General features: G+C 42.4%; 1 protein-coding gene across 1 annotated transcript; it reads right to left on the minus strand.

The window, feature by feature from the left end:
* Positions 1 to 15,250: 15,250 nt before the first annotated feature.
* Fam241a (family with sequence similarity 241 member A) lies at positions 15,251 to 42,378 on the minus strand. Its single transcript, XM_038311563.1, has 2 exons — positions 42,146 to 42,378; positions 15,251 to 16,858 (listed from the first exon to the last, which is right to left on the minus strand). Exons 1-2 carry the CDS (start codon positions 42,287 to 42,289, stop codon positions 16,613 to 16,615), a joined length of 390 nt encoding a protein of 129 aa, XP_038167491.1. The 5' UTR covers positions 42,290 to 42,378; the 3' UTR covers positions 15,251 to 16,612.
* Positions 42,379 to 72,089: the final 29,711 nt, after the last annotated feature.

Raw genomic sequence — 72,089 nt, forward strand, 5'->3', positions numbered from 1 at the left:
AAACAAAGGCCACAACCCAGATGCTAGAGATGAGGACTGAAAGCAAAGTCAGCCTCAAAGCGAGGCAGAGCTAGACGAGGGTCCTGCTAGGGTACCATGGGTTCCAATCGTCAGGCCTGGAGACTGGGAGATGATGCTGTGCTGTGGGCAGAAACGGTGGCTTTCGACAGGCAGACAGGCCTGGAAGAGACATACGTCTGAGCTGGTTTGAAAGGGCTTTGGTTTGAGGTACTTTGGGATACTGACAGCGGGAGGAACTGGAGATTACTGAGAAGGTAGCTGGAACTCAGGATGTTTGTCCAATGGGAGACACAGACTCAAGCAGGCTGGCCCTGGCTGTAGGAGTCAAGCAGTCTGGTCCCCGGTTAGCTAGCCCACTACCCACTTTGCATAACTCAAAAATTAAGGCTTATTTTTGCCCCCAAAGAAATATACTAATCTATTGAGATTCAGTGAAATGTAATGGATTTCGATTTTACTATTCAGACATGGCTTTGTTGGGGTGGAACAATGGTCATCTTTTCCATAGTGGGCTGATTCCATACTTTATTCAGAGATTTAAGAAGCTGCATCAGAAGTCACGTGGTCTGTGAGGCCTGAGGTGTCTACTGTCTGGTCCTTCACACAGAGAGCTCACTCCGCTATGCTTATTGCTGAATTGGCAAGGGCTGCTATGCTTTCTAAGGAAACATCATCAGAATGGAGGACAGCCAACGACAGCAGCTACAGGAAGCAATCAACAACTTTCTTCCCCTCCTTAGACAATTTGTTTCAAGTACTTAGATAGGACATCAAATTGTCTTGCAATTTATATATAAAAAATTACATTTTATAGAAACCGTGTTGGGAACAGCAAGAAGGTTCAGCTAGTAAACTGTTTACGGTGCTGGCCCAGTGACCCCAGTTTAATCCCAGAAAACATGTAAAAGTGGAAGGGGAAACCTGTCTTCACGAAGTTGTCCTCTGACTTCCAACGTGCATACAATAGCAAAAGCCCCACCCTACACTATGGCACAAACTCCCCACCCTAGATTAATAATAAATAATAATAAAAACTTGTAATAATAAATACAATTTTTGTGTTTTAGCTAATGTTTTAGTTAAACCCTCTAAATACTTCAGGAAAAACCAAATCATTTGCCTCTTAAATGAAGACTAACGTTTTAGGTCTATTATAAAAAGTTAGAGAACATCATTAGGTTACACCAATGAAAGCTTTACACGGAGGTTAATAAAGAGACACAGTGGAGAGCAAGAGGAGCTGCTTTCTGTTCAGCCAAAAGGGGGAGCCATGTCACCTCCGAGGATCTGAGCTCTCCAGAAGTTGACTTTTGGGCACAGTTCTCCCCGACAAGAAAGACTTCTCTTTGTTTTAAAAGACATTGTACGAGGAGCAGCAGTGCCCAGTGAGGCTGCGGGTGGTGGCCATTGACCTATGACAGCCTTGAGCTAGACGTGAGGCTGACAGAACCCTTGCTGCGGACGCACAGGGCTCTGGGGACAGTGTCTTACGCGTGTTTGCCCCAGAAATGTCAGAGTTACGGGTTTTGCATTAAGGTCTTTGGTACATTATGAACTGATTTTTGCCCTGCGCAGGGCAATAAAAGGATGGCACTTCCTTCTCTTCAAAGGATAAACTCCATCCAGTGTTACCAGCTGTTACCGTTGGTTGAGGATACTGTCTTTTTTGCTGCCCGCGTGCTTTGACGCCTCTGTCAAGGATTAGGTGGCTGTAGTGAGGCAGCTGACTGCAGTGTGGAGCCCTGGAGACCCAGACAGGGTAGAGTGTCCCCTGTCTGCGGTAGGTAGTTCACAAAAGCCCCTTCCCTTGACAGAGGCAGAAGCCCCATGCACAGTCTCTTGAGTCTGTCCCTGGAATTATCATTCAGGCATTTGTACTGGCCTGACCTTGGGGTATCGTCCTCAGCTGTAGCCACTAAGAGCACCTCCTGTGCACATTCACTAGGTTCCCCTTTAAAAGGGCCCTGCCCACCACCCATCTCTCCCTCTTTCTCTGTATATCCAGCTTTAATTTATAGTAGACAGGATGCGAGCTATTGTTTCAGTTTTCTTGCATCTGTTGAGACATGTCCGGTAAGTGGTCAGTTTTGGAGAAGATTCCATGAGGTGCTGAGAAGTTATATTCTTTTGTGTTTGGGTGAAATGTAATAGGAACATCTGGTAGGTCCATTTGGTTTATGACATCATTTAGCTCCAGCATTTTTCTGGTTAGTTTTATCTGGATGACCTATTGGATGGTGGGCTTCTGGAGCATGTTTGGCTTTCCAGGGGCTCTGTATGCTCTCTTTGTCCCAGAAGCTAACAATTGTCAATAGCTCCATGGCCTTTTCTTAGATTTTAACACGTATTAACAAATAACCAAATAATTCAAAAAACCCCAGACTAAGTAGCCATTTTCAGTGGAACATATCAAGAGTGGACTTAAAAATTAACAAGTTACTGTGATAGCTCAACATTCAAAAGGGATCTTTGTTTTCAAATCAGCCAGAATAGCTGGGCAGCTGTTATATAGATCTATTATATATAACAGATGGGTGGCTTATCCCGTAACTTTAGCATCAGAATCAAAAGGACTAGCTTGGACTACTTAGTGAAACCTTGTCTCAGTCATAAAATATTTGCTTTATAGTATTTAAAATATAGAGCATATAATCTATGTGTAAAACAGGAAGTATGCTGCTATGATTCTAACTTGATATTTGGCCCATATTGTCAGTTTTCACTGTATGCTAATTCAAGTTCAGTGATAAAAGTATTTAAGTAGCCAGGTTCATGAGCCTATTGCAATGAAAGTATCTCTCTCTCTCTCTCTCTCTCTCTCTCTCTCTCTCTCTCTCTCTCTCTCTTTCTCTCTCATCTATCTATCTATCATCTATCTATCTATCTATCTATCTATCTATCTATCTATCTATATCTATCTATCTATCTATCTATCTATCTATCTATCTATCTATAAATTTCAGTTTCTCTTTATCTGTCTGTCTGTCTTTCTGACTTTCTGTACGTATGCTTGTAAGTTCCCGAGGAGAACAACTCCTAGTGGGAGCCCCAATCAGTTTCTTCCAGTCTTCAGTCTCTGCCTTTGAACAGCCCCAGGAACACTGGATGGCCCTGTGCTGTGCTGCTGGCGTTGCTATGGGAACAGCAGGCTCTAGACGAGATTTACTTGCCTCTTTAAGATTGGACATGGAGGCCCTTAGGCTTCTGTGGGAAGCTCCAATCTACCCCATTATCTGTGGCTGACCTCTCCTCTGAGTCTGTCCTAGAAAACCTTGGCCGTCCTTTCCTCCAAGAGAATGTGGAAACCCCCCATTTCCAGTGCTGCTCTCCTAATGCCTTGAACTCTTGGAGGGCTCACCTTTTTAATGGTCCGTTGCCACAGGGAGGTGGGGGCTGTAAAGATGGCTGTCTGTGCAAGTCACAGGGTGGAGATGGCTGGACGAGCTCTCACTGAACTCCTTCACTGTGGTTCTTTACTTTGAGCTATTACGTCCAACTCCTAAACTACCCAGGATACAGCAAGGAACACCTAAGCAGGACCCCAAAGCATTTTGAGATATCAAAGAAGAAGTATTAAATGTAAGAAATGAGTTTTGGTCACTTGTTTATTTAGTGCAGGGAAGACAGGCATTATTAACAACTGGGAAGAAAATCACAAGGGCGCTAAGCAGACACCCCAAAGGGCTTCGCGAGGAACTCCTCTTGACCCCCACTTGTGTTTATTCCCAGTTTCCTGGCATTCTGCTTTGGTAACGGAAGAGAAGCAGAGGCAGGAAACTTTCTGCCAGAATGTCTTCAGGGATTCCAGAAGCTAAGCTTTCATCACCCCCCCCCCCCCCGTTGTAAACAGTTGTGCAAGCAATTGTTTAAAAATTAAAGGGATAAGTAGTGGTAAATTTCCATTTTCAAAAATCTTCAGCGTCATGCCTGACCATTTTTGGCATTAAACTTGCTGTCTCAGCAGTCAGTGATGACACAGCCCCTGGGCCCCCACAGATCAAGCACAGCCCGAAGGAAAAAGCTTCACGTCTGGGCCTTGTAATCCTCTGTCGTCACCCAGGCATTGCCGGCTTCCACCCTCTGCCACCAGGCCTGACCACTCATGCAGTTTTTATTGTGGCAAATAAAAATACTTTGGAAAGTTTTATCTTGAAGGCCAGCCCCTTGTGGAAAACATTGAGAAGAGTTTTACTTACTAAAGAAACCCAGTTAACATATTTTTGTGGTACTTAAAAAAATAATAAAGATGATTCTTTAGGAGGAAAAAAAAAGGAAAACCACTTACTTCTGTGTGGCAGACAAATAACAGACAAGAAGTAGAGAATCTTACGCACTAAGTACATAAATTATCACACATGGAAACAATGCTTTAGCCATTATCCAGTGATATTTTGCCTCTTGGAGAACTATTCATTGGTATTTATAAGGAGGGAAACTAAGACATTGTGCAGTTTCTAGAGCAGCCTGGGTGTGCTGCCCCTTGCTTTGCTGCTCTGCATGGTCACTGCGCACAAGGTCACAGTCCTCACTGGAGACCCTGGCAGCAGAACAACCGCACCTAGGGTGGAGACACTCAGGTTCGGAGGACCAGAGGATCCCCTAATGAGTGGGAAACAGGTGGCGCTGTCAGAAGGGGTTGTCAGGTCTTGGAAAACCTACTCCAGAGGGGACTCAGCACCTGCTATTTCCTCCCAAGGAGGGACTCTCGGGGATACCCTGAAGTATGGAAGAGGCTCCATGGCTAGCATCAATAAAAGGGGAAGTTGCCAGGCTGCCTTCCTTCCAGGCCCCTCTCCAGAGTCCTTTAAAGGCTTTGCTGTGCGAATTGTACCAGCTAGTTGGTTATTGAGAGCTCTTTCAATTGTTTCTTCAATTTACTCCTTACTGTGTGTGTCTTTGTGTGTGTGTGTGCGTGTGTGTGTGTGTGTGTGTGTGTGTGTGTGTGTCTGTGTGTGCATGATCATGAGTGTGTTAGAGAGGGTAGGGGAGGAAGGGAGGGAAGGACAATGGGGAGGGTGAGAGAGATGAGATGAAAGAGTTTCATGTGGTCCTGGCACTTCTTGAGCATGAGCAGGGGAAGATATTTCAGGCTCATGCTGCCTGCTGCCTGCCCAGCAGTGAAATCAGTCACTTCTCCAGGGACTCTGGGCTCCTCTTATTGGAGAACAGTATTAGAAACAGAGACTCTCTTCGGGTTTCTTGGTTGCTTTTGTGATGGGGCCGCTTCCAGGCACTCTAAGCTTGGAGGAGTAGTGCATACTAACTTCTTCTCTTAGCCTTTCCCCCCTTGTTGTAGTAAAATACCTGGATGGAAGCAACTTCGGGGAGTAACGGTTTATTTTGGCTTACAATTCAGAAGGATACAGACTGCCATGGTGGTGAAGACATGGCAACAAGGCATGAAGGCTTGCTTGACAGGAGCCGCAGGCAGGCTGCATCCATCACTCAAGAAGCAGAGAGTGAAGAGAAAATGTTCCTAGCTATCAGATCCCATGGCCCGTGTTCCACTTCCTACAGGTTTCACGATCTTCTCCAGAGCGTCACCAACTGGGGACCAAGTGTTCAAACATTTGAGCCTAGGGCGGCAGGTGAATGAGAATGACCATCATAGGCTTGTGTATTTGAATGCGTAGTCACCACTTAGCAGAACTGTTAGGGAAGGATTAGGAGGTGCGACACTGTTGGAGTAGGTGTGGCCTTGTTGGAAGAGGTTTATCAAGGGGTAGCCTTTTAGGCTTCAAAAACCCCTGCGAGGCCCAGTCTTCTCTGTGTCTGCTGCCTGACTTCAGGATGTAAAGCTCTCAGCTACTGCCCCAGTACTATGCCTGTCTTCTTTTTCCCACGATGATCACAGACTAACCTTCTAAAGCTGTAAACATCCCCCCCCCCCTAAAGAAATGGTTCCTTTTATAAGAATTGCCTTGGCCATGGTGTCTCTTCATATAATAGAACAGTAGATAAAACAGAAGTTTAAAGACAACAGGAAACTACAACACCCCATTGCAGGATGACAAAGGGCACAGACCCTTCAGTAATAAAGTTAAGGATCACTCCTCCCCTCCAGGAAAAGACCTGCGAAGGAGCTTGCTGAGAGAAGAGGAAATACAGAATGGATAGTAGAGGAAGGTAGTTAACTGCTTGTCATGTAACCAGTTAAAAAAACAAGGATTATAATTGACATGAGTGTTTCTGTCATATTTTGTTATGAATATGTTTGTGCAGGGGCTGGAGAGATGGTTCGGAGGTTAAGAGCACAGGTTCCTCTTCCAGAGGTGCTGAGTTCAATTCCCAGCAGCCACATGGTAGCTCACAACTATCTGTAATCAGATCTGGTGCTCTCATCTGGTGTGTGCACATACATGCAGACAGAATACTGTATGCATAATAAAAATTAAGTCTGTTTAAAACAGAATATGTTTGTGCAGGTATTTGTTCTTTATTTTCTTGATTTATCATGTAATGTAACATCAACTGAGAGAATACCAGCAGTTGTTATATTTAAGTTTGAGATTCTAAAAGAATGCTCCTTAAGGGACAGTGCCACCTATTCTAAAATGCATGTGTTTGCCATAGTACATGGGACAGTTATATCATGTTAAGCATACTTATGACTTGGTAATTGTTTTCATTTGGAAACTAACCATGATATAAGGAGATTCAACTGTGTGTCAAGTTGACAAGGGGGTGATCTTGTTGTGGCTATTCGCGGTTGTCAACTTGACTACATCTGGAATCAACTAAAACCCATGCAGTTGGGTACACCTGTGAGGGACTTTTCTTAATTAAATCACTTGAAGTGGGAAGACCCATCTTTAAACCAGACCTTTCCATCCACCTTAAATCTGGACCACACCTTCTCGTGGCAGTTTGTATAAAGGACATGGAAAGAGGAAGCTTTTGCTCTGCCTGCTTGTTCTAACCCTCACTGGCAAGCTTAATCCGTAACTGGCAATAGAGCCTACTTCTTCAGGATTCCCACATCTACTGAAGACCAACTGAGACACCCAGCCTCATGGATGGAACAACTGCTAGATTCTTTGACTTTCTGTTAGAAGACAGCCACTCTAATAGCTCACGTATACATGAGCATGCTGACAATACAGGGGCATTTCACAGTTAAATCACAACATCTTTAGCGCATGTACTCACTTCCGAGCTTATCTCCATATGTATTTATCTACATCTATATTAAACTATAGATGAGTTCGTATTGATGTTCCTTACTATGTACTGAAAGGCAAAAAAAAAAAAAATGGCAGCAGATGGTGTCTCACAGGAAATTCTATTTCAGTTTTGCTACGATTGCATGTTCAAACTACTCAAAAATCAACATCTTAAATCTTATCTGTAGGCCACCTCTAAAAATTAGATTGTAGTAAAATCATAGTTCTGGGAACAGGGCCCTGCATAGACCTCACGAGACCAACAAGCTGATCACGAGGGGCAACCATGCTGCTCTCTCACTAGCAAAGCTGATAAGGCATACGAAGTGTGCATATACTCTGAGGATTCAACAGTCCCATGCTTCTGATATGAGCATTTTGCAGGAAGAGACAGAGACCTGATTCATTTGGTGAAGAAGAGTGGTTTCAGTGGTTCTTTGTCTTACTTGATTGACAGAGACCATAGAGCACCACCCGGCGTCAGGAAAGGGTGTTAGGAAAGCCCCTGTAATCATAAAAAAGACTTAAAGTCCAGGTCTTCGTTTCCTTCTAGGTATTTCTGCCATTTAAAAAATGCCCTCTGATGGAGGAGGAGTTGATGGCAGGGGGAACAGAGGGAGCGTGGGAAGCGGATGGGAAGGGGGGGGGAACTGTGGCTGGGATGGAAAACTAATCTCTCCTGATACCCTAAAGACATCTGCAAGCCAGGTTGGTGGGAGAAAGCCTATGTCACAGACCTGGGTGTCAGTAATGTGGTGTGCAGGGAAAACGCAGGGTTTCCACGGCAGACGCAATTGTGATCAGCTGGCCCTGCACAGAGCATCCAAGAAACGTCCCTCACGGCTGGCGAATGAAATGCCTGAGGAGCACTCTACCTGGCCAAGCCCAGCTCTATCTGAGCATCTCATAAATGTCCCCCCCTGCAAGCACAACCTGACAGTGCAGAAAATGTGGGAGAACCAGTTTTGGAGCTCCGTGAGATGGAAAAAAATCGGCCACATGTGTTCATAGAAGTTCATATCCATGAATATCTACCGCAAGGAACTACTGTTCAGGCCTGGAGTTCTTGTAGACCAGGCTGACCTCAAACTCACAGAGATCCACCTGCCTCTTCCTTCCAAGTGCAGGAATTAAAGGTGTGCCACCACCGCACAGCTAGGTTTTTAACTTTTACTTTGATGACAAAGTGTTAATATGTTCTCTCTGATCCTGTAAACATACAGGCTTATGTCACACAGAAGTTAGAAGTGTTTTCAGGATTGTTTTTATGCTGTAAATGTTCAAATTCACAACAGAACTGCGGGTATTCTGTTGAGTGTGGTTTCCCATCTGACTGCTAAGAAAAGGGGGCGACAGAAACGGTGTGGGTCTGTGGTTAAGTGTTTCAGGCAAACAAAGCCAAAGACGATGTGGTTACACAGGACCCTGTATCCTGCTCACCAACTCTGGGGTCTTCAAGAAGCAACAACAGTTCACAAGGACTTAAATTAGAAAAAGTTGAAAGCAAATTTTCTTTTCTAGAATTATATTTTCTTTTCTTGCACCAACAACAGAATAAGCTTTAATGACTCTCAATGCATGAAATTTAAAGTAAATGCTATGTATGTCTTTGGTACTAACGTTTATATTTGATAATGGTAAGATTGACTGGATGTTTTCTATATGTAAATCACTTCCTTTAGTTATATTCATTTCACCATTTCACAGGTAGGTATTTGAACTTAAAAGATGTAGATAAGATTTTTACAAATCCTACAGTTAGTAAACAGCAGAGCCAACTCACAAATTCAAACCTGATATAAAGAAATCTTTTGATCTGAAAGTTTGTTTGAACATAGTGCTAATGTTTTCCTATAAGCAAAAGGGAAAATTATGGCTAAGCACTGTTATGGTTTTGGTATATGACTGGCTTTGGGTCATTGTCTTACTTGATCTTGGTATATGACTAATATTCTAGGGATAAAAATAGAAGCTAGAAGGACTTGTAAGGGCTCTACAATATTCTGGACTAAGACTGGAGAAAGCTTTTTTTTGTGTGTGTGTGTGCCCGCTGAACTACCAAATCTGGATGCAAAGATCCTTTGTGCTAAAAATAAGTAGGAAAATCATGATTAAAGCCAAGTCATAAATAGGTTGCAACTGCATGCTGGGGTGGGGGTGGGGGGCACAGGACCCGGTTTCTGGATAAATGAGTTCTTCTCCGACACTGAATATTTTATTCCAAACATGTTCTGAAAGTCTTTTTATTCTTATCTATTCAAACTGCTTTGAGAACTGGAACAGAGCCAGAAAGCTCAAACCAGAGTGTTGGAAACACCTACATCTACCCTTGAACCTTCCAGCTCAAAGACAAGCTTTGATGATGACTTGCCCCACCTGAGGGGTTGGATGAGATAGTAATCTCAGTAGTTTATGTGCACAAAATGGATGTCCCGTGACTTTCAATGGTGGCATTTTATGTACTTTTTCGCCACTTCCTAATACTGTCTGGAGGTCTTTGCTGGAGACACTGTTAACAGTCCACACAAACTTTACTGCGATCCATTATTAGCCTTGTGAGAGACACCCAGGCAACACAACTCAGCCCTCCTCTGACCACCTGACAAACTCGTTTACAATGAAGTCATTTACATAGCACTCCAAAGAACAGGTGGCCTCAAACTCAGAGATCTGCCTGCCTTTGCCTCCTGAGTGCTGGGGCTGATGAGGTACACTGCTACACCCAGCTAAGAACGGGGCTCTGGAAGGACTCGGGCACTATGGGAAAGGGAAGGAAGAAAAGAATGGAGTTTAGAGTAGATGCTGTGACTGTAGATGTAGAGACTGATCTTCCCGAGACTGAAGGCTTTACACTGGTGTCTGCTTTCTGGCCAACTCCATCCCGTAGACATATCTGAAGGTTGTTTTTGGCCAAGGAGCACTGCCTTCTGACAGTATGTGAGTGCAGAAGGGCGCTCCACAGTGCCACCTAGGCGTGTTCTGACTATGCGTTAGACATTCTCAGCCAGAGCTCGGGTCTTTTCAGGTGCTGGTCCCAGGGCCTCCCCGATGTTCCCTGCCTGCTAATTTGTTCTGAGCCAGCTTCCCAGGAAACTTGACCTAGAGTCAGTACCACAACAGCCTTACTCTTTGCTTTAGTTACACAGATTATCCCCGGTGAACATGGTTTGATTGACTAGCTTTTAACTTTATAATGGTGTGAAAACAACACCATTCAGTATAAACTGTACTTCAAAATTTGGTTTTGATTAACTCCCAGGTTAGAGATATGCAGGAAGGCAGTCTTGTGTGTTATGGCAATGAGCCACAGCTCTCAAATCATTCATAGGATCCTGGGTGTAAATAATTAACACTCTCCGTGCCAATCTGCTAAACTATGATATTCTTATGGGTTAAGGTTAAATGTATTGCTGAAAGATATTTTTAACTCATGTTGGAATTATCAGAACACAACCACAGTTTTATAAGCCTCTGTATATGAAATACTCATGTAGGATTGAAGGGAAAGCAAATCAAACGATTTCACACTTAAATACTTTACCTAGTAAGGAAAATTATCATGGTTTTATATACAAGACTAATTTATTGTTCACCTTTGTAGTGGTTTGAAAGACAATGGCCCCCAAAGGGAGTGGCACTATTAGGGGGTGAGGCCTCGTTGGAGTAGGTGTGGTTTTGTTGGAGGAAGTGTGTCACCATGGAGGTGGGCTTTTTAAGTCTTATATATGCTCAAGCCACACCCAGTGAGACAGACCACTTCTGCTGCCCATGAGTCAAAATAAGAACTTTCAGCTCCTTCTCCAGAACCATATCCGCCTGCATGTCACCATGATTCCTGCCGTGATGGTAACTGACTAAACCTCTGAGCTGCGAGTGAGCCCCAGTTAAATGTTTTTCTTTATACGAGTTGCCACAGTCATGGTGTCTCTTCACAACAACAGGAACCCTAACTAAAACAATCTTCCAAACAAACATCAAGGGGGAATGGTTCCTTTTGCCTTCTTAGGCTTTGTTTCTATGCTGTACTCATACACGTACGCTTACGCCTCAGAAGAGAAAATGCATTAGCTAATGGAATGCATCATGACTGTTTTTAATGTCACCTACCTAGAACCAAGAAAACTCAGTAACAAAGCGACTGCAACAAACCAGAGAACGGCTCAGTGCATGACGTATATTCTCAAGCCAGGGCAGTGTTTCTACATATTACTCTAAAGAAGAAGAATTAAATTGTTTTCTAAAGTCAACTTGTGGCATTAATAACACTTGTATGTAGACTTTTAATTTCTTCATCAAAAAAGGCATTTTAAATTGCATGATTATAACATGGAGGTAAAGATTCATACTCCTGATAATTCACTTTACTCTCTAATGTTCTGGGAAATTTAAATTAAGATGTTAATTGTTGCAAATTAGCTCACATTTTTTAAGCATATGAATGTCTGTTCTGAACTTCACCGGGCTTCTAAAATTCTTCCAGAATTCTAAGTTATACAACAGCAAAATCAACAGAAAGAATACACACAGCATGGAGGTAGAAGGTGATCTTGACCTCAGTTTTCTCTACTGGGTTAAGACACACACACACACACACACACACACACACACACACACACACACACACCACACGGCGGGCTCTGGCTTTCTGCTCCAGCTGCAGCAATGAGTAGGTACACTTTACTCTGCCTCAGGTGTGGTGTTACTCTGGCAATTTCCAAACCTGATGTGGCAGCAATTACCTGAGGAGTCAGTCGCACAGGGTGCAGGGAGACAGAAGAGATGCTGAGAACGCAAGCTTGGAAAAGAACATTGTTTACTAGACAGGTTAGCAAAGTGCCTCATACACTTGCTTTTAAAATAGAATATTTGGGCTACTAGGCTATGTGGATGTTAAACTTATTCTGGAGCCTAAAATATTTAGGTCAGATATTTGAAAATTTTTGCTTTAAAGTTGTCCTTGAAAAAATTGTAAATAGCAGATAAAACCTGACTGAAAAATATTGATAGGATGAAATTTTAGTACCATCAGTAAGCATTATCTATTGCCATCAACCACGCATTTCCCCTAAAAGTGTGAATGTATGGTAGCAATGCTGTATATGCACACAAACGGCTACAGTACTCAATGAATAAATGTCATTATAATATACACGCCCAACCATTCTCTTTATGAACAATTACTACTTTTGGAGACAAATAATTCTGATATACAACCAACTCTAGGTCTTCTTTTTTTTTTCTTTTCCTTTTCAATACTGGGGAAGGAACCCAGGGCTTTAAGCATGTAAGGCAAGCATACTACCATAGAGCCAGAATCTACTGTCCCTGGGCTTTTCTATTAATGGGCAACAGAGACAATATGAATAAATGAGGTGGATTTACTCATTGAGAACCTGGTCCATGCAGATGTCCTGGTAGGCACTGGCAGTGTAACTATAGACAGAGTAGACATGCTCTCTGCCCATGAGAAGCCTACTATCTAGTGGAAGGAACTGACAAATAGGCATGAGTGTGTTGATCAATTTCTACATTAAAAAGGGGCACATAAGGTACCCAAACTACACTTAAAGGGGAAGTTAAAGGATGCTTAAGTTGAGTACTCCGTGTACTTGTTGGCCAGTTGAAGTAGGGGTTGGGGTTAAAGAGAGTCAAGCACATATGAAGTTCTGGAGGAAAGTGTGTCTCTTTCAGGGAACTGATAAAAGCACTTAGTGTAGTTGAGTCTTGGAAAGGGCAGTGGCGTGAAAAGATGAGGGGGGAAGAATAGTTCATGAAAGGTGACATAGCTATTAGAGAGTGTAGATTTTTCCATAGCAGCAACAAGAAGCATTAAAAACATTGAAATCAAGGAGATCAAAGTCATATTTTAGAAGTGGGCAGTAAAAGTAGGGATACTGATTAGGATTCTCAGAGGCGAGAATTCTCCCAGGCGAGAAGATGGCTGCGTGGGCTGTGAGTGATGCTGGGAATGAAGAGAAGCACAAAGAGAAAAGAAGTTACTAGAAACAAAACAGGTAGGACTCAGTAACTGGTTATATGTGGGCAGCGAGAGAGAGAGAGAGAGAGAGACAAAAGCTGGAGATTGGATTTACAGTTCCTCCTCAGTAGCTGGGGAGAGAATTGTGCCAATGCTGAAGGGCAGGGGCATGCAAAGAAAAGACTTTGGAGAAAGATGGTGAGGCCTTTTTTGAGGAATTTTGTAAGCAAGCAAGCCCTTAAACTGGGGGATCCTCTAGTCTGCCCAGTGCTCTCACCTGGAGATGCAGATGTAGCCATTAGAAGACAAAGAGCAACAAACAGATGTGTGGAGGAATGAGAGAACAGGCGCTGGTCTGACCTCCAAGGACCAAACTTTAAGTCTCAGGCAGAGAAATAGTAGTTACAAAAGATGAAATCCATCAATGCCAAAGCCTTGACCTGTGTATTCTTCTTTAATTCGCACGCTTGTCCTGGCCAGTTATTTACCAGAGTTTTAACAGGTCTGAAAGTATAATTTGATTGTTTTCTTTTGCTCACTTTGTAAGGCGAAAGCGGTTTCAATAATTTCAACAATTTGTAATCAACAAACATCTGTAAAACGACTTAAATAGACGCTATAAACCAAAGATCTCTGGGCCTCTCACTGCCTGGATCGGACTGTTTCTAAGGTTTGAAATTACAACTGGCCTTTACTTCAGCCCCAAATCATGGTGCCTTAAGTCTTGTCTCTCTTGTCTTGATCTCCTGCCTCATCCTTTCTGGGTCTGCAGCTCACTGACAGCCCAGAGAGATTTTTCTCTCATCAATATGTTCAATCAGACACATACTTCAAAGACAATTGTGGTCCGACCTCCACGTGGAGAAGACGCTGCAGTGGCTCTGGGTACCTGGGTATGTGGGGACATACTGCATGTGCTTCTCTTGTTTCATAACACATGCTGTCTTTCCTTTGAAGACCGTGGTGGCCACGGGAATGTGGTCTCCAGCGTGGCTGATTGGGAATATGCTGAGGTTTTTTAACAGCTGGCTCTCTAGGAAAAAAAAATGTTCTTCTTTGTAGTTTTGCCAAATTTTATGATGTAAATATTTTCACCATAGCCAATTTAATCTACTCACTTGCTATCACCAGAGGCAGGACAACATACAGTAGAGGCTCTTGTTAGCCAGCGCGAGCGGCTCCTATGTACAGATGCACCCTGTTCTGATTAGAATGGCCATGTAACACAAGAAAGTGAGTTGCACAAATACTGCTCGGTTCAAAGCGAAGGGGTCTGCTGATCTGTGGTTGGCTGGGGTTAGCTCCTGACTTTTCCTTTGAACACAGGACGCCATGCACACCAGCAGTTCAAGGACCTTAGCACTTAACTGCTGTTTCTTGGTTTGTAAGTAACTTTTCTATAATTTACATTTAAAGCCGAGATAACTGAGAATAATTTTGAATCTACTTTTTTTTCACTGTGAACCAAAGAAATGATGTTTCACTTCAGGATAACAGCACAATTGATATTCTAATGTGTTGAAGAAAAGAAAATATCTTATGTCAAGGTTTTTTTCAATAGTAAGCAAAAACTTTGATGGCATACTACATTAATCCATAATGTATGTGGAGGTGAGAGCAGCAAGTGCATCCTATTTCTCCATAAAACACACCCATTAACGTGAGTACATGAGTGTGCACATGCATAGCATTGAGGGGGTGTTATGTATAAACGCTAGGGCTTCCTTTAAAGCATCCTTATCGGGAGGCACCTTCCTTTAAAGCATCCTTATCGGGAGGCACCTGTAGGACTAGAGCTGCTGTTATGTCCACTGCGGTCTTTTATTTTGCATTCTGAAAGGAAACCAGCCTTCCTGGTAGCGCTAGGGAAGAAAGAGCTCATTAGCGTTTTGTGCATGCACATATGCAGTCTCCCGGCCTCTGTTAGAACCCCGCAATCCTACTGGATGCAAAGGGACCTTTCCCAAACACTCTGCCCTGACACTCAACTCTGGAAAGGTGATTTACAAAAATATCCCAAACACAATAAAGACACGAGACAGCACAAACTTTTTTTGTTTTTCAAAAGCCAAATTTTAGAGGCCCGTGTTTATACACAACACACAGATGCACAGTACATGTTAGTGCTCCTACTTTCATTATTTTCTGTTTTGAAATTTCCTACAGAATAATGTTCAAAATGGCATGAGTAAGAGCTTTACAAAGTGGCCTAGTAAACACCCTATTGCTTTAGTTAACACCCTGCCAAACAAAAACACCTCATCGCCCCATTTTTGTATTTAAGTTTCTTTGTTCAATTAGATGACTCTTAGATAAAAGTGTAAAGATTTTAGGTTCTTTAACAAAACCAAAAATATCAGTCATTTTTAATTTTCAAAGTATATTTAAAGAAATGCTTACTTCAATATAAAACCCATAGTAAACATTAAAAACATGGCTAGTCAATTGACTTTAATACTAGAATATTACAAGTGACTACTGAGTTCTCAATTTAAGCATGTATTTTATTTTGTACTTTTATATTCTTCAATACAGATATCAAAGAAATATGATGTGATTTTTTTTCTTTTATAAGATAGAAATCATTCTTTTTTGGAAAAACTCCATGCCATGACAGAAAAAGGCATTGTTTTAAACCTTAGAATAATTGTTAGAAAAGAACTATAAAATTATAAACTTTTGGAAACAAATGCACTGAGAACGTCTCTAGGAAAAACATGCAACTGGCTAGGTACAAATTACAGGCACTGCCAGGCGTGCAGCCTTAAAAACTCACAGGAAGAAATGAGCACCATAATCACCTCTAACGTTACAATGTAATGAAGGCCCAGGTATAACGCATAAAAACTTACATTTAGCGCCCAAACTTCACCACCAATAATAAATATGGTATTTTCAGTCTTTAGGAAACAGCTGGCATTGTTCATTTTCATAGCTCCATGGTGGTGCGTGGCAGTTATCACTTACTTTGTTTTGGACTACGCAGAGAAGACAGACAGACAAATATTTCCCTCAAATGGGATTTTTCAGTGGAGGTGGGGGTGGAACAGTTTTCCAATTAAAACTTATTCATACTTCATTTTTCCTTTTTCTTCCAAAATGTTTCACTGGAACTTTACAAGATCTGCACTGCTCCACTGCTGCTCCATGCCATGCTATTTGCCCCATCACTGGTGGGTGATGTTCTGATTTGGCATGGGGAAGCAGGTATCGAAAGGTAGGTACAGATCATCACAGGAGTGAAAAAGAGTTTGGATAAGCTAATATATAGTCAAAAATATATATTCATCCTTGTACTAACAAAAAGTTGCATTTTAAAGAAATTCATTTATAACTTTAATTACAAAACAGTCAGTACACAATATGAAATACGTCAAACTCTTTTGGCTTTCAGAAAGCCCAAGTCTGTAGCTCTATCAATCACATACATGGCTACCAAATGTCCAGTGTTTTACTGCTGTACATAAATAATGACAAGGCAAAGAACAGCAACTAGTCCAAGGGCTTGTAGGCCAAGGAACCATAGCATGAGCCAAAAGAAAATGACCACTACTGGTTCCACAATTCGTTCTCCAAAATACATCCTTGTGAAGCCCATGTTGAGGAGGGTTTTGTTCAGTTCACCAAAAAGTGTTCCCATCTTTTTGTAGTCATCTCCAATGGATTCGCCAGGGTGGTTTTGTGATTCTTCAACATCCTTAAAAAAAGACAAACCAAGAGATGGACATAAAAAAACATGTAAATACCTTTAATAATGATGCTCTCACTACATCTTCTCCAAATAACTGGGCATACACTTGTGGTAATCATTTAGTAAATACGTATTATGAAGATGCCACAACTCATGAGTACGTAACTTCACACAGTAGAGGTAGTCTCCAGATGCAAGCAAGGCTCTGATGCTGAGAAGGAGGCCATCCTGAACTCCCTTGTAGGCTGATCTAACCACAAGAACCTTTATAGTAGGGAGTCAGAACGAAGCATAAGATGCCGTGTTCCTTGTTGGTAGACTGGGGAAAGAGGCATTGGGGGTAAATGTAGGCAGTCTGTGAGGCTGGAGGAGAAAAAGGACAGATCTTTGAGTACCTCTGAAAGGAGCACATCCTTGCTGCCCTAGACTCCTGATCTCTGAGAATATAAGACAATAAATCTGTGTTGTAGAATAAAATACTTGTTCCTTGGGATTGACATACTGTCTATCCTACCTTTCAAGAACCAAGAAAGCACTTACTGAGTTTTGTAGACTTAGCACTGCTAAATCCCCAACTAGACCATTGATTTGTAAGATGTGGGTACAGTTCATTCGCCCCCCACTCACTCTCCAGTGGTTGGAATTGCACCAGGGTGCCTATGCAGATGAAGAATGATGCTTTTATTTCTCTTCTCAGAGAGCCTATTTGCAGAGCCACCTTTCTACCCATCTCCTGTTTCATGAAGCAGGGCTCCTGGTCTCTCTCTTGGTGAAGACTTTCCAGCAAACTGAGACGTTAACCGTTCAAGCTCAGCTTTCCGGAGGATGCCTAGTTACTGTTGGAGTAGTCCTCAGCCATTGCTGTTGTGATCTTTCATTGTAAGCCTCAGCCAGCTACGCAGGCTTACATGGGGCCCTTGCATAGCTTCCTGTCAAAACACTACTGAGACTGTAAATGCTTCCTGTTAATCTCAACAGGGGAAACAAAGTTTTGAGATAGGATTACACAAGGCAGAAAACTGACTGAGAAGTCAGTGCCCGGGAAATCTCCATGTACACCCACGGTATCTTCCAAGAGTACTGATTTTTCTTATTGCCTAGTCTTACTACAATTCAGAACATCATGCTAGTTCTTAATGTTTCCAACCCACTTCTGCGGTTCTGGTATTTGTTTCTTCAAAGGTTTATGTGTTGAGATCTTGGTCTTTAGTATGATGATAGGAGGTAAAAGCTTTATTAGGTGGGGCTTTGTGGGCAGTTATGCCAAATGGGGGTTCTAGAAAACGATTATCAGTTCTTTCAAGAGGATTGTGAGGAAAGGCTTAAACCTTGTTTCAGCCCAGTGTTTGTCTGGATTCCCATTCTACCATGTAGCCATTGCTCTTGAGATTGCAGTCTACCTTGAGGTAAGGCAGCCAAGGTGGATTTTTAGAATCCCAAACCATTAGCTAAATAAAACAGGTTTTCTGTACAAATTAGCCTCTCTTTGGTATTTCATGACAGTAATGACAAACTAACCAATAAAACAGTCCTTTGGAATTTGGGAAACATTTCTGTTTTCTACTAGGCTCTGCAAACAGAACGAGTAAAAAGACACCACACAGATGAAAAGAGAAAGTAAATTGCTTCGATTAATTTTATATTTATTAGTTTCTCTTACTTTTTTTTTTTTTAAGGCAGGATTTCTCTGTGGCTTTGGAGCCTGTCCTGGCACTAGCTCCTGTAGACCAGGCTGGCCTCAAACTCACAGAGATCCGCTTGCCTCTTCCCCCAAGCGCTGGGATTAAAGGTGTGCACCACCACCACCTGGCTAGTTTCTCATACTTTTATGTGCTACATGATAACTATACTGCATTAAACATGCAAATTTATCTTTGTCTGATATTAAGCTATTTCCCTCCACAGCAGCATTTGAAGAATCTTTGATTTAGTTTGCAATTGTTCTGGGTCCATATCTTGATTTCTCTAGTGTTTAATAATGTTGATAGCGGTTTTGGTTTCTTTTTAAAGTGCTTAAAAAAAACCTTTCTTTGTAATCAGTTGTTATCTATGACCTCATTGTACTTCCAGTTTAGAAACTTGAAGGTTTCTAAGATTTTACTTTTAGTATTTTTGTGGTTTTAATATGAACAAAGTATCCAGACCAAACATAATATGTGTTTTCTTTAATATCTTTGTAAAATGAATTAAGTCTATGAATGTACCTGAGTTTTTCAGGGTAAGAGGTAGGTGTTGTAATACTTAACTCCTGCAGGGAATTAGTTAACTCTGCAGGCCAGGTGCAGCAACAGCAAGGATCCTTTAGGAGTTGGTGGACTGAGATGGCAAGGTAGGAAGAGTAAATTTGGGTAAGCTGTAGTTATTGCATATGTGTATATACATATATATATACATATACATATTGCTATATATAATGCATGTAATATTATATCCTTCAAATATATACAAATTAGAGAAAATAAGTACAATCAACAACTACATACCTATCAGCCCCCTCGCTGCTCAATATGGCCAACTAAGAAAGGTTACTAGGGAAATGCTCCCCAAATGTATTTTCATAAACACAGTTATGTGAAAACATCAGATTCCTAAAGTAAACTGAATAGGGGTTCTAATAACCCAAAGATGACACCGCAAACACGGGGAGGAAACGGGCAGTGTTGATAAATTAGCAAGGTCCCGTGGGCCTCAGTGCTTTCTGTACCCACAGAGAATGTCTGGGGTCCTTGTATGTTTCTCAGAGGTTTGTTACTTCCCGGGTAACTGTGATCTCAGTGCTATTAACGACGCAGCAGGAGTGCCAACACTGAACACCTACTATGTGCTGGGCACAGCGCTACCTTTACTGATCTCTCCAGCAATGTTTATCTATAGACAGGCGAGGAAGTTGCCAGCGTTGACTTACATTCAGCAGTGGTCAGGTCTGTGAGCGCCCACACCCTCATCCCCGTTCATTGCTAGTGTCTAGGAAGTGGTGACTACCTCAGTTTTCAGAAACAGTTTGTATATTTCACCTCTGGAAAAAGAAGGCCATGGTAACATTTTGTTGAACCCATTAGCAGAGCAAACTGAGTGTCAGCGGGATTCTTGCTTTACGTCCTTTTTAACAGTTTCAAAGTAAGTTTATCAAACAGGAACTGTTCGGACTTCTATTTTCATCTCGTGTAAGAATTTAAATGAGGTAATGCTATTTGAAGACTAGCACATTTTCATAGCTTATAAAGTAGTGACTGGAATTCACACTACAGTGTCAAAAAAAAGGGCGTCGAGAATGAAGAAATACACCTAGCATAGCTGCAGTAGGAAAATCTACTTTGCACGCACAGTAAACTGAAGCAGAGACGCAGATGGAGCTTTCCCCGCTGTGACATTAATCATCTGTGTTTCTGCCAGACTTTCTTCTTTGTGTGTGAGGCTCCAGTGAAGAACGTTTGTCAAACGGACGGCTCCTTTTAGGGTTACACAGGACTACCAGAGAGTGTTCTCAGCGAGGCCCTGACAGCCCTTGTTTGTCCATGATTGAAGACACACACGAAAATACAAGAGTGACCCAACCTATTAAAATTCCTTTAAAAGTTTTCTGTTATTTCTTACTATTGTTGCATGCAAGTGTGTGTGTGTGTGTGCACGCACGAGTGTGTGATGTTTGGGTGGGTATACACGGCACACACGTGGTGACCAGAGGATGATTTTGTATAGATGGTCCTCTCCCATATTTACATGGGGTCTGGGGACTGAGCGCATGTTGCCAGGCTTGTGCAGCAAGCAGCTTTACCAGTTGAGCCTTTTTGCTAGCTCTTAAAATCCTTCTCAATTATAACAAATTAAAGGTAAGACTTTAAATAGGAGTTTTGAGAAGAATCCTTAAAATAATTACATATTTTAGAATCCAAGCATAAAGAGGTCAGGTTCCATAAGCCTACTAACAAAAAACAAGGCGGTTAAAAAATACTGCATGCAAATATATAGATAAACCATTATTGTAAATGTTCAGAGGAAACAAATCAATTCAGTAAAAACTGAGATGGGGTTTATTTTCAGTAATATGAGCCCATGAAAGTTATAATAAGAAAGGTAAATTTATTGCAAGTACACATTCTGGGATGCATCACAAATAAAAGAGAAATGTTTCTTTGGACAGCATTTGTCAAGAATTTGTGAACTGAGCTTTACTAACAGAGGAGTAAAGAAGTAGATGGCAGCTAAAGCTTGCTGGATTTTCTCAGCTTTATTCAGCTGCTTCTGTGGACTGGTTTTTGGCTTCACTGGCATTCTGGTCTTCTGGCCTCTGCTCGCTCTCAACCAATCTCTTTCCTCCACTTACCACAGTGACAGCTTCTGATAAGTCAGTTGTTAGTTTCCTCACGTTCTCTTGTATGTGATCAATTGTTTTCCTCCTGTTGCTTTTAGGGTTTTCTACATTTCAACCTTTTAACCAATGCATGTTTGTGTATCTTCTTGTGTTTATGCTTCTTGGATTTGCCTGAGTTCTGTGCATACCTTAAACTTTTTCATCAAGTTTGAGTTTTATTTTAAATGCTCTATCCTTTCTTTCTGCTCAGTATCCCATTACTTCTATACTGATGTGACTGGAGTTGCCCCACAGATTTGGAGATTAAATAGCTCTATTGACTTACATTTGGATTACTGTGTTTTCAACTTCAGAATTCTCATAAGAGAATTCAGTCTTTTGGTGCCTCCATTTTTTAAGCAATATTTTTTTTCCATTTGAGACAGGATTTTACTATGTAGACCAGGCTGTGGTATGCCAGCCTCAGCCTCCTGAGTGCTGGGGTTAAAGGTGTGTGTGTGAATATGTCCATTGTGGTGCAGATGTAAAGCAATGATCACAGCTGCTTGTTTGTTTTGTCTGCCCCCTTTATGAATTATGGTCCCTTTCTCGGGGGAGGCTGGCTGAAGAGGCCTGCTCCCACTGGTCATGCCTACATGGAAAAGAGTTCCATAAAGGGATCTGGGAGTGAAGGGGAAGAGGTGGTGAAATTCTAGCTCTGGATCCAAGATGGGCATAGAGAGTCTAATGCAGCACCATGAGGAGTGATGACGGCATGGGGTGTCGCTCAAATGCTGTTCTGATGAAGACACAGTAAATGCTTCTGCACTCGCCAGCTCCCTTTAAAACCACTCCAGACTTTAAACTGTTGCTGTGGTTAGTATCTCACCAGTTAACTACTGCTCTTCAGGGAAGGGAACTCTGCCAAGTTCCTTATTGTTCCAAAAGCTTGATACTGGTTATTTGCGGGTATTAGTTACTTTTGATGGCAAATTGAAGGTCAATTTCTATAAGGCTAAACCAGAGGATTTCAGGTGTTCTGAAATGAGTCTGGAATTTTAAGCAATCTTGAGTGTATTTTTAAAAATTTTATTATCATATGATTGTCAAATTCAGGGGATGAAAGTTTGACTTTTGGGATCAAATCTATTTAGTCAGACAGTTCTTAGTCCTCTAAAACCCTCTTTGCTCCTTCTCATTATTTCTCACATATACTATTAAACAGCCAATTTCCCTTTATTGCTCTGTAGATCCTACCACATTCTTTAGTTAGTAATTGATTCAGTTTTCATTAAGCCCAAGGAAAGCTAACGGGAATCTAATCTCCAAACCGTCCTATTTTTCCCTTAGTTGTGTTTAACAGATTAAACTTCATACACAACTTTGTGTGTTAAAACATTTTAGTATAGATGGTGGTTGGAGGAGCAGCAGTGATCAACCGTCAGCTGCTGGAAAGAACTGGATTCTTGTTACAAGTCATCATCAGAAAATCTAAGTTTGCTACACAATAAGGACCACGAGATCCGACCCTGGGGGCTTCTAGAACCATTCTTGTTTACAGAATATCGGTATTTCAACACATCCTTCCAGACCATCCTAGGAGATCGTAAGATTCCATCTGGGAAATTACTAGGAGTCCTTGGAAGAGAAAGAAGGAAGACTGTCTGTTGGAATAAAAACAGGGTTGAATGAGTTCCAGAAAGCAGGCTTCTCAAACTCGTGGACACCAATCTGCTGAAGAAGACAACTTTAAGAAGCCAACTAGAGGCAACATGCAGAGAAGTAAGTTGAGGGGATCATGGTTCAAAAAAGAAATAAAAATGAAAAAGATAAAAAGCTTAACTGAAAAGACTTTAAAACAACTTGCAATTTCAGTTTGCCAGATGGTGTGGAATTGTACCACAGGCTTCTTTTGGAGAACCGACTGTCGTGTCAAAGAGAGCCTGTTATCCTATCTACCCTTCTGCAGGGCTGGTCAATTTATTTGTAGCATAGAAAACAACTTGATCGTCTCCAGCATGCAATCTTGTTTAAGACAATCAAATCCTCTGTGGCCTTGCTCCTTTACTTAGTTGGAGATCATAGTTTTCATCATCTACTGACAAACAAGAAAACACTTTACTTCAATATTTAATTACTTGCAAGGATTAATTTCTTTTTCTCTTTATTTCAAAAATGAAATATGTTGTTAATCTTGAAAAATAACAAACAGATAATGTTGAAATGAAGTTTTAAACTGATTTTACAACGCAGTCATTAATAAAAGTAAAATTTTTTAAATATCTAGTGCTCAAGGGTCAAAGTTTAAGTTGTACTGATATTCAAAGTAGGAAGAGATTGAAGAGAGAGAAGGGTATGTGTAACTTCATCACTGCATTTGGCAGCATGGCTCCAACAACCATGTTCCTAAGACCCTGTGCTAATCAGCACATGCCTTCTTATCAATATAAAATCAATCATGTCAGCACTCATATTCTAATAGCCTTAATATATCAGTTTCTGACAGTTCTGAGCTACACATATTTTCATCCATTTTATGTAGTAAAAATAATAATTTAAAATGGCCTTATATGAGGCTGGCTAACATATTTCACTCAACTGTGAGATTTATGATTTGGTCAGGATTTAAAATTTTCTTTAAAAAAAAAAACAAAAACAAAATCCAAACCATTCTCTAACCTTTATCCTATCCTTGTCAGATGAAAACAAAAGAGCAAGAGAAGTTGGCGCAAAGACCAAGCATGGAAACAGGAGCATCGCACAGGTCTGAAATCCCAGCTACTCAGGAGGATGAGTTAGGAGGATCTCAACTTCTAAGGTCCTTTAGGGGCAACTTGATGAGACGTGTCTCAAACACAAGTGTTAAGAGTTCACCAAAGTATCCTAAATTCAATCCTGACTGTCACAAAAAAATACAATCAACAGACTAGAAACATCAGAGATTGGTAATTTTTCCAGTCTTCTAACTATGTACAGTAAAGAAAGAAATGTATTTCAACCAGAGCTAACTACCATCCCTTCCCCACCAAATGCTTCTTGACTTTGTAGCAATATACTTAAGAATATCTCAGAGCTAAGGACTACAGAATAAGCTCCAATGATCATGGTGACGCTGCCTACAGACATCATAAAATAAATTGGGAGTCACTCTCTAAGGCCTTTTACACTGAAGTCTCCTTCTTCCACTTAATCCAAATCTATCCCATTCAACCTCTCAGAAAAAAGGTTGATTTGAAAAATGCCTTGTTACCCCCTCAGGAGGAGACTTACATGCAGCAATAGGACAGAACATCATATGTACGGGGAAGATGAGCATGGCAATCTCTACGGAGTTACAAATGTTGAAAGCCTCTGAATTGCTTACACATTTAGCTCTTTTGGCTTCTATTTTCTCCTTGCAACTTAGAACCTTAGTTTATCACAGCAATTATGAGTTTATAGACACTGCTCTTCCTCATTTCTCCTGAAGGACCTCCATTCTCCCCACTCCTCTTGCTAGGCTGCTACTTGTTGCTGGTAAACATTGTGTTTGGTCGCCTTATAAGAAGAGCATGTCTCATGGTTCCTAGTACTTTTCTCACATTCCCAAATTCTTTCAGTTACCTCTCAAGAACTATTCATCCAATTTCTCATGCGAATTGATCCAAATATTTTACTTATATTCTCCTTCCTAAATATTCTACTATTTCTGTTTAAAATTCAATTTATAATCTTGTCTTCCTATTTACATATGCATGCTTTGTTGTATGCCTTTGCGTGTGTTTGTGTAAGAGTGCATGAGTGCATGGCATGAATACGGGAGTCAGGGGGTATCTTCAAGTCTCCACCCTTGCCTTGTTTGAGAAAGGGTGTCTCATGGTATTTGCTGCTGCCCATACCAGGATAACTGGTCCACAATATTCTGGCAGTGCTGTCTCATTTGACCATCTTCCAGTATGAAATGCTAAGATAACAGGAGTATACACTACTTTAAAGTTTTTTAGAATGTGGGTTCTGAGGATCCAAATTCACTTGCATACCAAGTGCTTTGCCCACTAAACCATCTCTCTAGGCCCACTCATGTGTTGTAGAATATTATTTTAAGATGTGATACATTTGCTTATGCTGTGGGACATTTGTTTAATGATGCAAAGATGTGTTGCATTTGTTTAACTTTGTGAAATTGTGAGGCTTTGCATGTCTAAAACATCTGATTGATCTAATAAAGGGCTGAATGGTCAATAGCAAGGCAGGAGAAAGGATAGGCAGGTCAGGCAGAGAGACTAAACAGAATCAGAAATCTGGGAGGAGAGACCAAGGAGCAGGAAAAGGAAGGAGAGGAGGATGCAAAGGGTAAGTCACCCAGCCATATAGGCAGCCACGGACTAAGAATGAGAGTAAGATGATATACAGAAGTAAGACAAGGAAAAAGCCCAGAGACAAAAGGTAGAAGCCAAGCTAAGGCCCGGCATTCATCAGAAAGAAGAAGCCTCCATGTATTTTATTTATTAGGGAGCTGGGTGGTAGGCCCATAAAGAGTAAAAAAAGGGAAAAACATCAACAGCACTCATGGATTTTGTACTATAACATAGACTTTTTATTCCTATAGCAAAGGACAAAAAATCTTGAGTTGAACTAAAACAGATCCATATTAGACAAGTTATGCTTCCCTTTAGAGAAAAACCAGGTATGGATATTGCGGAGTTAGGAGCTATGGACAAAAGATTGCCTAGACGAGGGCTAGCCCCCTCAGAGCACAGTGCCGCTGTTTGGGCGGTCTGAACGTAATCTATTGAAAAGGATTTTTAAAAGCTTATGGCTTGTAAATACTCTTTCGTTAAAGTTTAGAATAGAGTTTTCCAGTTTGTACCCAGGCCAAGGAAGTACAGCTTGACAGATGTTAGTAAGCTCTGTCGTCCTTGTTTGAGAATATGCTGGGGTGTTTATAAGAAATATTCAAAAACATGAATGGCCGTTGCTAGAATTAAGTTTCGTTAAAATTCTTTTCTCATTAATTTCTAAGGCATATAGTGGGATTTGTTTCAACAAAGTCAACAGTACTTATGAGTCTGACAATTTTTCAAAAACTTACACAAATATTATTCATACAGTGAGGCTTGGGAGTTGCTCATTACATCCTGTGCGACAAAGCTTTCTGTCTTGTGCACCGCTCTTTCTGTGGTGCCTAGTGACTTGCTCAGCTCTTTTCTGTGCTGTTCTGAAATAACTGGGCAGTTCTTACTAAGAGAAGAGTCTAAGTTATCAGTCACTGGACTAGGTGGGGAAAATGGTTTTAACGGCATTTCATTATTTACAGCACTAAAGGATCTGCAGGTATCTACCCTGTAGATAAAGAAAAGTGTACGACGAATGAATGAAGGGCTTGTGTGTGAGATGGCAGGCCGGAGCTGCCTCTCTGTGGGCTGGTGAAGCAGAGTCAGAATATGGAAAGATAGACCATGTCCCAAGGATAGAAGTAAAGGAAGAGCTTGGGAAACCCACAAGGGGAATGAAAAGGTATCAGAAAAGACCAGAAAACCAGGACGCTTAATGCAGTGAAAATGAACTCACTCATGCTGTTCCTTAGCGGTGGGAGAGGAAACAAAAGACTCTAGAAGGTAAACCAGGTACAGGCTGGGCAGCCCCATCATCAGGACAAGGCCATAGCTTTCAGGAGCCTCAGATCCATTCGCGGGGCTTGGTGAGCAGTAATTTCTCTGGCATATGGGTCAGTGGTGGAGAGAGATTCCATTTTGTCATGTTCTATGACTCACAGGGCCTGGAACCATCTTGAGAGAGGAGCTAGTGTTAAAAACTGACTCGACGGGCCTCAGATCATGTCAGAGAAACTTAACTTGGCTTGGCACAACTCCTAGGTAAGAGAAGGCTCAGAGAATTGGAAGAGTCAGAGTCGATACTGATAAGCCGAAGGCTGCAGATGGAAGGACACTGGCTCAGGCAGGGAAGCCCACTGTCAGAGGCTGGCAGCAGATCTCATCAGCTGACAAGAACCCTGGTGTCTGAAAGCTTTGAGCCCCAGGCCCGTGGACAGATCGTACTCTGGAGCCACCTTAACTGTCATTCACTGCTGTGGAACTTGAGCACTCAGAAGTTCCTGGAGTATCCTGGATACCAAGGGCTGTAACACTCTAGTGGAGTGCTGCCCGCTTGGAAGTACAAAGAGAGGTCCTAGGCCTCAGTGCTGTGTTGCTTCCCCCACTCCTCGTGCACTTGGAAGACATCCTCCAGCTCAAACATTAACCACACCAAGGGGTCTGCACAGAGGCTCCTGGTAGTGGACCGCCAACACTTGCCTAGCACAGACAAGAAAGACTGCAGGTTCAACTGCCCTTCCCGTCCATGCTTTCCGCTGACTTCCCAGTATCTCCTGGGTATCCTTTTCTGCCTCGTGCAACTGCTGTCCCCAGTTTTTACTCAGGGTTTAACAGGATTTTAACATTTATTCGCTGCATCAAATTTTTATCTCCCTGAATCATTTATCTAACATTATTTACAGTTTATCTCAGGCAGTATCTTTCCTTAGCCCCCTCACCGTTTTCAACCCTTGTGCTCCACGATCCCGCCTGTATCTTCTCAACAAGTGTAGTGTTTTAACTTTGCCTTTTTTAAAGAGAAAATATTCTTATGCTTTAACCTTTGCTCCCTTTTACACGCATCTCGTTTTGTTTCCAGACACTTTCATCATTGAGATGTCTTCTCTTTGCTTTTCTCCCTTTCTCCCCTAATCTCTTGCTTCCTTTTCCTTCCTGTTCATAACATTCTACTCTTCTTCCTTTTAGTTATTTAGCTTTGATTCTCTGCTTCTTCCTTTCCTGTGTCATCTTTCTTCCTCCCATTCGTTTACTTCCAAACATCTCACAGTCACTGGTGATGTCTTAGTGATGGTGATGGGTTTTAAGTGTAATGCCTCCCTCTTGCGTGGGCAGATGTTGCTGAGACAGAAGTTCATTATCACTGGGGATTGAGACTGTTCAGTCATCTGTCCGGCAAGATCCCATGCCGAAGTGCCAGAAGGGATAGCCAAACAAGGAAATGTTCAAACTGAAACTCAGGAATTCAAGACATATGAAAAAAAAGACTCTCCCAGGTCATAACTCCTAAACTACCAAACTCAAAGATTCTGAAGTAAGTAAACTGCTTGCTGAAAATTTCAAGTTTTTTGCTAAAAAAAAAAAAAAAAAGAAAAAAAAAAGATCAGTGGTCTCAAAGAGGATACAAAGAAGCAAACATATTGAGCTTAACATCTGGAGAGGAAAGTCAGCAACCAAGAGGGAAAAGTCAACAAAATGGATGAAAAAGTTAGAGATATGAAAGGAAAAATCGGCAAGGATATTGAGATTTTTGAGAGAAAACAACAACAAACCTATTCTACCAGAAACCAAACAAACCAAAACCACCAAATAGAAATGTTGGGGAAAAAAACAAATGAAATAAAAACAGTGAACAGCATCACCCGCACACTTGGCCAAGCCAAGGAAAGGCTACATGAGGAAAGAATCGGGGATGGAGGACAGGGTGAACCAACAGTGCATTCAAACATCAGCAGGGAAACTTAATACCTGCCTGAGGTAACTAAAAACTCTGGAAGGAGGTTAACTTCAGATCTAGTGAATATATCTAAGGACAATATAGCAGGAAACCTCCCAAATTTAGAGGAAAGCATGACATTCAAACATGAGAAACATGCATGACCATTTTAGAATTTCTCCATACCATGTTATGGTCAAGATATTAAAAATAAAAATAAATTAATCAATGTGACGGCTCATTGGTTAAAAGTGCTTGCTGCTTTTCCAGGGGACTCCAGTTCAGTTCCCAGCACCTACATTATGGTGTTTCACAGCTGCTTGATACCTAGCTCCAGAGTATCTGATGCCCTCTTTTGGCCTACACAGGAAATGCACCCCAGAATATACATTCACACACACACACACACACACACACACACACACACACACATACTCATAAAATAAAAACAATGAGTCTTAAAAAAATACAAGACATATCTTGAAAACTAAAAGAAAAAGAAACAAGTCACAAACAGAGACAGAAACATCAGAATAGTATCAGATGTCTTGTCAGCAATTCCAAAAGCCAAAAAAAAAAAAAAAAGTCTGGAATTGTTATATTTCAAGTCCAGAAAGCAAATAACTGCCAACCAACATTGCTATTTCCAACAAGGCTATTCTTTAAAATGGACAGACAAATAAGAACATATCAAGACAAGCAAAGGAAAGGCAGTTATTGACTATAAGCCAGCACTGCAGAAGATGCCTGAAGGAGAAGCACAGAGAGAAGGAAGAAAGTCTCTCTCACAAGAACACAGTTCACAAGCGGAGCCATGGAACTAATGAGAGCTAGGAAGGAATCCATCGTGTCCAACATGATAAAGCAGCTAACTCCTAATGCTGACATGGGAGAGAGGGAAGAACAGACAATCTAATAAGAAAAACATCCAGAAAATTACAGGAATTAGCAACTATCTCCTGAGGGGGAGGGGAAATAAATGTCAGTGGCATGCCTGAACTCATCAACAGATGCAGACTAGCTGACTAATCTCAAAAAATAAAAAAGATTCAACTATCTGCTGTCTCCAAGAAACACCCACAGACTGAGAGTTAAAGGATAAAAAACAAACTGTGAAGTGAATGGAAACCCCGAATGTGCTGGCACAGTTACTTTGATACCTGGTAAAGTAGATATTTTGGGTACATTATTATCTACAAGTTTCTTAAGAAAAGACAAAGGAGGTTACTGTTTATTAGTAAGGAGAACACTTCCTTGAGAATATTTAACAGCTGTGAGTAAATACACCCAATGTTGGGGTTTCCAATGTCATAAAGCAAACAGCCAGGGAACATAACGGATATAAAGGTCAAATGGATCTAGATACAAAAGCAGAGGGTGACTCCACTCTCACCTCTAGTAAGGTCACTAACACTGAAAAACAACAAGGAAATATCAGTCGGATTACAGCACATCAAACTAAAGGATTTTCAGAGTATTTCATCCAACAGATACAGGATAAACATTTTTCTCAGTAACCACAGACTGATTCTTCTTCAAAACAGAGCACAGTCAAGGTCAAAAAGCAAGCTTTGACACATATAAGATAGTTAAAATAATTTCTTGTATCGTATTAGATCATAGTGACACAAAAGTAGAGACCTCAGACAGGCTGGGAAGCTGGGAATTTGGTAGTGTTTTCCGGGCAAGCACAAAGACTCAGGTTTGCCCCCTGTACCCAAATAAGAAGCCAGGTGTTGTTGGCATACTTGTAACTCCAGCATTGGAAAAAGTGGAGATAAGTGATTCCCTGGGCACTTTCTGGCCAGCCAGCCTAGCCTAATTGCTGAGCTCCAGGTCTCAAAACACAAAGTGGATCACTGTCTAGAGGAGTAACATCCAACATAGACCTCTAGTATCCACACATGTGAATTCATACCTAAACACACACATACACACACACATACACACACAGGAACCACAGAAAGTGAACAAATCTTAGATACAAACAAAACACTCTTGAATGACCAAAGGGTCACTGAAGAAATAAGGCAGACAATTTAAAAATTCATAGAATCAATTGAAAATAAAAGCATAATTTACCAGAATTTTTAGAATGAAGTAAAAACAATTCTAAGAAGTAAGTTTATGGCCAGCTATTTCTGCTACTGTGACTCTAAATAAAAATTGATAAGGGGGAAAATCTTGGTAGATTACATATCCGAAGGAATTAATAGCAAGGGTATAAAAAGAACAGCAAAAATTAAATACCTAATCTATCAGTCAATAAATGGGAAAACGGACTGGACAATACTTTTTAAAAAATGCATATAGCAAAAAAATACATGAAAAAGTATTTAATATCTTTAGTCATTAGGAAAATGAAAACTAAAACTGACATTTATAGGAAATAGCTGGAGTCGGAAACCATTATGTAAGTCAGACCCAGATAGAGAAATACTATGTTTTCTTTATATGGGGAAGCTAGATTTAAATCTGTGTATGTGTTCATGCGTAAGTCTCACAAATAGAAAATGCATCACGAGGAGGGAGGACGAAATCGTGAGAGGCAGGAGAGAGGACAAATGGAGAAAAGCAGAAGTGAAGACTAGCTGGGAGGAGGGAAGAAACCAGCTGCAGGGGCAGAGACAGTGGGAGAGAGGAAGAAATGAGAAGCAAGGAGGATGATATACATGTGATATTCATAGGCCATGGTGAAGCTCGTTACTTTGTATGTTAATGTGAATAATTAAGAGAATAATTAAAAGGAAAAGAATATGGATTTATTGCGTTTCTTATGGAAAAAAATGTTTGAAAATAGCACATGTAAGTAAAGTCAAGTCAGCTAGTTTATCAGTCTATTCATTGTTTTAGGTGAATCATGATGCTGGGGACTTTGTGCTTAGACACACAGTTTACAGTTACATTCCAAAACTAAAAACATTTCTTCATGGCAAGTTTTGCCCTGGTATTTTATGCAGGACGTGTTATGCTCTGCTTGGGGCAGACAAGCCTGCATAGACGCTATGAATTTGACAGGCTGACTGATGGCTGCTTTCTTCCAGGAAACCCCACCCTGGCTCTTGGTGTACCTGAGTACCACCTAACTTCGATTGCTAAACCCTAACTCTGATGATTCACAATCCTTGACTCGTGTCAGTTTGCTCCAGTTTAACAAACGACCGACTACACATCACAAGCAAGGCAGGTGCAGTGAGGTATGCAAAGCAACTCCCTGTCACCATGCTGCTTAGTGTGTAAAGAAAGGCAGGCATACAGATCCTCATAGTTAAACATGGCTGCCCATACCTTCCTAATCCCAAGAGGCAGCCCAGAGCACTGCTTCTGAGCCCATGCAGCTCTCCACGGTCCTTGACTGATACGCTCAACTGCAGTTTAACACTTCCTAGCAGATCCTGGAACCCCAAATCCAACACTTCCTAGCAGATCCTAGAACCCCAAATTCAACATTTCCTAGAAGATCCTGGAACCCCAAATCCAACACTCCCTAGCAGACCCTGGAACCCCAAATCCAACACTTCCTAGAAGATCATAGAACCCCAAATCCAACACTTCCTAGCAGATCCTGGAACCCCAAATTCAACACTTCCTAACAGATGTCATGGAACAAATTCAACAAGCTCAGTGCAAACTCAATCACTTGCTCTCACATTGTTTTTCTTTCCAGGAAACCCTGCTTTAGCGAACTGCACTGTCTGAAGTGTAACTGAAAAGTCTGCTGCTCTTTCTCCACGTCTTCCTCTTTCATTCTTTGCTCTACTTTTGCCAAGTCATTTCCTTCTGAGACATATGTTAGAACTCATGTACTTGGAGGTGATCTTATTGACTTCGTACTTTCTCTCGGTAGAGATTTCATCTACTTTAATGATATTCTTAATGCTGATATAGTTTATATGATGAAGGTGTATTTTTTGAGACAGGGTCTTATTTAGCCCAAGGTGGTGTTGAATTTGCTGAGTTTGACCTTGAACTCTTCCTAATGCCTCTGTCTCCACCCCTTCACAGTTAAAATGATTTGTTTCTTTTTTGTTTTTTTTGTTTTTTTGTTTTGGTTTTTCGAGACAGGGTTTCTCTGTGGCTTTAGAGCCTGTCCTGGAACTAGCTCTTGTAGACCAGGCTGGTCTCGAACTCACAGAGATCCACCTGCCTCTGCCTCCCGAGTGCTGGGATTAAAGGCGTGCGCCACCATCGCCCGGCAATGATTTATTTCTTAAGTCATATCATGGCCAAGAGAAAATTATTAAATTTAATCTTTTCAGAAAAAAAAGCTCTTGTAATTTAAATCTGATCTATGTCATTTAATTTCCACTGCCTTTCTTGGATTATCAGCTATTTGTTAAATAAAGTTATTTAGGACTTATATATCTCAGACACTTGCTCATCACGAAGATGCTATAAGCAAGCTGTGTGCTATTAGACTCTTGAAGTCGAACACACACTGCAGGACTGCCCGAGCATCAGCCAGGACTGAACACAGGCTCATTCTGACAACAAATTCTGAACTCAATCCAACAAAGAGTGCTACAGTGCTTTGAAAAATATTCTGTTTTTTTTTTAAATGGGCTTTACTCAAAATAACATATCTTCTTTTTCACCCTCACCCCTTCTCTCAACAAGGAATCAAGCCTTTAAATCCCTTGCTACCAAAGTTATAACCAGGTGTTAAAAACAAAACAAAATTCTAACAAATGCATTATTGAGTGAGTTATGGTTATAATTCTCAAGAGATGATTTAAAGTAGATTATGTGATTTGTTTACACTTAAATGTGTGTGTACCACATGTGTGTCAGTTCCCACTGAGGTCAGAAAAGGACATCAGACCCGGGAACTAAAGTTACAGGTAGTTGTGAGCCACCAATGTGACCAATGTGATATGCTGGTATGACCAAACCAAACCAATTCAGCAGGAAACTCTCTTAACTACTAAGCTATCTTCCCAGTCCCTCAAGAAATGCATACATACATACATACATACATCATATATACACAAACATACATACACAGATACATAAGGAGTGAGAGATTGAGAAAGACAGAGAGATAGAGAGACAGAAACTCTAAAACAAGTCCAGGGGCTGGGAAATGACTCAGAAGGTGAAGGAGCTTGCCACACAAGCCTCACAGTATGCACTCAACCCAGAACCCACACAAAGCTGGAAGGACAGAACTGACTCCACAGAGTTGTTCCCTGACCTTCACTGTGGCACATATATATGGTAATCATATTAATTAAAACATGTCCACAATTTACTTATTCTTGGATTTTTTTTCCAGAAGGATTTGAACTTGCTACAGTAGAAATGAGTAAAATAGTAATAAAATACAGAGAAGCAAAAGGATGCCTGGGGGGAAAAATGAGAACCTGGATTGGGGAGCTATGTTAGCACAATCGCTAAGAGGGAGCCTTGGACTGATTCTGCCCTACTAGGGAGTTGAAGCAAAGCACAGCAGAGCAGGTCTCTGAGTGTGTCCACCATCACCTCAGGGGACCTTTCTGGGATGGCCCATCCTAAACAGCAATCCCATCTACGTCCGTCATCCCTAGACACCTTCTCCACTTTCATTTTTTCACAGTCCCTATAATCCACTGATTGATGGGTACTTTTATGTTTGGTCTCTCCCCTCACCCCATGTGTAGTGCTAGATTAATTAGAGGAAAAATTTAAAAATATTTTGATGTGTATACCAGCCTAGAGGAGGGCCAGAAAATAGTAGGTGACTCCACTCTGAACTTTTGATTGAATAGATGAAAAGCCACCAAGGGAAAATATGCAAGCAAAACCAAAAACAAACAGCAGACAGAATGCAGAAAACTTTCAGTAGTACAATCTTTTTCTAAAGCAATTAACGTTCAATATAAGTGGATAGGAGAAGTCCACTTTTAGTATATGGCCAGGTTGTTAGCAAGCAACTGAGTTTTAAAGCAGTAAGCATATATAGAGCGCCTAAAGACAGACTCTACGGGACTGCAGAAACATCCACAATTGTCACAATTGTTCCACCATTTCCATTTCATTGTTAAACGCACTTGTAACACTGATAGATGCATTCAAAAGGGGACAGGACACGTCACTAAATATAAAATTTACGTATGATTTATAATATACCTTACAGCCCTTGGCTGAGGATAATGACCACATCTTTTCCTGTGCACTTGAGTTGTTGTGACTGTAATGTGGTGGGAAATGGGTTTCTCACCAAAAGACTGGACTCACTTGTGCCTCTTTTGAAAATGTTCTTATTTTGGACTTTATTGCTATAAACTCACACCCACACCGCTCATCTTTTTTATTCTCTGATAACTTGAGGTAAAAAGTCACTCTTCGGTGTTTTAATTTTTCCTCTTTTTACATTTTTATTTGTTCTTAGGGAATTTCAAATAACAGATTTTGATCATATTTTCCCCTCCCCCAACTCCTCTGAGATCCTCTTCTAACTCCCTACCCACCCAACTTCTGAGTTCTTTTATTTATGACAGGACTGGATATGCTCCATGCTTACTGCACATGCTACATTTTCATTTCCTACAAATGTAAAAATGATACAGATTTATGATCACTAACTTTATAAAGCTTATAAAGCCAATCATAGCACTTCATGTTATATAACCATCCAGTGTTTATAGTTTGCTAATCATTTATCACCATATGCAAAGTTATAGTATTCTTTTATGCTTATCTCCCTCTAAACTAGATAGAGCCAATAAAGATACATGGACTTTGTGAGGAATATATAAAAGTCACTGAAACGATTAAGCTAGATCTTAAGTAGTCTTTGAAATTACTATAAGCTGAAAAATACTAGAATTTTTATTTAGCTTTAATTTTATCTAATTGTAGCCAATGACTTTAAAGTCATAATTCATAGTTGCAAATGCAAAATAGCATGATATTCAAAAACATGCTCAGCTTCACGGATGGCTATCAAAGAGAGCAACGCAGTTGTAGTAGAAGAGAATGGTTATATGATAAAAACAAATCCATGACTGAAATACGACCGGACTTTGTAGGAAACAAGAGACGGTCATGTACACAGAAGCTAGAAGTCACTACGAAGGAACGGGGCCGAAGTCACACAGTTTCCCAACATTGGAAGTTTTCTTCTACTTATCAGTTCGTAGCAGTGTAAGACTGTTTTCTGGCATATGAAAAATCACCTGTGGAAACTATGGAATGAGAAATATTGAGAAAGACTGAGGAACTTTGTGACACCCAAGATCTCAGATGTAAACTCTCTACCCCTGTAGACGGTCTGCGCATATGTAGCTGAAAATATGATCAAAGGGATTAAAATAATTTTTACTAATTAGAAGAATGAAAACTATCACCTAAAACTGGAATCACAGAGAAATACAATCAAAGGAAATATAACAAAACTTTAATTAAGCTTATGTTTCAATAGCAGATATTAATGATTTTGTTCTTCATTTTGCCAAAGTTTGGAGCACAGGCACTATTTTCTTTTTGATCAGAATGCTGAGAAGCTGCAGCTGCAGCTGTGGGAAAACAGGCACAGGCAAGGCCGGCCATTTCCTCTTCCTAGGCCAAGAGTAAGGACAGATGCTAATGATGTTACATGAAAACAGAAAAGCCCTTTAGATGCAGGGGAAAATTAGATTGCTGAGTAGAAAATACATTTTATATCGAGTTTATTGAAAATCCAGTTTATCTGCTCAAATTAAGCTAATTTTAAGACGTCTTACCCATTCCCTTACACAGGCACATGCGCGCGCACGCACGCGCACAAACACACACACACACACACACACACCATAAGTAATATGTTTTTGCAGATAAATGGTTGCTATTGAAGATAAGACTGTGAGCCCAGAGAGAACAAAACCTGAAGATAGCAAACTAAGGTGCAGAGGTACAGACAAAGCCAAGGTTTCTACTTGAGGTTTCTGTCCCCCCTCCCCGAGGCATCCTGACAGTCGTGGTGTCTTCACCACCCCTTTCCTCTAGCTTTATCATTTCTCTCAAGTAGGAAACTGAGAAAATGTTATTGCGGTTATTTTTTCTCCTGTCCAAGATTAGTGACATACAAAGAGGGAAAAAAAATCAACTTAAGATCTTTATTCTTAGAGAATTATGGAACAATTTATCTAACCTTTTAGATCAGAAAATTGTAATACTTATTCAATAGGTAGCATTACTTCCATAAAGTAGAGAGTAACATTTACTAAAATGCAGTTGTATAATGTGATGAGTTGAGGTGGATATGAATAGAGCCGAGAGAAAGGTGAAAAAGAGGAAACATGGAGTAGAAATGAGTTAATATTTACTGAAGACCTACTGTGTGCTGGGCATTTCATATAAAGAGGTGGATGGCACTATACCTAATACACATGAGGAAACTGATCATCAGGCTCAGGTTAATAAGGCAGGAAAGCCAGGGTACAAACTTAGAACTATCACAGTAAAAACCGCATACCAACAAAGAAGAGGAAGAGAAGTGGAAAAGGTTGTGCAGTAGAGGAGAATGGAAAGGAACGGAGAGCCACGGGGGAATGAGCCCAATTAGGAAAAACGCAGAAAAGATCGTGGAGGAGACAAGGTAAGTTTTAGATGTGCTAGCAGAGACACAGAAATTAGTGGTCAGTTGAGATTATCTGCAGGAAATGTAGACTTCAGGATGAGATATAAGCTATTTTTATTCTCTTTTGGGGACAGAGACTATCAGGGTAATTATACCTCACAGCATTGTACCTCCCCGTCTCAGATTTTTAAGCAGGGTTTGGCATGGCTGGCATTCTAAGCCAGACAATACTTTTGCGGTGGTATTGGTTCCTTTCCCTCACTCTGACCAAAGCTGCTGACCTAGATACCTTAAAGAAGCAAGAATTTATTTTGGCTCATGGATTCAGAGTTAGGGTAGAGGGTATGGCAGAGAACAGTTCCTACCAGGCAGCCAGAGCAGAAAAAGAGGTATACATACTAGAAGGGGTGTTCCCCGCCTCCCAATGTTACCTTAGTATGTAGGAATCCATTGTAGGAAGAATCCCTCACTAGGTAAGAGCTTTACCATCTAACTGTCTCTAACCTCTGGGACCTTGCGGACTACCCAGAGGTGTGTTTTACTAATCTAGGCCTTCCTCCTTCTCTAGACAGTCTCAGTCACTACACAGTCTAAGATGACTTGAACTCACTGTGCATCTGGGCTAGGATTACAAGTGTGTACGCTACTTTACTCTTTCTTAATCCAGTGATGTAGTCAATCAGAACTAGTCATCCCAAGGGGTCTGTTTTCTACATCACAGGCTGTTTAGCAGTATCCCTGGCCACTTCTACTGGATACCTTGTAGCACCTACTACACCATGTATCAACAACCAAAACCATCAGCACATTGTCACATGGATCCTAAGGCGATATATACACTGTCTTCAGTTGAGAACTGTGGATCATCTAAACTCAGCAACAGCACAATTTTGTTTGCAAACTGTTTCTAAGAGATGTTAAACAGTGTGGGTACAGACAAATATCTAGTTTTGAGCTACATAAATAATCTAAGGGAAAGCAACAGAGCTATCAGAGACTGTCCTCCATGACGGCGACTGTGTCTAAGATAAGAGAACTGGCTTTGGAGTTTAGAGACCCCGGGTTCTCCTCTGCTCTGGTACAGACTAATAGGATCAAGAGCAAATCCCTTGCCTTGTCAGCCTGCCTTGCCTCTGAACTCTTGCTTTACCACAAATTCAAATAACACTTCAGGGGAAAAGTGTTAAATTCCTTCCTTACATACATCTGTTCCTGATACCATTGCTGAAGGGCAAGTAGTACAGCGAATAGTGCCAGTTGGTGTGCTTATATTTCCCCCATTTCCTTGCCAAAGTGTGGTCTGTGGTCACGGCACCAACACCACCCGAGAAATCTGTTAGAAGAGGCCAAATGTGAGACCTTACTTCAGATTAGCTGTATCCAAATCTTGGCAAACGATGATACCTACTGCTCACGTGCAAGGGTGCCGCTCGAGGGCATCTTCAGCCCAAGCTCCTTGTTAACCGCAGGTGTGGAAAATCTTAGAAACCACTCTCGTCGGCTTGCTTTTCAGTTCTGGCTTACTTGACAATTGGGTCTCACCACTAACACTTGTGTGCTAGATAGCTAACATACTAAGGACCGCCACTAGGAGTACTTTTCATACATTATTATTGTGTGGTCCTCCCAACCCTCCTACGAGGCCGACATCATTCTCATTCTCATTATACAAATGAAGAAACTGAAGCCCACAGAGGAGGGTTAATTTACTCACCTAAAGCTTCAGTTCTAAGCACAGACCTACGTACTCTGGACCCAGAATTCATAGCGACTCCTACCTCTAACGGTAAGATCAAAAAGGACACAAAGGCTACCCCACTAAAATTTCTAGATCTGTGAAAAGCTCTGATAAATACTGTCATGGAAGTCCCTCTTATTTACTTAAATTTCTAAGCCAGTATCATTCTTTGTAAAAGTCTAGACGCTGCAAAAGGCAAAAACCAGAAATGAAGCATCATTATTTTAAAGGAAGCAGGCAGATCTCTGTAAATTCCAGGCCAACCAGAGCTGCATAGAGAAGCCCGGTCTCAAAAAACAAAAAAACCAAACCAAACCAAACAACAAAAAAGTGCATTCTTTGGGCTGCTTCAAGTCACTTCTAGGAGTCTGACTCTCTCACCTACTTTTTCCACTTTCTAGGAATCTATTCCAGCACAGAAGTGTTATGATTAGTAGTGAATTTTTTTATACAGCATTATTTAAGAAAGAAAGTTTGAAGCCACAAGTATACACTGTTAGAACAGACTACTAGGGAGCTCTGAAAATCACCATTCTTTCCCGGGACGTTTCTGACATGGGAAATAGTTTCAACTTCCAAGTCTATGCAATCGGATAGAAAACTTGGTTAAAGCACATGATGCCGACCTGGATCCGTACGCCAATACACAGAGCTACGGTAACACCAAGTGCTTGACTTCAGGGTATCGGACCAATTCCTTACCAGCATTTGTTTTCTTCATACGCATTTTTTAAATTTCTGAAGGACACATTACTTGTACAATAAATAAAATATCTTCCTGTAAATATGGCCATTTCAGGCTATTGTGAATGGCAATCTATGCTGTAATAAAGTAAATGCCACTGACATTACAGACAGAATAAAACCCAGAGAGCTTTAGCCTTCCACCTATCAAGTGGGGCACTTATCTTCCATAAAACCACCACGTGGTCACTGTCATCGGTATACTTGGATCATGTCTCATGAATGCAATTATCAACATATGTGGTAGAGCCATGCCCAGTCCCTTCGGTTGCCCGGAGAGCAGCACACATTGCCCCTCCCCCTTGCCTATCTCTCTGTGAGGCTTGGCTTGTACTTCTAACCAGGCACACTGTTTCTCAAGGCTTCCTTCTTAAGGGTACCTGATTTTAACCGGACTTCCCTTGTTAATCATCCTGCCTGCAAAGATTCGGGCCAGAATACCTACTTAGCTTTCCTTCAGAGTACGAGCTAATGTCAAACAGGAAAGGATGGGAGAGAAGCATTTGGAGACTAGAGGCTGGGAAGGAGCCTAGGGGAGGGGCCTGTTTCTTATCAGAAAAGGAAACAGAAAACAGAATGAGATAAAACACACAGGACTAGGAAGGGGCAAAAAGCTGAGAAGCACACCAGGTAGTTCTGGAACAAACCACAGTGACCCCACCCAGGAGGCTGTGACTTTCAGTGCCCTCTTGACTTCTAAAAGGCTGAGACTCTGAACTTGAGACCAACTGAACACTCTAGGCAGGAAAACGGCCCCTGCCTCATTTCAAGCTGATGAGCTTGAAATCAGTACATTTGGATCACGTCTCGCCGTTTTGGTTTCTATCACGGACTTTATGGAAATTTTCAGTGTAAGCTTTAAGTAACGTAGGAAGCAATTTTCCAGAATTATCCCATTTATAATTTGGAGTCCTGGCACCCTTAAAACCAACCAAAAAAAAAAAATGAACAAGGGACTATCTCCATAGTAAAAAATTAAAATGACTCGTTAGAGTATGTTTTATAGTTGTCAACTGTATTCTCCTTCAGATATTGTATGTCTAAAAACAGTTTTATGTGACATTACGTAGATTTCTAAATTTCATTTGCAGGTTGTAAAAAAAAAAAAAAACATAGAAAACAGACTTTGTGATACTGTTACCAAAATATGATGGCTCGCAAAAGTTTGCTTTCTGCATCAGTGGGCTGTACCAATTCCGACTTCCTGATAAAAGGTTCCCAGGTACAGATATGGCAAGATTTCAGGTGTGTTTTCTCCATGACTGTGAGTGAGTGTACAGGTAAATAATGTAGCCAAAATAAAGCGACACAAGTATCACCCGAAGGAGAGCAGAAAAAGGAAATTTCAGGACACACGGAAGCAAGCAGGTATGAGATAGGGTATCTCTTCCCTAGAATGTATATTTAATCTTTTGTTTCATCATTTTCTTAGTTCTAGTGACAGTTCCAATAAGACTAGAGTTCCCGATGCTGTCCATCGTCTTGGTAAAGTCCGGAGAAGTAGTTCCCAGATGTCATGACAACCATCCCTACATTTCCTTTGGGAAAAGGAGTTTTAGTGGCCGTCTTTTCCAGTTGAGCAACTACAGTAAGAGGAAATCAAGACCTCATCTACTGAGTCAAGCATGGGACAGCTGGATAGGAATGCCACCAGAAAGGCAACCAGCAAGATCTCCTAGCTACCAATTATTTGCTTCTGTCACTAGCTCCTATACTGTCACACAGATGAACAATTACTGCACATGGTGACCAAGCTCAAGGCCACACTGCATTATATCTGTTTCTTAAGTAGTGTGTTGAAATGTTTTTATTTTTATTAACGTATTTAGCTGATTTATTTAGTGATATTAGGGTTTTCGAAATGTAAAAAAAGAGACAAGTGGAGAATGACGGCAATAGACATGGATTAATTAACTGATTATTCCAGTAGTATAATCTTACTTATGTGATTTCTAAAGGGCTGCTTATTGGGAAGATTTTTGAGTAGGTAATTACTGTAACTGCCTATAAAAAAAATCGTCCTACGTGGAGTTCAATTTTTACGTTCAAAAATGAGATCAAATTCGGAGAACTTAAAAAGTACCCAGTTTCTCTCTCTATTATGTCTGGCTTCTTAGTAAAGCTTTCTTCGCGTTGTGATCACGGAAAGCAATTTTCTTTTTTCACTTCTAAAATGAAGTTGAGCTCTGCTCGGTGGTGCTGCGAAACTTGCTCCGGGAGAGTCCCAGTGTCACCCCGGCAGGCACCGACACATGCTTCCCCACCCGCTGTGCCGGCCGGCCGCCCACACCGTCCAGGGAGCGTGCAGGGCTCTGAATCCAAGCGGAGGGCCCAAGGAGCCCAAGTTGCCCGGGGTTTTCAGGTGCGGCACCGGAGGGCATGTCCACGGAAGCCCGGCCCCGCCCGTCAACCGCTCGCCGCGTGCCCAGCCGCCTGCCCGCGGCCCGCGCTCACCTGCTCGCCCTCGTCCTGCCGCCGCCTGCGCCGCGGGCTCGCCCCGGGCTCCCGCTCCTCCACCGGCTCTGCCGGCGCCGCCCCGTCCTCGTCGCGCTCCCCGCTGCCGGCGCCGCCCCGCAGCAGCTCCCCGGCCGAACACATCCCGCCGCTGACACCGCCCGCACGCACGCACGGCCGCCGCTGGGATCCTGCTCGAGAGCCCGGCGCGGACGCGAACCCCAGAAGCGTACCCACCGGCCTGGGCGCCAGAAGTGCTAGGGCCGCCCGCCCCTCCTGTCAGCCACTCGCCCCGCCCCCAGCTCGGGGGGAGGAGCCCTCCAGGGGCGGGGTTATAGAGGTAGGGGTGGGGCCGAAGCGAACCGCTGCCCAATAGAGGCGGGACTTGGTAGGGTGGGCAGGACTCTGGGAGGGGCTGAGCCAGGGGGCGGAACCAAGGGATAATGTTATCACTGCAGGACAGAGACTATGAAAGAAGCTGTAGGAGCTTAAGGGAGATTGGGTGTGTCTGGCAGGCTACTAATGTATATGAGAGCGTCTGTGTAATTGTGTGTCTGTAACTATCAGTACACACAACGGACAGATATTCTGTGGTGTGTGTGTGTGTGTGTGTGTGTGTGTGTGAGAGAGAGAGAGAGAGAGAGAGAGAGAGAGAGAGAGAGAGAGAGAGAGGAGATATGGAGGTATGTTGTGGGAAAGTGTGTGTGAGAAGCAAACAGACTGTAACAAACTGCATGAAGATGATATGAAAGAAGCTATTAGATGTGTGAGATTGTGTCTGTATTATGAAAGCCTGTGTATAATTGTGAGCCTGTGAGAGACTCTTATCTCCACACAACAGACTGTGGAAGACTGCAATACCCAAGTCTACTGTGACAGGATAGGGATAGTGTGGGAGACCCTAGGTGTTGAAAGTCTGTGTGAGAATACAGGTAGAAGAGAAAGGACAGCAAAGAATGAGAAACTCCATGTGAGAGGGGAGCTGTGTGTGTGTGCGAAGATGTGAGCACAAGTGAGAGGCTGTGTGAGTGTGAAAGACAGAACAAGAAACACATGCACACCTACCTGCACACGCTCGGCGGCAGCCGCTGGGGTGTGCCTGGGTGTGTTGATGGCTGCTCGTCCTTTGAAAGGAATGCAGGATCTCTTGTCACTTGCTTCTCTCATTTTGCTTCCTCTCCCTAAGTGCATCTTCTAGTGGCTGTGCCTATTTCTCTGTGCTTTCTGCTGTGCGTTGTTTGTTGAAGTCCTGGGATCATTTACTGAACTACCTGCCATTGTGCATGTGAGTACAAAACTCCCACTGACGAGGGGGAGCAATCCAGTTTCTGTGTCTTGCTGGCTCACCCATATAAGTGTAAACTGAGGGAATGAAACAAAAAGATCAAGCTCTTGTGCTTGCCTTTTACCTGTGCATTGAGAAAAAGATATGGTGTAGAAGGCATATCAGACTGTCAATGGAAATTATTTCCATATTTAACGCGTAGGTCTGGAGACGAGTAAGTCATTTGGGAATTCTCTTTGAGAATGTCTTCAGGCCTAGCCAAGGAGTTACATAACCAGGAATTCACCGACGTATTTTAAATATTTGCTTTGTTTGGGGTGATCAGAAGATTCTCTCATCCTTTTGCTCCCACTATACTCACGTCATCTCTCTTGGGTACCCGTTCTCTCACATAAACATAGTTTCTCATCTGCGGTCTTCTTGTCAGTGTGCAGTGGAACCCAGTTTCTCGCTCACCCAGACTCTCTCAAATCCTCTTTAATAGTTTCTCCCAAACATACATGCTTCCTGGAGACTAGAAAATATGTTTTTAGACATCACAGATTAGAAGGAAAATGAATCTGTTTTAACGTCTCTCTTACAGGACTTTAACATCTTAGATGGCAGTAATTTAACGGTATATGTACATAACCAGAAGCTAATGTCACCCCGTGTGGAAAGAGGAGGGTGCCTAGAGAGAGTAATGTGTGTGTGTGTGAATATGATCGAAATACGTTATATGCGTGTATAAAAATGTCACGATGAATCCCACTATCTTGTATAATTAACAAAAATGGAGAGAAATGTCACCTTCGAGAACTCAAGCATCTGGGATGAACCTCATTCCTTTTCTCTAATGGCAACATTTCAGTTCATTTTTGAAATTTTATTTTGGCTTTTGTTTCTTATAAAGAAACAAAATTTTATTTAACAATTAAATCCTCTTAAGAAAACAACTCTAGAATTATATGTGGTGGCACAGAGAACATTAGCCTTTGCTGCCAACCCTGAGAACTTAGGCCAGCGTGGCTCTCCTTGGCCTGTATCCATTGATGTGGTGAGTCCAGCAGCTGTGCCCTGGTCAGTTAGGTGCAGAATGAGCAGAAAGTGCCCGTGTATGTGAGAACAGAATGCGTACAGATGGGTTCGTGGAAACACGCAGAGCTCTGAGCTTGTTCAGTGGCTGGGTCCTTAGAACACACAGTCTGGTTTTCTATTAATGCTGGTTTCTCCACTTCCTCCCCATTTTTTCAAGACAAGGTCTTGCTTGTGAGACAGGAGCGGGCCTTCAACTCAAGTCTCTCTTGCCTCTACCTTCAGGGGAGCAAAACTGCAGGTGAATGCGAACATGCCTGATCAGGCTTCTTGATTCTTTGAGAAGGGTCATCATTTAGTGTTTCAGTGGGTTGTTATTGAAGGCTAGGAGGCACTGAGCTCAGAAAACTTCTCTCTTACTCTCAGGAAACTTCCATTTTAAGCACCTCATTCTAGTAAGCTTTTCTTGGCTAAAATAAAGATAAATAAATAAATAAATAAAGCAACAAGGCATGGGGCAGAGTTCTACATCAGTAGTCTTTTAGTACAGTATACATTTTATTTTTTTTAAATGATATGCTTTTGTTCCCAAGAACCTGTTTTCTTAGAGACCTAGAGAATTACATCTTTCTACAAAAGTAATAATAGTATCTACACAAGGCACTATTTAGATTACACGCTAGACCATACACTTTCAAGGGCACTTTCATGGGAAGAGTGGGATATTTTTACTCTCTGAGCCATATGAGTAACATCTAAAGAAAGCTATCAGGCACTTGCCGCGGGAAATATAAGGTTGTTATTACCTAGGCAACGGCAACATGTCAGGTTGCAATATTATTAGCATATTTACCTGTTCCCCCCCAGAATTACGTGTGCTTGTGTAAGGAATGTCCTGTGTAGCACTACATGGCCTATGTCGCTCCTCTAAGAATGGTTTTAATATCACACTGCCACCCCTTTTATACTTTACTTTTAATCCTCCTTGATTCATTTAATTTGGTCTTCTTTCCAGGGGGAACAATGAACAGTGGCCATGATCCCACCTATCTGACTTTGGGAAGAAATGTGGTAATCCCAGACTTCATTCTTCTGTTGGATTGTTGGCACACTATGGTGTTATTTCTTACAATTTTTCAATATTTGCTCCTCATCTAATTTGCATCTGCTTATTTCTTCTATGTCAGAACCTTCAGAATGAGGGGCCATTTTTAAAATGTTTGAAATTGTAGGTAAATGTTCAGGAACCCCTAGCTTTAAGTCAGTATGTGTGAGTTTAAAGGGAAAGGGACATATTGGTAAATTCTCGCATTGTTCTGGGTTCCTGCAGACAAAGGCAAGTGGGTGACAGAGTTAGCTGTTGTCAACCTGACACAACCTACACGTTCCTGGGAAGAGGGAATTGCGATTGAGTTGCTTACATCAGAACGTCCTTTGGGCATGGCAAATCTATATGGTATTTTCTTAATTTCTAACTGATGAAGGAGGATCCAGGCCACTGTGTGTGATGCATTCCCAGACGAATGGGTTAGGAATGTGTAAGAAAGGTAGCAGCCAGGCAGGGTATGAGCGCCAGAAAGTGGCATTCCCCGGATCTCTGCTTTAGTTCCTGCGTTAGATTCCTGCCCTGATTTCCCTCAGTGACGGACTGTGTTCTGTAAAGTCACCTAAACCCTTTCCTCCACAACCTGCTCTTGGTCGGGCTGTTTATCAGAGCATAGGAAAGCAAACTAGAGATTGGTTCAGGGATACAGATTAGCCACCCCAGGGAGTCAGGTGTCTGGGGAAACGTTTGCCCTTCGTCTCGGAATTAATTCACATCCTCTGTTCTCTTTCTTCTCTCTGGTGAGTCCTTCTGTCTCCACACCCTGTTGATTTCTGTCCACGCAATAAGAATGTTGTCATCATGGGGGGGGGCATGGGAAAACTATTAAACTTATTAGTAGAGAGAGACAGAAAAAAAAAGGAAAAGGAAAAGGAGCCAGTTACAAACTACTATTGAACATCTGTCTGCTGTCTTCAAAATATAGATAATGCTTTAAGGAGATGGCTGTGCAAACCGATGACTTTCTTTGGGGAGTACACACTCATCTGTAAAGATATCTGTACCCTGTTGCTCACTAAGCTCAGATAAGAGCTAATTCAAAAGGGTGTGTCCTGAACAAAAGGAAGGCTATTCAAAGGGAACAAAGTTGCCATTAGATAGGAGGAGTAAGCTTTCCACTTGTACAGTGTGCTGACCATAGTTAATAACACTCAATTACGTACTTCAAAGTTGCTGAACGCAGACTTAAAAGGTTCTAGCTATAAAAAATGGTAAGCAATCAAAGCTCTGGATACATCGATTGTTAGCTTGACAAAATAATTCTATAGTAGCATATGTCAAAATGTCACATTACCTCGTAAATGCATGTAAAAAAATAAAATAAAATTAAATGCTTTAAAGTTGTTTGTATAACGATATTCAAGTAGAACTAGCGTCTAAGATGAAGTTTTATGGTGAACAATTGTAAAGTATAAGGTAAGTGGAAGGACTGTAGTGGAATACTGCTGGGTTTGGCGGAATACACCTGTAATCCTAGCACGCAGGTAGTGGAGGCAGGAAGATGGAGGGCTCAAGGCCAGCTTGGACTATACAGTGAGTCTGAGACCAGTCCTGGCCTCCATAGATATTGAGAACCTTTCTCAACAACAACAACAACAACAACAAAGAGAAACCAAACCAAATGAACAAGAACAATCACATCTTTTATCTTATCTTGTATCCCAGGAGCAAGGCAGGAAACAGCAGTCAAGGATTTAGCTATTTTCAGGTTAGGTGTTACAGATTACAGATGCGGAATTCTGTGGATGAATAGATCAAATAGAATTTTAAATTGTGTGTGTGTGTGTGTGTGTGTCTTTTTCCATTCAGTGACTATGGATGATGCTTTCTTATAAAATTAATTGTAATGTCTTGATTTAAAAACACATTATCCAAGATCTATATCTATGCCCCTTGTAAAGCAGGACTGTTATCACCCAAAGCCTAGTGGACTCAGCTTCATAGCCGAAAGTTCTATTACTGTTTGTTGAATAATTTAGTTCGTGAACGGGCTTGGATCTTTTATTCATGCTAGTCCCAATAATTTAGAATCAGAGTTGGAAAGGAACACAAGAGGCTGCTCTGAGCACATCTCCGCCCAGTGCGGAAGTCCTCCTCCTCCGACACTCCTGACAGCTGGTCACCCTCACCCTTCAGCAAGGCTTCTGGGATTGTTAGATTTTTGTCACCTTCAGATAAACTAGAATCACCTGGGAAGAAGGAACTGCAATCGAAAAACTGCCACCATCAGATTGGCCTGTGGGCATTTTTCTTTTACTTAGTAATTAATGTGGGCAGGCCAAGCCCATTATGGGCTTTGCCACCTCTGGGCTGGTAGTCCTGACCTGTTTAAGAAGGCAAGCTGAGCAGACCATGGAGGAATAAGCAATGTTCCTCCATGGCCTCTGCTTCAGTTCCTGCCTCCAGGTTCCTGTCTTGAACTCCTGCCCTGGATGCCCTCAGTGATGGATTGTGACCCAGGTACTGTACCACGTAATAAACCCTTTCCTCACCATGTTGGTTTGGGTCACTGTTTTATCACAGGCACAGGAAGCGAAGAAGGATAGCTGCCAGCTGTGGCCAACTCACTCCTTCCCGATACCATCTGCTCAGTTCCTGGATAACTCCCTAACTGCTAGCAGGTTGTTTCCACCAATTGCCTTCACATTTTTTTTTTTTTTAAAAACTCACATTTGTTTATTTGCTTGTTTCTGGGGGGAGGTTCCTAGGTGCAATCCCGGAGGTCAGAGGACAACCTGCAGGAGTTGCTCCTCTCCTTCCACCATGTGGATTCTTAGGATTAAACTCAGATCTTAGGGCTTGACAGCGAGCTCCTTTCCCTGCTAAGACATCTTGCTGGCATCCCCCATCGGCTAACTTGAATTTGTATCTTTATCTCCTCCTTTTATTGACCCAAGTTAATTACTCAAGTACAAGAAAACAAATAAATCTTTTCTCCCCTCAAGACAATAGTTTGAGAACTTAAAAAAAAGCGTAGTTATTAATTTTTTTATGTGTGTGTGAACATGTATTCTATAGCGTGTGTATTCAGATCTAAGGACAATTTGCAGAGCTGGCTCTTTTCTTCAGATAGGTTCCAAGGATTGATTCCAGGTTGTCAGGCTTGCTGAGCCATTTCGCTGCCCCTTTATGGAGTTCTTTTAAAAGTAGTTTTATCCTGATCTTTATTCTTTCTGTTGTTACTCATAGGTTGATATTGGATTTTGCTGTTGCTATCTGTGCCCCCTTTTGTTTTCCTTTAAGGGAAACAGATATGTCGCTATCAGAAAGCAGGGGGCACCTAGTTAGTTTATTAAGAATACTCCGACTGTTAAAAATTATTCTATCTAGCCAGGTAGTGCTGACACAGGCCCTTAATCCTAGCACTAGGAAAGCAGAGGCAGGTGTGTCTTTGAGTTCAAGGCCAGCCTGATCTACAGAATGAGTTCCAGGACTTTGAGTTCAAGGCCAGCCTGATCTACAGAATGAGTTCCAGGACAGCTAGGGCTACACAGAGAAATCCTGTCTCAAAACAACCAACCAAACCAAACCACCCCCCCACAAAAATCTACATTTTGCCAGTGCTGTCTGTGATTTCAATGTCAGTGTATCTACTCCTGGCCTAATATAGAAGACTATATCAACTAAAAATTCAAATGTATTTCACCCTTCCTCACCTCCAATGGCCACTGGGATTGGTTTGAAGATTGGCACATCACCCAACTCAGGGCAGTCAGGACCAATGAGATTTATCTCTGGGACTTTGATTTGTACAGCAGGAAAAACAGCATCTTGTCCATAGGACATGCATAGGTCTGCCGGGAAACTGTCTCACAGCATTCAAGATTGAGTCAGCCCAACAGAACCTACAACCTTGTAAGTCAGCTGCTGGCTTTTCACCAAGTGCGAGAAAAGTCAGAAGGACAGTCTCTGGGATGCAGGAGAAAGAATAATCCTTTTAGGATTGGTCTGCGGAAGCCAGGCTGCAGTGCTTTTAGGATGCCTGCTTCTGCTTTCATCATCAGAAAAAACGAGCGGGTCGAAGTAGATGTTTTAAAGCATCTTCCTGTGTCTATACCTCCTTGACCTCTGTATGGCTTTACTCCTAGATCTAAGCTGAGTGTCTTCTACTGTTCATTGCATTTATTGCAATTAAATTGTTCTTATTGGAGAGGTCAATTCATAGAAATCAAAGAGCAGAAGCAATTTTCTCATGGTACATCTTCTCCTATCACTAGTAATTAAACCACGTAAAGTTGCTTTCTTTATCCTCCTCCACCGTAAAGATATCTTTTGAAATATCTTGATGTATATATAACTTGTCCTGTGGTAAGGCACCCATAATTTTCAGACTGTAATTTTTGTTCAGCCAATAGTAGGTCTCATGCTCTTTTATCCCTGTATTAAAAAAATTATAGCTCCAGGAAAGTTGCAGGAATAACGCAGTGAATAGCCAGAAAGCTAAACTCACATGGTCCAAGTTGGTGTTTTTCTGTGTTTGCTTTCCTGGGTATGAGTTTCCTGAGTGAATCTGCTGCTCTCAGTGTACACATGAAGAAAACTACAGACTTCTAAGAAGAGTGCTACCTTTTCCAGGGAGCATTTAGAAGGATCTGGAAGAGTGGAAATAGTATAGTATAAGGTGTTAGAAATTTTAGGTCTTGGCTGTGTCTGAATTTCTGGTTCTCTGGGTTTCTATTTTCATACTCAAACCATAGTAGTCAGCATTAATATTATAACAGAGGAACTGATGACGCGAGGTGAGGCTTGGTTTATTAGTGCTTTCTTTTGTTAACTGTAAAAGGGAAATCTTAAGTTATATCTGTTCTGCAAATGGGGCTGGACTTGTGTTTCCTTACAGAGGTAATACATTTGTGGTTGGATTGTAAAGAAATTTGAAGCACTGAAAAGGGATGTATGGGATTTCTATTTTAACTGGACCGGAAAGGAGATTGTAAACAGGATGCACTGACGGGGTCGCAGTGGATGGACGCCTAGATCCAGGGAGGCGAGTGGATTTCACATAGTGTACTGAGTATTGGTAGTGGCGACCTGGCATGCTGTGTAAGAAGGCTGTGAGCACCTACCAGGGAAGAAAGACTGGTGGTCCCAATGTTGCTGTGGTCTCGGGTGTTCCCTATAACTGACATGTTAAAACCTGATGGGCAGTAAAACGCTATCATGAGATGAGGCCTGCAAGAGATAAGAGCAGAGCCCTCACGGATTGGATTGAGATGTGTGGACAAGATGTAGCCCTCAAAGACTCATAGCTAAGCAAGGTCAAAAATCAGCCAGGACGTGCCAGATGGCACATGTCATCTATAATATGCTACTTACCTTTAAGTTGCTTCTTTGTGTGATTTAAATATCAGGGAAGACAATGTAATTGAAGAGTAGACATATATCTCAACAGTATTCCTATAAGGGGCTGGAGAGACGGTTTCATGACTAAGAGCACTTGCTGCTCTTGAAGCAGATCTGGGTTACGATCTCAGCATCTACAAGGTGGCTTCCAAACATATGTAACTCCAGTTCCAGAGGATCTGGTGCCCCTTTCTGACCTCTATGGGCACCAAGCACAGCACACACATGGTGCACATGCACACAGGCATGCAAAACATGTGTGCAAAATTAAATCTAAAAAACAACACAAGCATTATTCCTCTAGGATTATCCAAAGAGTTTTGCAGGATTTTTTTGTCCTCTGAGAAGGGACACATTTGACTGATGCTTAAAGAAAGGTACACAAATACATGAAAGAAAACAGAGAAGGCAGCTGTTCTCTTGCACAGCTGCCCCTCTTAGCAAATTAGATGATGTATCTTCAGTTTTTCCTTCCTGTCTTATCCTTCCATCTCTCCAGATCTGAATAACCTAGAATATGGTGAAGAATCAGGAAGTACACAAGGCCTTCTAAATGACTCTAGAACCTCCTGAGTATTAATTAGTTCCTCCACTTAGAAATAAGTGCCTCTTAGGGCCTCAGAGGAAGCCTGCTTATTCATAAACCACAACTGCACTAGTCAGGGAGCCCAACGGGGCCAGGTGCTGTTTGTACCGTATGTGCAAGGCAACAAAGTGGAGGGGGGGCACAAGGACTATTAAGGAACCTTTCTTGTTCTCAGTTTTTAAACTCTGATGGAGATTATAGAGCATTTGGGCACTGGAGAGTAAAGCCCAACTCGAGTCCTGTGGGTTCTTGCAAATGGACCACTATGCAGTTCCAAAGCAGGGTGATTACTCACACCTAGGGCACACAGCTGAGGTGGCAACACTAGGAGACAGGGGAGTGCTTTCGGCAGGACGTTGCCTTGTCAGCAGCCGCAATTAGGTTTCTCGAGTTAGCACAAAGTGGAAACTTAAAGGTACTTTATGATAATACCTAAGCTGAAGTCCAGGAGCCACTTAGATAGGGACAAACCTTGAGGTCCTCACTGAATAATACAATAGCCGGTACTCTAATGCTTCGGAGCTTTTGCAATTAGAAGTTCCCTTGGAGGCCATCTGGGCTCCAAATTGCATGAAAGACGCTTACAAAGGATAAGTGTCTTATCAGGTAAGAGGGCTGTGACATCCCTGACACACCTTTTTCCTTACCTTTTCTACCCGTTCTTTTCTTTTCTTATGTAGCTATCAATATATCTTTATCTATCTATCTATCTATCTATCTATCTATCTATCTATCTATCTATCATCTGTCTGTCTGTCTGTCTTTCTTTCTTTCTGTCTATCTGGCTTCTTTGAGACAAAGGGAATCAGGACTGGGGATGTCATAAGGCTTCTGGCATTGCTGTGTCGGGAAGCTGAGCTCTTTCCTGTCCTTCTTACCCACATTGTCTTCTAGTCAGTCATTCTCCCTGCCCCACCTTTGTATCAGATCTGCTTGCCTCAGGTCCTTCCATGACTCATACTTTTCCTTCCATTTCCTTAATCTCCTTTCCAAGATGAGTGTGGCCTGCAATCCCAACATTTGGGAGAGTATGGTCTGGCTTTCAAATTCAGGCACGCTTGGGATCCATAGTGAGAGCCCATCTTTTTTTCTTTTGCTTTTTTCTTTCTTTCTTTTTTTTTTTTTTTTTTGGTTTTTCGAGACAGGGTTTCTCTGCAGCTTTTTTAGAGCCTGGCCTGGAACTAGCTCTTGTAGACCAGGCTGGCCTCGAACTCACAGAGATCTGCCTCTGCCTCCCGAGTGCTGGGATTAAAGGCGTGAGCCACCACTGCCCGGCTGTGAGAGCCCATCTTAAAAGCAAACAAACAAATGCACCATGACCACTATGACCACCACCACCATAATCACCACCACTACCACCATGACTACCACCACCACCCTGAACATATTTCACTTGTCTGATAGTCATCTTAGTAAATCTGACAGTGGTCCACAGTTTTTTACTGACTTTAAGATAAACTTTGAAGTATGGCTATCTTTTCCTCACTGCCTCCTCTCTTACTGGATGGGAACTCTTCGTTAACTCTGTTTTCTTCATTTTTGCTTCTCAGAGAACATATTAGGAGGTTGTTTCAGACTGAATGTTTGTGTCTACACCCCAAATTCCCGTGTTAAAATGCAGTCTATATAATATGATGTTCTTTAGGGGAAGAGAGAGATCAAAACTTATTATAAGAGAGACAGCCGAGAATTCCTTTGCTCTTTTTGCCATATGACGAGAAAGAAATATGACTGTCCATGAATCAAAACGTGGAATTTCAACAGGTATTGAATTTGGTGATTCTTTCCTTTCCATTTTGACGTTGTGTGTATGGGTTTGCCTGCACGTCTGTCTGTCAACCACATGCATGCGGAGTCCACAGGGCCCAGAATCACAACTGCAGCTGGAGTCATAGATGGCTGTGAGTCATCATGTGGGTGCTGGGAACTGGACCCAGGTCCCCTGGAGGAGCAGCCAGTGCTCCTAACCACTGTAACCCTCCAGGCCCAGATTCCTATTATCTATTTCCCACCTAGCATATGACACTTGATTAAGACAGCCCAAATGGAATAAGACCGTGCCCAATATTAGGACTTATTAGAGTCTCAGTAAGTAAGTGTGGAATGCATGCACAGGTACCTGAAATCACAGAGCCTGAGCACAGATGGCCAGGCTGGTATTCTACTGCACACTTGCTGCCCAAGCCCAAGGAGCACGTGATGTCCACGGAAAACTGTGAAGCTTGCCAAGTTCCACCCACAGCAGCATCTGTCCTCAGAGCCCTGACAATCCCCAGGAACCAACAGGCTCAACGTGATGGCAGCAGAAACCACTTGTCAGGGGAACCTTCAGCAGCTTTGGGGATGTGGACAGACAGTCTAAGAAAACCAAGAGTATCAAAAGCAAGAGCTGGAAAGATGTGTTTCATCAGAAAAGGAGATTTAGATGATCTAAATCATCTGAGGTGTGTGTGTGTGTGTGTGTGTGTGTGTGTGTGTTTAGTAAGCACAAAATTCCAGCACTCGCTCTCTCCCACAAATATCAGATTTCTTCTCTACATTTTTATTTTATCACTTGATGCTAATGAGCGAACTGGAAATGCGCCCTCAGGTTGCCGTTAGTGTCAAATCAGTGTTCAGTATTTCTTCCCTCTCTATCTTCCCCTTCCTTCCCCCCTCCCTCTTCCCTTCCTTTCCTTCTTTTCTTGTTGTTTGTTGGTTTTTCAAGGCAGGGTTTCTCAGTGTAGCTCTGGCTTACCTGAACTTGTTCTGTAGACCAGGCTGGCTTCGAACTCACAGAGATCCACCTGACTTTGCCTTCTGAGTCCTGGTATTAAAAGCGTGCACCATGGCTTCCCAGCTAGTATTTTCTTTCACTTGCTTTTAAGAACAATCATGTTAAAGAAGTCAAAGCAATGTGCAATAGACTTTAAAAAAGATCTGCATTCAAGATGGTTAAATTTGTTTAAGTGTGTATTAAAGGATTAGCGTTCTCTAGAAAATAGCATATCTTAATAGCAGTCGCTAATGATTATGGGCAGATAAGGCTCAATTTCACTTCCTACTGCTCAATTATTTAGTTTTCACTTTTCTACATCTTGTAAAATAGGTTTCATTTGTCACATTAATTTTTTTTCTTTGAAATTTTTCCTTAACATCTTATGCTCATTTTTCCATTTATACTCAAAGAACTCCCATTTTTGTCTGCCCCAAATCTCCTTTTCTGATGAAACACATCTTTCCAGCTCTTGCTTTTGATACTCTTGGTTTCCTTAGACTGTCTGTCCACATCCCCGAAGCTGCTGAAGGTTCCCCTGACAAGTGGTTTCTGCTGCCATCACGTTGAGCCTGTTGGTTCCTGGGGATTGTCAGGGCTCTGAGGACAGATGCTGCTGTGGGTGGAACTTGGCAAGCTTCACAGTTTTCCGTGGACATCACATGCTCCTTGGGCTTGGGCAGGAAGCCTGCTTCCACGGGCCATCCTGGAGCAGGAAGACAGGCCCCGTGTAGGTGGTTTTGAAGAAATCTTCTTCTGGCTTTCCTGTTCCCAGATGGCTTTAGGTTTCCAGGTCCTTGTGCTGAGACAGCCTGGGAGCTTTGCCCTGATGGAGCAGGATCATGCTTCATGTGTTTACCAGACAAATGCAAGCGCAGCTTTGGTTTGAAGTAGATGCTCATTAGGTGTCTGTTGTCTTTTAGTGTTTGGTTTGCCTTTGATTCAACTCTAATGATGTCCTAGTGGATGTTTATGCTATTTTCATCCTACTTGTAGAGAAAAAAATGACTATGTAATTCTTATTAGTGGCCCTCAAACTCAAGAGATCCACCCACCTCTGCCTTCCGAGTGCTGGGATTAAAGGCATGTGCCACTACAGCCCGGCTCCTATTCTATTTTTATATACATACATAGATTGTATTTTAAGGGGGTTAGAGAAATGGCTCACTTGGTAACGTGCCAGACATGGAAACATGAGAACCTAAGTTTAATCCAGCACACATCCTAAAGTCAGGCAGGGAAGCAAGCTCCAGTAGTCCCAGTGCTGAGGAGGTAGAGATGGGAAGATCCCTGGGGCTTCCTGGCTGGCCAATTCAAATTGTCAAGTTCTAAGATCAGTAAGAGACCATGTCTCAAAAAATAGGGTAGAGAGCAATTGAGGAAGACCCTTGACATGTACCTCGTATGTGCATATTACTACACATGCACACATACCTATACACACATGTACATCAATACCTTCACATCGACCTCTGACCCATATGTGCATATGACTGAGCATGTACACATACCTGTACACACATGTGCACCAGTAAATACGTGCCCACACAAATTATTGCTTAAGGTTTTACTTTAAAAACCATGATAACAGGTGGTTTTGAAAACACACAGGGTGGTTTTTAGATTATTTAGTGAATTCTTTTAGCTGCCTTTCGGCCCTCACATTTACAGCTATTTCATATTCAAAGACGTGGTCCTTTGTGAATGATTTCTTAAAAAAATTGATCTCAGAAGACTTGAGGTTTTTAATGTTACTAATAAGCACGGAGAATACGGTGCGCTTGTCTAAACCATGATGGTTATTATCACTCAGTGTGTTAATAAGCACCTAATTGATTTGCCGGAGATATTTGCTATGCTGTCTAGGGAACATGGTGCTTGGGGCTATGCCAGAGCTACAGGTAGAGTGACAGTCAAGTTCAAAGGAGAAAGAGCACTTGGTAACTACATGGACTTTGACATGAAGAGTCCAGTAGCTGCCGCAGAGTGGATTCCAACCCCAGGCCTGTTACTCACTAGCGCTGAAACCTCTGTCAAACTCCAGTTCCTCATCTGGAGAATGGGACTCAGGTAGCTGCTTCACGGTGGTAATTAAACGAGAGAACATGTGATGAACTTATTACAGCTAAACGTACGGCTTAAAAATCACAGACTGATGATTTATAATGCCGGCTGTAAGTCTGATAAAAGCTATGAGAGGTTTTGCTCAATTAAATTTATTTACTTTTACGAAAATATTATAATTATTAGTCTTTCCATCTCTCCATATCAGAGGCCTAGAAACTGTTTTATCAGAGACATATATGAGCTAAAACAACAACAAAAAAACCCCTTTGTTTTTCAGATTAGTTTTATAGGATTCTAGAGCATAAAATAAACCTTAAGAAAGCATCTATTCCCTGGTAGGATGCTGAGTCCTGAAGAATTTATCTTACTAGAAAGTGAAGTCTCTACACAAGAAAAATATTCAGATGTGATCACATCTACGGTGGCAGACATCAGCCCTGCTTGGAAAGCTGGGAAATGGGACAGTTATTTGGATTGTAATGATCTGATGCCTTTTAAAAATGAACTGAGAGGGCTCAGTAGATAAAAGAGCTTGCCACCAAGCCTATCCTTTCACCTACACACACACACACACACACACACACACACACACACATCGGGGTGGGGGCTTGGCACATGTGTGTAAGCACATATGCACAAAACATATGTCTTAATGAACTGTCAAAATAGCTAATGGTATTTTCTTTCTATGGACTCTAAGCCTGTTTGTTGTCCTGGTGCATTTGTTACTGCTCCTTTCTTTCTCCTTTAAAAGTATCCTGGTTGAGATAAAATATTCTGTGCTTCTCTTGTTTGTGTCATAGAGAGAAACAAGCGGTAGTAAACTTGTGGATAGCAAGGCTTGCTGGGTGCTTATGTTCTGGGTGTGATGCGCTGGAAGTGGGAAGACCTGCTAGCCTGCTGGAATTACTGGCATGTTTTCTGGGAAATATATATATATTTCTTCCTTTTTGTTTTTCTGGGTGATTTTTGTTTGTTGTTTTGAGAGAGGGTCCTTTTTTTATTTCTGGTGCTAGCAATTGAACCCAGGGTCTTGTGCATGTGAGGCAAGTGCTCTACCCCTGAGCTACACCCCAGCTCCAGATATCCAGGTTTCCTTACAGATTCTCCAAGTCCCTATGCCATCCTGAAAGACAACGAGCAATTGCTCGCTTCTAGCCCCTGTTGCCCTGTGATGTTCAGTAAATGACTCCATTGAATGATAAGAAAAAAATTACAAAATCCCTTGAAGTCAAGGTGCATAATTAAGGAGAACCTGGGGTTAGGGTTAATTAGAAATCTTGCCAGTGGTGCTGGGAGGTGGCGGCCAGGGCTTCACAGAGAAACCCTGTCTTGTAAAGACCATTAAAAAAAAAGGAAGGAAGGAAGGAAGGAAGGAAGGAAGGAAGGAAGAAAGAAAGAAAAAAGAACACAGAAATCTTGCCAATGTTTGACCCAAGGAGACAACCCCTTCAATCTGTTACAAAATCACTGTCCAGAGGATCATTTAAAGAATAACCATTGCTGTTAGTTTTAGAATTTAGAGGGCAGAAGACAGACATTTAAGTAACCAATCAATACACAGCAGGTTCTAGAGTTCAGTGGGAGCGTGGATGCTCAGAGCAAAGGCAGGGTGTGCTAGGAGCAGGGGGCAGCACCAGGCTTTTGTGGAGGGCCCTGGGGAAACACACACACACACACACACACACACACACACACACACACACACACACACACACACACACGGCTTAATTTGAGTTTTTCTTACTCAAGGTGTTTCCTTCCTGCTTTTAATCAACAGTTTATTTCTTCTCTGTGATCCCTCATGGCTTTCCCCCCACCACCCAAATGTCAAAGTGGGGAAAGATTCCTTAAAATGACTAACAGAAGAACACACGCTGTGCCTACAACCCTCGGACTCCCTGGGATAGTCTAAATATAGATGACAATCTAAATACAGACGACAGAGTTCCGACTGCGCCCGAAGGCGGCACACTGGCCAGCCGAGGGAAGCCTTTGCTTTATTCTGAGCTGCTTATTTAAAGAGAAACGGCGTGAGGCTTTTGAAATGATAAGCACCAGGAGAAAAGACACTGCAATTGCTCAATTTTAAGTAATTGCCTAACGAGGGAGCAGAGTCCCAGGAGAGGGCTGACAGAAATAGCTCATGCTTTTTTTAGCTGCCAGTATTTTAACTATATACAGAGAAAAATGGAATCTATGTAATTAAAGTACAAGTATGAGCAGCATTAGAAGCTCGAAGTGGCTAACTAGGTAAAGAAGTCATTCAAACGATGTCAAACGCTCAAATGTAAAGATAATTTACACTCACATAGCTAGGATCATGCACTTTAATCCAGCGAAAAGGAGGTACATGCTTTCTCAGAAGGGAGAAAAATGAACACAGTACAATTTCACCTTCATTTAATAGAGATATTTTTCCCTCAGGGGGGGTCACTCAAATTATTTATTTATTTAGTCATGAGAAATCTTTAAGACTTTTGTTTGAAAGCTAATTTTGTGGTGGGCAATAATCAAAACAAGATGATGCTAGCCTTATATCCCAGAGTACTTGTCTCGCACAATGAAAGCCCTGGAAGAAGTGGTTTGAGCATCCTCTGCCCTGTTGGCATTCCACCCTCTAGATTCCCCATTATCCCACTATTTTCACGGTCTGTCAAAGTTCAAGACAGCCAATAATTGTAATCAGGAATTTTAATAAGAATATGTCAGATTTGAGGTCAGAGGTTAACTTCCATTTTTCTGATTTTGTTTGTTTGTTTGTTTTTGTTTTGTTTTTGTTTTGAGACAGGGTTTCCCAGTAACTATGGCGCCAGTCCTGGAACTTGCTCTGGACTGGCTTCCAACTTACAGAGATCCCCATGTCTCTGCCTTCTGAGTGCTGGGATTAAAGGTGTATGCCACCACCGCCTGGCCATTTTTCTGTTTTTTTTTTTTTTTTTTTTTTTTTACAAGTTTTCTGGTTGTAACTGTTTGGAAATCCAGAGGGGGAAATGACAGTAAGTATCAAACTACTAGATCAATTTTTCCACTAACAGCTTTACACAGCTATACTTTAGATGCCGTGATGACCTCCTTGAGAGCACACAGCTCCATGACGGTTAGCAGGTTGTGCACGCACTATTGCTGGTGCCTAAACAGCACCTTCTTTTTCCTCTCCCTAAACCCACGCTCATCATTTCTACTCTGCCTTCTCCCAGGTCCCTGGCCAACATTCATCTCCTTTGTCTTTATAGACTTGGATGTTTGGGGGAATTTATATTAATAGAATCATACAATATGCAGCCTTTGTTGTATGTCTTGTTTTACTTACGGTCGTGTTTATTCATGTTCTAATGAGTATCAGTACTTATAGTACAGGACTTTCTTTCAAGTCAAACTGTGGCCATCTTCGAGAGCTCCGCTAGGCTTTGCTTGCAAAAGGTATCTGGGCCTGTTGACTCTTTTCCTTTCCCTGTAGAAGGAGCAGATGAGGAAGGTCAAAGGGCCCTCACCTGAGTATCCAGCCAGCCGTCCCTACCAGTTGTAGAGAATTTTTTCTTAGCCGCATACGGCCTTATGGCCTTAAGGGCTGGGCTGGTATAGATGGGGAAGGGGAGGGGCTTTATCTGTGAGGCCATCATTCCTGCGGGGTGCAGCCCTTCCTGTGTGGCTGCTTCTGCCCATAACTCCTCCCCTACGGCTCTGCAGGTAAGCTTAAACTTGCTGATTCTCCTGGGTGGACTTTTGTGGAATCCATACTTCAGTTTGTTGTTGGAAGCTTAGCAGGAGGAGTGGATGTTGTTTCCATTAGTACAGGGAAGGGATTTTAGCAACAGTACTTTATTCTTTTAATAGTCTTATGTGTTTAGTTGTTCCTTATTATCTAGGAGTGATCGACTTCAGGAGCCCCCTTGGATGCCACAATCCTCAAATATTTAAGTTCCGTGTATGAAATGCGTGGTGAGAGCTGGGTGTGGTGGCGAACACCTATAATCCTAACACCCAGGAGGCCAAGGCAGGAAGGTGACAAGTTTGGGACCAGCTTGGGCTATGCAGTAAGACTATCTCAAAAAACCAAAATAATGAACAAAAACCTAACCAAATGAATAAACAAACAGAAATGCTTAGCATTTTCCTATGTATAACCTAGGCACCTTCTTAAATGATCTCTGTGTTCTTTGAAATATCTAATGCAATATAAATAATATGTTAATACCTGTATTATTTAGGGCTACGACAAGGAAAAATAAAAGCTATCCTCTTCAGTGCAAATGCATTTTTTCAAATATTTTTGATCTACTGTCACTTGAGGTCATGGATACAGAGCCGTATTTCATTGTATGAATATACATGTTTTCTCTCTTTTCATAGATTCATGAATATTTGAGTCATTTCTTTCTTTGTGTCTGTGGTGAATAATGTTGCTAATGAAATTACATTTAAGTAATTCTTTGTATGTATGTTTTTAATTTTCTTGAAACTTACCGTATTATGTTTCCCCCAGTGTCCCTGGTGGGTCCGAAATACTTCAAAAGTGTTCTAACTCTGAGCCACACTACAAGCTCTGCCCCTTCTCAAAACTAGAGTTTTGATTATTCCTTTATAAAAGTTCCTTGTATTTTCTGGATGTACATCCTTTATCAGACATATAAGTACTTTCTCTCATTGTGGACTATCTTTTTACATTCTTTTTTGTTTAATTAACATTTAAATTAATATCAAAACACATATTTATGTAGCCTATATAATATACTATTTTAAAGAGTTTTTTAAAACCAAATAAAAGAATAGAAGTTTTGAATTTTGATGATGTCCAGTTTATCTATTTTTTATTTTGTCATTTGTACTTTTCATGTGATACCTAAGAAACCACTTCTTTGTTGGTGGAAGTTTCTGTCCCACATCAGCAACCAAATAAACATACTGAGGTTTATATTAATTACAAATGTTCAGCCAATAGCTCAGGCTTGTTATTACCTAACTCTTACTTTTTAAATCAACCTGTATTTCTTATCTATGCTTTGCCATGAGCTTGATACTTTTCCTCAGTACAGCATGCCCATCTTGCTTCTCTCTACATCTGCTGGCGACTCCTCTGATTCTGCTCTTCTTCATCCCAGCACTCCAATTTAGTTGTCCTGCCTATACTTCCTGCCTGCTACTGGCCAGCCAGTTTTTTTATTAAACCAATTCAAGTGACAAATCTTTACAGTATACAAAAAAAGATTATTCCACAGCACTTCCTAATGTAAAGTCACAAAGATTTAAAGCTATCTCTTCTAAGAATTTTGTACTTTTTGTCCTTAAACTGCAATTTGTTAATGGGTATTAGAGAGTTTTTGTGTATGGTGTGAGTATGAGTCTAGACTGATTCTTTTGCATGTGGGCATTGCATTGTCTCAGCATTGCTTATTGAGAGATGATGCTCTTCCACCAAATAATCTTGGCATCAATTTATGATAAATTTAATAATTTTTGTACTCTCCTGGTTATCTGTATTTTGTTCTTAATGCCAGTACCATATTATCTTAAGCAAGTGCTGTGCTAGGCCCACTGTGGTGTCCTGAATAAGAAATAGCCCTCATCATCACGGTCATTTGAATACTTGGTTCCCAGTTGGTGGCGTGGTTTCAGGAGGTTGAGGAGATGTGGTCTTGCTGGAGGAAGTGTGTCTCCAGGAGTGGGTTTCACGAGTTTAAAGCCTTGCCTGACTTCCAGTTAGCTTCCTCTGCTGGTGTTTATGGTCAAGGATGTGAGCTTACAGCTTTCTGCTCTGGACACGGTGCCTCTGCCTCCCGACAGTGACAGACTCTCCCTCTGGAATCCTAAGCCGGAATGAACCTTCTCCCACAAATCACTTCTAGTGATGGTGTCTTACCACAGACACAGAAAAGTAACTAAGGTACTCACATGCTTGACTGGACCACTCTGCCTGGTTCTATGTGACTTTTAGGACAGTTCATTAATTTCTTCAATAATATGTAAAAGAACCCAGAAGGTGGTGGCACATGCCTTCAATCTCAGCACTGGGGAAGCAGAGGCAGGCAGATTTCTGTAAATGTGAGGCCTGCCTGGTCTATATAGAGAGTTTCAGGATAGCTAAGGCTACAAAGAGAAATCCTGTCTGAAAAAAACAAAAACAAAATAATAATATGTAAAAGAAAATAGCTCTAGAGTTCTCAGTAGTCACTGAGGAATAGTTTATCACAATAACTGAGAATCACAGAGACTTAAAAAGAAATTCCAGGGAGCTGGAGAGGTGGCTCAGAGATTAAGAGCACTGACTTCTCTGCAAGAGGTCCTGAGTTCAATTCCCAGCAACCACACGGTGGCTCACAACCATATGTAATGAGATCTGGTGCCCTCTCCTGGCTTATAGAATATATGTAGGCAGTGTACTGTATACATAATAAATAAATAAATCTTTAAAAAAAAGAAATTCCATCTTCTTTTTGAGACAGGGTTTTTTACTAGGTAGCCCTGGCTTGTCCAGGTACTCGTTATATAGGCCACGTAGGCCTCTAACTCACAGAGATCCCGCCTCTGTCTCCCAAGCCCTGGGGTTAAAGACACATGACCTACATGAAGTCCCACCATTCTTACTCTTGCAAGAATAAATAATCTACAAATATGTCAGTTATCAATTTATTTCCTTCCAAGTCCAGACCCCCTTTTCCGCATGCTCTTGAGTGACTGACAATGGTTTCAGCCTTCTCCCTTGGCCATGCCTTCAATGCCATGTTTTTCCAGCAGCATCCGTGTTAGAACAATGTCTACTGCTATTCCTGACAGCTGCTGCCTGGTTGGTCAAGTGTGGGTCGGAGGACATCCTGGGAAACTCTGCTTTGGCAACATACCTAGAATGTGTAGCCATTGGGTGATCTTCCAGGACAAAGCCAGCAGAAAGCTTTACATAGACTTTCTATCACAGAAATTGGAGCTTCTTGCCTATATCAATTCTTGTTTGCATGAGGCTTGCCAGTATAGAGCTCTATGGAAACATCAATCTCTCTGCAGGCTCTGTGGCTGGCCTGTTCCTGGGCTCCCACAGCCAGTGCCTGTCTGCACCGCTGAGAGTTGGTCAGCTGGCACTGTACCAAGGCACCAGGCCTTAGTATAACTGACTCCATGGTGGAAGTACCACTCACGCCATAAAACGCAGTATGTAGACAGCACCACCTGCCATGACGAAAACAAAGACCTAATCCATCAAAGTCCAGAGCTCCGGGAAAGCCTCTAAAATGTGCTAACTTTTCTCTTCGGCTTCTGTAGGTCATTTTTGGCTAAATGTTCTTCTTAACTAAAGTATGTCAACTCAGGATTTTTTTTTTTTCTGAAAAGCTCACCTGGAATAAGGCTTGATGCTACACTGGGATCCTGAACACCCAGTCCAGTTCTTGGCTGGCTAATACATATTTTCTATTGGCTTAAACCATGCCCTCACAGTCTTCTCTGGTGACTCCTCTACAGCAGCACCACTGGGCCTCTCTTGGGAAGCTTCTTGCTTTCCCGGTGACCCCAGATAAGTCCTGGCCAGAACGAACACTTCTGTTTCCATAATGAACCCAAACTATACCTTCTCGGTTGAAGTCTGAGGGACTGCCTCTGCCCTTCCAGCTCTGTTCACCCTTGGCCACCTCTCTCAGCTCTAGTTTTCTTATACTTGTTTATGTTTACCTTCGATTAGAGTTTACTAATTCTTTCTTACGTTTTTCTTGTTTCACCTACTATAATCCAAGAAAGCTGTTTAGTACGGGAGGTAGTATGTTCAGGAAACCAAGAGAAAGAGGAAAATTTGGGGCTCACAGGCTATTGGTGGGGTATAAAATGATTTAATGAACAATACGACATGAACCTGGGAGAACTGAAAAGGGTTGCCTTTGCATGTGCTCTCGTTTCCAAGCTGACTGCCTCTGCTTCACTTTAAGGGTAGACATGTATTTAAAAGCCAGTTTTCTCTGTTTGTCCCTAACAGATGTCCTTTAGTTCAAACTGAAAAGTCTCAACTTGAGTTTTGTTACTAGGTTGGTAGGAGTTGATGAAGAAGGCATTGGATCTGATAGTAGGTGTGTCTATACATACCCTCCCAGTGTTTTCATACTGTTGAGTAGAAGTTGCCTGCTCTGGAAGGGTTGCTTCCCTTTGAAGTCGCCATCACCCTGTTTAATTTCATTTCTCAGACGATTGCCAAGTGTACATTACTTAGTCTTTTCCTTTTTGCTTGCCAAAGCCTGTTAATTTTCCATCATCTCTTCACAGATAGCTGATAAATAATTCTGATTTATGGAGCTATTCAAAGCTTGGCCTTTGGACGAGAAGAATTGGCCTCACTTGGGACCTTATTAGAGAAGCAAATTCTTGGCCCTTTGCCTTGGATTGACTACATCCAAATCCCTGGTGTGTGCCACTCTGGTCATGTGTAGCCGATCTCTTCTCCAGGAGATTCCTATGCAAGTCAAAGTTTGGGGAGCATCGGTTAATATTGTACTGTCCAGGTGGAACCTCCAGTTTGTCCCTGCGTGGTCCTGAAAACCCCATTCCAGTGTCAGTCTCTCTCCAAACCCCACCCTTTCAGAAAATCCCCAACAAAGAAAAGACACCTAAAAGCCCAGTTCAGCATTCCTGGTGACTATTGCAACTTCCACCCCTGTTGCCACCAGCAGCCTAAATTCCCACCTAAGCATTCCGGCTTTCAACTGTACCCGGGCACAAACTCAGCTTGTCATTACCCCTTGCCTACAGGCTATATAGTCTCTCTGCTTTGTAGTTCATTGTGTGACTTCTCCAGCCTTGATCTCTGGGACTGGATCATCCACCCAGGAGTTGCTTTGCTTAAAAAAAACCTGTTCTTCTGCTTCTTCAATTAGGCTTGATCTGAGAAACCGATTATCGGGGTACAGAAAGGCTATTATTTACTGACTGCATTTCATTTGAGGCACACTCCAGAATTTAAAGAAGACATGAGCTTGTGAAAGCTGTCTGACAATTCTGATTCGGAGCATGTGTCGCTAACTCCCCGGCATCTAACTGCAGACTGAGTTTAACATTGGGAGCTCACGGTCTTACATGTCAGCCTAGCTTATATGGAACAATTCTAATTTTGGGGAACATGTTTTCCTGTGCATTTAACCCAAACTGGCTTCATTGTTCTTTCTATCCATTATTCCCAATCCTCGTCAGGAGGAGCATAAAATAAAGCTGGTTCCCATTGTCCGGACAGTTAGATATTTAAAGCCTGTGTCAGCTCTAAGAGTTTTCTTGTTGACAAAGTTCTTTGTCTTCACCTGAAAACGCCTCTTGGATCCACTGCTCGTAGGATGTTTTATCAGCAGCCTTCTGTTTAAAATGTGGCTTCCAAGGACCACAGTGGGGCACTCCAGGTGTGGTCCCATGGGTGCTGTCCTAGGGCTCTCAGTTTGGTCCTTGAAACAACCAAACACGCTTAGACTTTATGAGATCCGGTTCCAAGCATGGTTTTGTCACTGTGGATTTGGGCAGAATGCTCACTTTCTCTGCATTGAACAATGGGGTTCCTGTATGGCTGTTAGCCTGAGGAAATACTAGTGTTTATGGAGCAAGCACAGTCAGGGGCATTTCTGACAGCAAAGAGGGGGAAGGGTATGGAACTGTCAGGAAACCCAGGACAAAATAGAAAAACAGGAGAAAGCACTTCCATTGTTATCTGATTCCTCTCCTGGCAGGTGACTTCTCAGGCTGAGTAGCTAGCTCACAGTAGCCTGGGCAGGACTCCAAGGCAGGTGTCTCTTACCCCAGGTGTCAGAGCTTCCCCCAGGGAGCAGGTGCGGTGATCTGTCAGCGTGCAAGGTTAGAGTGAGGACAAGCAGACCAAATCTGGGTCACGCAGCTCTGTGGGGACAGGTTGCTAGTGGAAAGGGAGAGGAGAGCCCGGATTTACAGCGAGTAGCTCCTGTGACCCAGGCGCGTGGGGTGGCTTTAAAGATCAGAAGGAAAACCGACAGGTAAGGCCCAGGAAGGCAACATTTGGAAAGTGTCAAATAACCAAGAGAAGTGAAAACGAGGCTGGAGAGACAGCTCAGCAGTTGAGAGCCCTTACCGCTTTTGCAGAGGGCTTGGCTTTGGTTCCCAACACCCAAATCTGGCTACCCACAACTGCCTGTCACATCAGCGCCAGGGGATCCCATGCCCTCTGCTGGCCTCTCTCGGTACTTGCACACCTGCGGTGCACTTAAACTCACTCTCAGGCACGTATACATATGCTATAAATAAATAAAAAAAAACCAATAAACACAGGAATCTTTTTTTAAAAAAAAGAGGAAAATGAAAACAAAGCCATAACCACCCCCCCAGCGCAATTTTTTAAGCTAAACCCAATAAAATGCTTTTGTTGCGGTAAAAAGCTAAATTTCAATTGGCTCAAGGAAAGGCATTTGCTTACCTGTTTAAAGAGTGAGGAAGTAGGACCTTTTTCGAGAGTCAGCCCTTCAGAGTTTTGGATCTCTCTCCAGATACTCAGGCTTTGCCATACTCCTCATGTGACTGAGTTTTCTCGTGACCCCCAGGAATTAGTGGGTCACCTCATCAGGAAGTGAGTGTGCACTCTTGCTGCCCGGGGAGTCTTGAGCTTTGCATTGACTGGAGTCCTCCCGTCAATCACTGTAGCTACGGAGAGCATCTTAACCTGTACCAGCAGATGGGATGCTCAGGATTCTTGACTCCGTTTCTGTTTGTTTGTTTTGTTTGTTTTGGTTTTTTGAGACAGGGATTCTCGGTATAGCTCTGGCTGTCCTGGAACTCTCTCTGTAGACCAGACTGGCCTCAAACCCAGAGATTTACCTGCCTCTGCCTCCCTAGTGCTGGATTAAAGGCATGCGCCACCATTGCCTCGCTGACACTTGATGTTTAAATCCTTCTCAAATGCTGTAGCTGTGGAGTAGTGAGAGAAAAGCCATTTGTCACCTATGATTTTCACCTCCACCTCATCTTCCTGTCAGAGGTATGCTTCTGTATTGCCCCTGTCAGCACATGACTCAGAGAAGTTTCTGGAAAGAGGCAGACTCATTTCCTCTTTCCCAATGGAGAGGAATAGAGAAGTAAGGCGTACAGTTCACAGACTGTGGAGACCATGGGGGTGTTGCTTCTAGAAGGGAATGGTATGTGCCAGGCTGTTTGGTGGACTCGTCATCACCATAGCTGGCTTGTCTGGCTTGCTGGGTTGTGGGTAAGGCTTTCTGCTGTTATCTGATAGTGTCTTATCTTCTGCTCTGAGAATGATTGGTGTTCTTTTACCTTTCATCCTTTGTAGGGCTTCTTATTTATGTAGTTTTACAATCCATCAACTTAGGTTTTTAGGACTGTATCTTTCTTTTACTTTTATGGGGAAAATCAACAACTTCCTTATTATTCATCTGCAAATTAATTCCTCCACTGTAGTTTCTAATTTTTTTTTTAAATTTTAGAATATACTTTTGTTGAAGGCTTACTTTCAGTTCACTCATGGGCATCTGGAACATTCATGAGAGTGTGATCTAGCTGACTCTTTAGGCATCCTCGAGTTTGTGGAAAAGATTCAGCTGGTTTTGAAGCCATCAGCTCATTAAATTTGTCTTGGGGGGGATTATTTTTACACAGTGACTAGAAACAGCACGGACAAATTGGAGCTAAACTCCCTAGATGCCAGCAAGTCACCTGTCAATCACTAGCACATTTATTTATTTATTATTTATTTATTTATTTATTTATCTTCTCAAAAGAATGAAGTTGGACTTTTACTTTAAATTAAGTACAAAAACAAACTCAAAACAGGTAAAAGATGTAAATAAAACTGCTGAAAATATAGAGGTTTGAGAAGGTTGCATGCAGATGTGTATTAAGAAGCAGGGCCTGCAGGAGATAACCACAATAGATCTTGAGGCCCATTAGCTTCAGGAATGGCATTAGCATCTTCCCAAAGATCCTGGAAGGGAGGGTCTCCTGAGGCAGGAGCAGCTGGTGAAACAGGAAGCAGTCCCTTGCAGGCCACTGCATCTCTCAGCGTCTTCATCACAAACTTCCCCAGGACTGTGAGAAGATCTTCCGCGGTCTCAGAGTTACCCTGTGTTTGGTATTGTTATAGTAACCTAAATACACAGCGACAGAGGCTGGGGCTTTTAGAAGACGTGTAAAGTCAGGCTGCATTGGTCTCTAGACGGTGTGTTAGACCAGGGCTCTCTGCAGGGCAGAACCAAACAAATGCATATGTATGGCCAAGGAAATGTACTAATAAGCCGACACCATGCGGTCTGAGTAGTCCAGCTGTGGCTGTCTGTACATCAAAGGGGCTGAGAGCCTGGTATCTGCTTCATCCAGGCAGGTACCATGGCTTAGGAGTCCCCGTCTGATGCTGTCAGCCTGAGGGATTTCTGAAGTGACACTGGTCTTTAGTCGGTGTTGAAAGACCGGACTCTTCTGCCTGTGAAGGATGGTAGTTGTGGCATTCCCAACACGATGTGCTCAGCACAAGCTAGGTAGAAAGGCAAGCAGGCACAGAGCACCACTGCTTCCCCTCCAGACCTGTTTATATCTGGGCCACCACCCAAAGGTGATTCCCCCTCTCGGGGAGGCTCACCCCCTCAGCGAATCCTCGGAAATATCCTCACAGACCTCCCCAGCAATGTGTCTCTCACTTGATTCCAGAGCCAATCAACTTGACAACTGAGGTGATCCACATTGTCGGCAAAGGCCACTATGAAAACTGCAGTCTGGGTGAAAGTATCCGTGTGTTTAAAGCAGGATGCCCAGCTTAGCATATAGCTGTGCAGACTGTCTGGTCTCTATTGCTTTAGCAGGACTGGAAAGCTCCATCGTGCATCGACCGTCGTGGATCGGAGGCTTGATGCTAAGCTTTCCCGAAGCATGAGAGAGGCTGGCCTAGATTGTCTCCAGTTAAGACCTATCTGTTTATAACAGGCTTATTGAAGTTAAAGGCTGATCTTGAAATCGCTGCTCTTATATTAAGGCATGTTGCTGGGGTTGGAGAGACGGCTCATAGGTTAAGAATGAGCTCTAGTGTCACATATGACCAAGTTTGGTTCCTAGCGCTTATGGTGGGCAGCTCACAATTACAGTAACTTCAGGATACAGCGCCCTCTTCTGACATCCGCGGACAACTGCACTTACGTGTACACACCTCCCCATACACATAATCTAAAATAAGAGTTTAAGAAAGCTATTAGAAAAGCCTTTTGCTATAGAGGACAAACTTTAATCCTACCTTTGAAATTTTATCTGTATTTCTTAGAAACTGTTACCATTTGCGGCTGAGAATTTAAAGAAAAGACTGAGGACAAAGGTATACCAGGCAGTTATTAAAGTCTCAGCTGGCAGTGCTAGGAATTATGGGAAACTGGACAGACACGCTGGACTGGTGTTGACCTGATATAGTGTGTTTTCCAGCCTGTGAGTTTGCCTTTTTCCTGGAAAGCCACCAAGAAGACTGACTTGTTCAACGATACTGTCGGGTGCCTTCCTTGGCCTCCAGGGGAGAAGAGAGAAGGCTGTGGTCCTGTCCCCACCTGGGTCTCCTCCCCTGGGGTTGAGCACTGGGAGGCAAACGGGTTTGCAGTTGTTCTTCTGGAGGCTTTGGGTTACCTTCTTATAGAAGTGCGGGGCAAGAAGAATGAGTCTGGGTGAGTCTACTCCAGGCTGCAGCACCTTCTAATTCCTGATCCTGCACCCCTACCCTCACCTCACACACACACCACACACACCACACACACACACACACACACACCACACACGCACCACATACACACACCACAGACTCATACCACACACACACACCACACCCCAACACCACTCCCTACCCCCCACATCACCCCCACACCACCCCCCACACACCATACACACACATCACACACACACCACACACACACCACACACATACACACATCACACACACACCACACACACCACACACATACACACCACACACGCATCTCTCACACACACCACATACGCACATCACACACACACACACACACCACACCGCGCATACATACCAGACACCACATATACACACCACACACACCACACACATACACACCACACACGCATCTCTCACACACACCGCATACGCACATCACACACACACACACACACACACCACACCACACATACATATCAGACATCACACATACACACCACACACACCATATATACATATCACACATACACACCACATGCATGCACATGCTCACACACACACAGAGTAAGGATTTTATTTTCAGGACAGTTTGGGGTTTCTTTGCCTAATCTTACATATGCACTCTGTCCAGGGGCTTGGCTAGTTTTCTTTTCATAATATTTTCAAACGTGGCACATTTCCTCTTGGCATTGCCTTCAAATTTTCCACTGTACTCCTAACCAGGAAGTCATTCTTCATGCAGTTTGAGTTAGGAACGCTCTCCTTACGGCTTACCTTGGGTCACTTGCTGCCACTTCTGAATATCTGAGAAGACCGTGGGGGAGGAAGGGCTCACCCAGCTTCCCAGTTTGAGGAGACAGCATCTACCTCAGAGGGAAGGCATGGTGACAGGGGTCTTGAAGTCGCCAGGCAGGCCACACAGCTCACCTGCTCAAGCCCTGGCCCGACAGAAAGCAGAGAGCAGATAGAAGTGGAGTTGGGCTATAAGATCCACAAAGTGCACCCCCATGGACCGACTACCACTCCCTCCATAGAGGCACCCATTGCTAATGCCACCAGTTTAAGCCTGAGAGATCAAGCCCACACTTGAACCATGGTTCTGTTCTGAAAATGTGCTGTTGCTGTCATGGATGGGTGCTCATATCAAAGTCTCCGCGGGCTCTCTGTGTGCAGGAGTAGGAAGTTCGGAGTGGCCTCGATGCTTCTCTCTAAGAAAACATGATTTGTACCTTTCTTCTCCTCCAAAACATTGTAACTGGAATCTGGTCCATGATACCTGTTCCTTTAGGAGGTGATGAACAGAGATGGGAAATGAATGTTAAAAATGCCTCACTCAGAGAGTCAGAAATCTGAGAAGGCAATGGATTAACATCCTAAAATCCATAGAACACATTATCCCCAGCCAGCAGGTCCCACAGGTAGGAGTGGGCGGGGCAGGGGAAGGCAGTCGGGCTCAGCCTTGCTCTTCTGGTCAGGTGGTCAGGTGGTGGTCAGCTGTGCCTTCGGGATCTGTGATATCTGTGCTTTCATTTACTTTCTCCCCCTTACCCTCCCATATGCGTCTGTATGTCCGTGTGTGTGCGTGAGGGTGTACCTATGCCATAGCAGATGTCTGTAGGCCAGAGAACCACCTGCGGTGTCAGGCCTTGCCTTCCTTCCTCATCTGAGACAACGCCTTTTTGCTGTCCTCTGGTGTGCACAGCAGGCTAGCTGGCTCACCAGATTCTGAGGTCCCCCCATTTCCCTGTTTTGCTGTAGAATGCTGGGATTACAAATGCATGCTATTGCATCCAGCTTTACAAAGGGTGTGGGGATCTGAACTCAGGTCCCTAGGCTTGCAGGATAAGCGCATTACCGGCGGAGCAATCTCCCCAGCTCTGTCTGTGCCTCTCTCATTATCATTCCTCATACTCCTTAGTTTTGAGTCAAGTGAATGTCCGCTGGTATCGAGGTCCTCTGGGGTGGAGGGAGGAGGGGGAGTTGACTCAGAACACACAAACCATTAGCCGTGGGTACATGCTAAGCCGTTCCAACACGTCTGTGTGGATTCTCTTCTTTGTAATGGACTGTACGTGTATCTTTGTAAGATGAAAGTGCTCCTATCTGTCCTTTCTGTCCCCTGTGAGGGTCAGAGCCCAGGAGAG

The sequence above is a fragment of the Arvicola amphibius genome, chromosome 14 (genome assembly GCF_903992535.2).
Source record: "Arvicola amphibius chromosome 14, mArvAmp1.2, whole genome shotgun sequence".
NCBI lineage: Eukaryota > Metazoa > Chordata > Mammalia > Rodentia > Cricetidae > Arvicola > Arvicola amphibius.

Bases quoted from the DNA above. Each gene is read 5' to 3' on its own strand.
- Fam241a (XM_038311563.1), bottom strand. From the start codon at position 42,289: ATGTGTTCGGCCGGGGAGCTGCTGCGGGGCGGCGCCGGCAGCGGGGAG. The intron at 16,859-42,145 runs GTGAGCGCGGGC...TCTTTTTTTAAG, and splicing joins GGCAGGACGAGGGCGAGCAG to GATGTTGAAGAATCACAAAA.